The sequence below is a fragment of the Protopterus annectens genome, chromosome 12.part0, assembly GCF_019279795.1.
Source record: "Protopterus annectens isolate FY-2018-M chromosome 12.part0, PAN1.0, whole genome shotgun sequence".
NCBI classification, from domain to species: Eukaryota; Metazoa; Chordata; order Ceratodontiformes; family Protopteridae; genus Protopterus; species Protopterus annectens.
Genome location: NC_056746.1, coordinates 1,020,054,134 through 1,020,126,222, shown reverse-complemented (window position 1 = coordinate 1,020,126,222; position 72,089 = coordinate 1,020,054,134).

Here is a 72,089-nt window from a genome sequence, read left to right as displayed (position 1 = left end):
CCCTGTCTGGTGTACCGTTCCATATGTGCCTGTGCCTGCATTACAGACCAGAACATACCTGAGCTTGTAAGACCTGTGGGGGCACATCTGCCAGGGGCATTACGACGAGCAGTGCTCCCACGAGAACCCCTGGATATCCGCCTATGTGGTACCGTTCCAGGAATCTGGGTATGTCTGCTGTGAGGGGATGCATGTGCCATAGATACCACACTATCCTGGTCAATGCCTAATGTATGCTGTCCCTCAGCTAAGGCCATTGGTGATGAGGGAGTATTGGCAGTATGAATGTGCACATAGATGGTGTGGAAAGCTGTGTACTGTTGACTGGCGGACCAACAACAGACCCCGTCAAACCTGCCTGTGCCACAACACATGTGTCATCATTTCCACTATTTATGGCAGTGTCTTCAGGTTCCCTGCTGCACTCAACCAACACAACCTCAGCACCTGTGAGAGGAAGACAGGAAACACACTTTACAATCGGTACATGATGTTAGCACACATGCGCACATGCACACATGCACACATGAACACATGCACACATGCACACATGCACACATGAACACATGCACACATGAACACATTAATACATGCACACATGAACACATAAACACATGAACACAAATACACTACTCACTAAAGTAGACACACACACACACACGCACACACACACCAACAGCAATCCAGAACATACCCATTAGTGGTTGATGGTGGAGTACAGTATCACAAGCCAAAGAGTCCTATCACACGTGTCAGCATGCAAGATCTGTGTTGCTCAACAGCATGCAGTGCGAGTGTAGAGAGTCTTTGTTAATAACAGTATACATGTTTTTGATGCATGTGTGTTGTTCAATGATTGGCCTCACCCTGGAACACAATGTGTACATGGACACAACATTGCTGTGCAAGTATTAAATGCTTTTCAATGTCCTGTGCACCATCACTCACAGGTATACATACCATGGCTGGATGCACACAACTGTCAGGTGTATAGCAATGAATGCTATGTGTAGTACTGTAGTTTCTGTAACTGAATGTAGTGTAGTACCATGAGCCATCATCAGGCAGCATCATGCGGTCACTCAAGGCCACTAATGTGTGCCACACTGGCAACTATCTTGCTGTACCTGAACTGCAGCACTGTGGCTACATTAACCATTTCACAGGCAGTTGTTACATGGGTATGTAAGGTGTTCAATAGGGAGCATTGCCTAACATGAATGTGTTGCTTGTTGAAGAGTTTTGCACCGCCCCATGATAGGCCTCTACCCCTCAGGTATAGTATGTGTGCTGTGTGGATGACATTTGGGATACTGGAGCCTGACCTTACAGCAGGTGTCGAAATACGCCATGTGTATCATATTAACACGTACTGCATATGACAAGGTGGTGTATGTTGTGTGCATGTGTATTAACTCTGCCTATACAATGTCCACTACAGTGTACCACAATAGTTTGGGATGCTCTGTGTATAGCATGTGTTTGAGGCAGCTACTCATGTTACTGGGATGTGCATAGTCCCACAGAAAACATGCATTATGTGTAGGTGTTTTACATGTATATATGGCCTACAACTCACCTATGACATGCACATGTTATTTGCCATATTAAATGTACACTCACCAGCATGGGTCTGCTGTCTTGCTGTCACACCAGAGGGACCTACAAGGATATGAGACAGTTTGTCAGTGTCAACAACTATGGCATTGCTGCTGTGAGTTTGCAATTCTACAGTAGTACAATGGCTGACAGTCACAGGCATACAGATTATGATCCAAATTATCAGTATTGCACAACACCAGGCTCCACATCTTCCAAATACACAGTACACATCTGACATATGCATGTTCTAACACTCAAGCTAACAGTAGTCTACAGATATGTCATGTTACCTGCACGCTCCGAGTCAACTTGCCGGGTGACTCCGGCCTCCATGATGACACATGTCTGTTGTAGTGGTTGTCCAGGAGCCACCACACTGAGGAGCAGCTCTTCCATGCTGGTGAGGGGCGGATGTAATGCTGCACCACCACCTGTGGCAAGCTGTTGTCTGTGGACATCGGAGGCATGCTGCCAGACATGTCTATTTAAATTACTGCAGTGAAGGCATACCTGCTCATAAGTCCAGTTATGCATGCCTACGTCATTAACCCGACGGACAACATCTTGCCACAGTGCAGTGCGCTCATGCTGGTCCTGACTGGTTCTGGAGAACAGCAGGGTGTGATGTTGTACTAGGGTGGATATAATTATTTCCTCCTCTTCAGTGGAATACGCAGGGTTGCGATGGTGAGACATGTCCCTGGAAGACAATAAAACAATTACTGTGAGCAAGTCATGTGGCACACTTAACATTCTAAAGTACAGATATCAATGAAATGCCATATATAGCAACCTATTGGCTGTCAGTAGATACACACTTTTAATACCACACATCAGTGCTCAGCCTACAACTGCCTGACAGTGCATGGCACGTTCTATATATTAAACCATGTTCTGCACAGCAACAAAGTGAAACCAGTATGTAAGAATATAAAACAGCACATGGCACACTGTATGTGACTCAATGCACCACCTAGCCACAGGAGGTATATATGAAGCTAATGCATACAGAAATATGTCATCCATTAAAATGATAGTAAAGTACAGTTACAGTACTACCATTACACCACACTACTTGTTGATAGCAACCCCTAAGCAACATATGTGCACATTCATCAATATAGGTGGCATACTGCTGTACTACACTATACATGTTGCTAGATATGCACTTATATCCTGTAACACACATACGACCAAGGCCATGTTACAGGCATACCCACACACTCATCAGACATACCTACAAGACACAAAGGTATGGCAACCCAGATGAGCTTTACCTGTGTACCATACAGTACTGTGTGTCAGCACTTACAAAATCTTATGCCTGAGGTATGTAATGTGTGAGGACTACAGGTAACAAACAAAACAGTGTTTGCAAGCAATGTGGATATACACCATACTGTGCTGTGTAGGCCTACAGCTTCAGGTAGTACTACAGTTCATACGGGATTTGTATTCACTAGTGTTAACAATCAATAAGCATACATGTACTGCTTTAGCCTGCAATGGCACACTACAGTCAACACCATGGGACTATGTCACACCGTATGCCATACTGCTTTTCCTGCCTAGCAATAGCATACATATCTTTTGCAGGGATCAGAGCTAGAACACTACATACCATGATATAAACAGTTTCCCACTAGGCTATCACACATATACACAACGTTGACACATTCATCTACACATTCACCATCACACTCAGTCAACCTCACATAGCAATTAATGCAACATGTACATGCGTGTGTGTATCGGGTCCTAGGTAGCTCATAGACGATTAGTCGTAGGGCCTATAGAAGCCTAGCTATAGGGTACCCTGCCCTTCAACAGCCGTGTTATTTAAGTTCATGTGCCCCTGTCATGCAGAGCCACAGAGGTGATTCCCGGGTTGTATTGCCTATCTCACATCCATTCATCATGATTATTCATGACGACTGCTAATGAGGACCTTTCTTTGCTATTGATAGGTAGTTAGTTCCAGAGTATGGTATGTGTCTGAGATGAGAATGTACCACTCCAGCATGTTCTGCTTTTTGACGTTACAAGGTTTAGCTCAATACAGTGTGTAGATTGTAGGGATTTTGATCTGTTTACATGGAGCATGTCCAACACCTGTGTGTTTGGCATAGCTTTGTATGTTAGGCAGAGGTTGTCTCTGGGTAGGTGGTATGCGACACAGTGTAGCTATGGTTTTGTAAGACAGTCTGCATAGGGCATCTGTTTGAGTCTGGTAATACTCTTTGTGAGGTTTGTGTCTGGCATCTACAGTTGCTGCAGATGTCTTCTGAGGTACATACCAAAAGGGCCATTGTACTCTATGTTGGGTTTTATGACTGATGAGTAGAATGGAACACTGACCTATTATTCCATGGATGACACACCTTTTCTGATGACATGTGGACCATACACAGTTTACATGACTAGTGTGGCACTGTGATTATCAAAAGGGACACTACTGTCCACCTGTGTCCCGTGGTCTCTTATCACACTTTTGGTGTTGAGTAGGCTACCACCTATGTGGTAGTTCATGGGTACAGGGTTTTTAACAAAAGGGATGTCAATACATTTTCAACATTGAGCTTGAGCGTACATATAAACATCCATTGGTGTACATATAGATTTACATGTAGGCACATATACAGTCCACCTTTCATGGTGGGAATATCAATTATGCAAAGGTTGAGAGGGATACAGTTATGTAATAATTTTGCACAGTCTTGTGCAGAAAGCATTGAAGGTATTCTCAGCCCATGTATCTTTAGCAGGACTCCCTGTCTGGAAGACTAAAAACTTAACAAATCATACCCACAGTGTTTAAACACCACATGTCAAATACCAGCACTGTATGCTGTCTTGTTTGCCACACAATACAACCTACATGAAAATATGCACATAACAACCTTCACCAACATATATATGTGCACCCTTCACAAACAGTTGCAGTATGTCCCTTGCTCTATGCACATGTTAAGATGCTAAGATATCTGACACATAAATATCTCTCCATATGTGTGTGCCATACATACACAAGGTCCACACTGTTGTAAGTCCGTAGACCTCACGGATGACCTGTTGGGCCTTGCTACAACATGAACAGTTGTCACATGTGTGCATAACAGTAATATTACAGGGAGTATTTATAGCTGCTAATGCTACATTACTATACTAGCATGGTACAGCAGTTGCCAATGCTAAGCTACACATTATATGACTATCATGCATGTGTTACTCTGTCACATCCAGGTTTATAGAGCTGTTTGCACTACTCCCCCAAACAGCCATTATACACAATACTGTACAGAGCATAGATGACATGATCAGATGTTTGACATTTAATGCTGAGCTGCATATGTCACAGTTATGTCCCACTGCACACAGCTACACACTAATTTGTTCATGGCAGTAGTCATGCATGGCATCAGTGCATACATACCTACTGCTGCCACATATGCATGTTTCAAAGTATTTACAGTACTCTTCATAAACATCTACTACTTGCCGGTAACCACATATCTGTTACATACCTGTTTGTCACTTTCAGGTCCGTCTGTGCATGTTTTGACAAATGTTTTTTTTTTTGGTATTACTTAAGTAAAGATTGATTTTACTTAATTTCTTTTGGTTATTAATTATTTTTTTTACTTAATGAATATATTTGGTTAGTAATTCAGTCAACTCTTTTTACTTAATTAAACTTTTGTGTTATTAAGAAATAATTCTTTTTTACTCCTCCCCAGGTTCAGTGATGCTTTAATACATGCAATGTAATGATTTCATGTGGGGATAGCAAGTACAGTCTGCTTTTATAGGTATCTGCACATGTGCATGTGATGCCCACGGCACCAATTGGTGCCCAGCATTTGGTAAATGCATACAGCCTGCTGTGTGGTAATTGCAGTACTCACTGTCATAGCAACCCAATGCTATAAATTGCTACGTTTTATAGGCATAGCCCTTATAGATTTCCAGAGTGGGGCCCATGCTTGTTTGCTGTGGACACTGTTGTTTAAGTCAGAAAGTTGGTTTACTTCTTATATCTGAAGCTAGAGGTGTAGACAGTGATGTACATGTTGTACTCAGACCTGACTGTTGCCACTTCCAGTACAGAGCTATCAGTGTAGAGTTTAACTCACCCCTACAAATGCTTACACAAGATATATGTGAGTATGTAGTTTCTTTTCTACTTATGTAATTAACTGCCATACAAAAGTAGTTATTGAGAAGTATTCTTTTGGCACATGAACTGTTTGTGAACTGTTATACTGTGCATATTGATGTACTCACTTCTGCAGGGTTTGTGTATTTTTATTGTTGACATTAGCACTGGATTATCAGGTAAACTGAACAATTCCAATACTGAGTATGCTATCTACATCCTTGGTAGACCCTAAACACACACGTATATTTAACATTTGGGGGGGGGGTGCAGACATACAGAGAGCATTATGTCTTATTGTGTGAGTGTTATCTTTCTGGACTTAAAGGATTGGTGTGTACCTGTTAGTTTATCAAGGCAGTTGGTCTGTCTGCATAGTTCCCAACTGTGAACCTATCCAGATGGTAGCCAGATGTTAGCCTGTTATTCTTTGTCTCTGCAACCCACAGGTGTTTTCAGCACTGGTACAATTGCATTGTTACAGTCAGTTGCTACCAGTACATGGCTACATCCTTTGGTATTTCTGTGTTGTACTCCTACATAAGGGTATGCTTGTGAAAGTCCTCCCAAAGCTATTTGCAGAGTGTGTAACAGCAGATAAGCTGATATGCCTGTGTGTTTGTGCCTCTGCCAGGCCTATGAAACACTCAGATACATATTTGCTTGGAGTCAGGGATAGGTAGTTAAAAGTGAGGTACACCTTCCAAATAATAGAGACAGTAAATGTAGACTTGAGTGAAGCAGTGCATATGGATTAGTACTCCTTTTATGAAGTACAAGCGGTGTCCACTGTTATTATTGTCATTATTCATTGTGTAATACACCACCTCTCTGACTAACATCAGTACTTTTCAGAGGGATACAGAGGGACACAGCTAAAATATGTTTCACAATCAGTGACATCCCTGAAAAGTAGTCACAGTTAGGAAGTATGGCCTCTGCCCTAATGAGATATGCCAGTGTTTGTCCTGCTATGATACTGTGTGGGGGTTGTAAAGTGCCTCTATATTATTTGCTGCTAGAATGGCTGCTTCTCTTATCACAGTCATGTAATGCAATTCCACAACAATTGCCGGTAAAGATCCACAGAACAAGCTTTGTTTTATGGCCTTCCTATTTTTCCTTTACATTCACTCATTGTATTGCATGATATATTTATTTCAGCATTAAGTTATTGCATATCGGCTGTGGCTTAGTGGTACTTCATGCAGTCAAGTGTGTCCAAGGTCTGGGGTTCAAGACTGACAGAGGTATTTTATTTTGCTGCTGAACAGAACAAGGGCCCTGACATACACAGTGATTAAGGCACTTTTAAGCAGTTGTAAGTGGGTTTGCGCGAGTTTAGCTAAGCGCACACTCGCTCAAACCCACTAACTACTGCTTGAAAGTGCTTACTCCTGCTAACCCCCATGCTAATTTCTTTGAAAGAAAAGAAAATGGGGAGATAGGAAATTGGTGAAAAAGTGGGCACAAAGACGGAAAAACATTGGGGAAACCAGCTCGGGATGTGCAGGACGGGTGTAGGGAAGGTCCATAGCTGCCCATTTCTTTACCAGCAACAGCTGTGCATATGTTACATATTTGGAGTGAAATTTGAAACCTTCCACCCCTGAGAGAGGGGTGAGGACAACAAAGTATGTTGTACTGCCAATTATAATTATCAGTTTGCATGCCCAGCAGACATGTGTGCGAAATGGGTAGCTATGTATGGGGCATAATTTTTTTGTGTGAACAGATTGCCCTTTTTTTTTTTTTTTTTTTTTCAGGTGAGAGTGGAATGTGAGGTAGAGGAAGTAGGTATATTTGGGGAGGTAGGTTGGGGAGGTAAATAGACAAGACAAACAAGACGTATACAGGGGCGGAGTATGACATATGGGGTGGGTGAAAACAATTGATGGGTACGGATGTTTGGAAATCGCAAGCCCATGAGCACACAGATGGTAACAGTGGAACTGAGATCCCCACCCATGGCAGTCACCACTTCACCTTCATAGTCCCAAGGGTGGCTGTGCTGGGGGCTGCGTAAGAGGGGCAGGCTCACCTGTGAGTCGCACCACTCTCGCCTCGAGCTGGTGTAGGGGATCAGCGACTAATCGCTGGATCTCCCTACACACTACAACCCGGACCCTTCGGAGGGTGACAGGTGGCCCTTATCCGCCCATGCTTGCAGAGGGGGGACTAGCCCCATCCCATGCAGTGCTTCCAGCCAAAGGTGGCACAGGTCCAATGGAGGAGGGGAGCCCGGGCTGGGCACCGGACCTGCTGGTGCCAGATGCAATCGCCAGCTGAGGAGGGACAGGTGGGTCCGCTGGGACCGGCCTTCTCTTATGTTCTGTGATTATGTGTGTTTAATTACAACATAGACAACAGCATTCCAAATTAGTTGTAACAGCATACAGTAATATTCCTATTAACCCAACACACCAGGGTTCCAACAGTTGAACAGCAAGCATAACACATGCATATATTGAACAACAGTGGACATTACAACAGCATGCAGGGATGATTGGTGGCAACAGGCCACCAAGATTGTGGTGTTTGAACAGGGCACATGCATCAAAGTAAATGCAGATATTTATAGAACAATAGGACATATGTCCCAACAAATGTTTTGAGATTAGACATACCCATTGAGGTGTGGAATTGCATTGTTTATGCACATACAGTAGGGTGTAAAAAGAAACCTCCATTAACATCTTATAAGTACTTTTAGTCTACACTACATTCCTATTGACTGCAGGTGTATATCCCCTACATGTATTATTACACTAGGCAACATGCATTAGGTTGTGTAATGGGTTTGGCTAGTTCATTATATACCTGACCTATATCTGACATACTAACTGTCCAAGATGCAGATGTTACTGCTACATAGTTATATTTTTTATTTATATTTATGTATCTACATATCTGGATGTGTTCACATGACATTTTCAGTTATATTTCTAAAGAACCCTACATTTCATGTAGCACACTCACATTTCTGGGGAACACATTGACAAGCTACTCGTGCCAGATTTACCTATGCATGCCAGCCATTAACCGACTGTTGAGGACTGTATATATGCTTCACAGCTACTGGCACTTTCTTCATCCACTTTATATGGGACTGCCCAACTGTGGGTTAACAGCACTTAATACAACAGTACTATTTATATAATGCAAGAGTACAACAACATTTCAAAGCAAGTGACACAGACACACTCCAAGTATTATACCTTTATTAATTACATTACACACTTTTCTACAGGCTCTCTCCTTTATTTGATATTACAGTGCATACAGAAGACTTATTCAAGACATATTATACCTTTATTAATAGGTCACAACACTCTTTTTCAGGCTCACTCACTTATTTTATATGATAGTACATGCAGAGATATTATTCCAGACTTATTGTACCTTTATTAATGGGTTACTACACTCTTTTTCTAGCTCTCTGACTTATTTTATATAACAGTACATGCAGAGAAATTATTCAGGGCATTTTATGGCTGTATTATTGGGCTACAACACTTTTTCAGGCTCTATCACCTATTTTATATAACAATACATGCAGAATAATTACTAACCTGTCTGGTGGCGCAGCCTTAGCAGCCTATCTACATAGGCTTGCTGATTCGCAGCACAGACACCTGCAGCTGTGAAGTAAATGAAGGGATATTGAGACATACCAATCCATTATATAGACTATATTAGTATGTCTTACATACTGCATTCCATGGCTACCTTCTCAGTAGTGGGGCATCTTGCATGTGACGGGGCTCCTGTATCCATCGGTTCAGTAGGTCCTGCTTCCATCTCTTCAGGTCTGCATGGTGGTGACGGACCTGCTCACCAGTCTGAGGGACACTTGTGGCACTGGTGATATCATGAGCTAACTGGTTCCAAGCCTCTGCTTTGTACTCCGTCCCTTGGAACTGGCCCTGCAGGAGTCTAGACTCATGATGGTGGACAAGGAGCCAAACCATGTATTTTGACTCGTCGATGCCCCAGTGTTGCGCTTGAAAACGAGTACCCTCTCCAGCACCAGACATTCTAACTGCAGATGGGAGCTACAATCAGTTATGGCGAGTATTTCCGCCTATGGAGCTTAAATATGCCGCATTTTCCGCACTTTTTTGTGATTGGCCATTTTTGAAAATTCTCGGCTGACTGCAGACCTGCTTAGCAATGGTTAATCTACCATTTATAAGTATATGTATGTTAACAGTGGATACTTATCCTAAGTTGTCATGGCTTAGTGGTTCAGTACTTTGATTATGGTGCACAGTGTCCCGGGTTCGAACCTTGTCATTGCTTTTTATTTTACTACTGTCCAGACAGGCTAGGGGGTGTGGCTGTGTTTAGGCAACTTTGCTCTATGTTGCTCCATGTTGCCCTATGGTGCACTGGTTAGCGCGGTGTGCAGTTTCGTGCAAACCTATTGCGCTAGCTAAAACGTTGCTTAGCTATGGGCAACTATATTGCGCTGGGTAAAGCGCTGCTTAACTACGGGCAACTATATTGCAATGGGTAAAGCACTGCTTAACTACGGGCAACTATATTGCACTTGCTAAAGTGCTGCTTAACTATGGGCAACTATATTGCACTGGGTAAAGCGCTGCTTAACTACGGGCAACTATATTGCGCTGGGTAAAACGCTGCTTAGCTACGGGCATTTATATGTCAAGATCCTTCTTACATTTCTATATATACATTTTGTTCACTGATACATAGGCCATTTCAATGCTTTTTAGTAAAATTTTATTCATATATGTTGGGAATTATTTCATATACTAATTTAAAACATAAAATAGAAAAGGGAGTGGTGGGACTCAAACCATGAATGCCTTCTCTTTGTGCAAAGGCTCTACTACTACGCTATTACTATTTGGATTAATTTGCATAAACATTTCTTATAATGCTCTTCAATGTCGAAATTGCTAACTGCAGCTAAGCAATGGGCACACCCGCGCAAACACGCGCACATACAGACAGCTATATCGGGAATTATAAGAAAAAAATTAAAAGTTTTACATTTTATAACTGTACTGGGGGTTTACAATGTGAGGGAGTGTAGTGTTGCGTATGTAGACATTTGAGCGGACTTGCTCATGTGTGTTGACATTTCACAATTCAGACACTTGCAGGGGCGTGGACCTTTGGACTGCTCGGCAGTCAGACATGCCCCCTGCCTTCCTGCATGGTCCATGTTAGACTTGGAGTGGAGTCAGTGTGCCCTCATGAATATGCATGGCATGCTGACGTCATACCGTTCAACTGCAGTTTCCGAGTAAGACTTATTTAGTCTTATACAGAGGATTCGTGAATCCGGGGGTCTGTGTGTCTGTTCCAACCAAAGACATGTACCACTTGTAGATTTGCTTGTGCTCTGTTTAATTGCATAAAGATATTATTGTGTCCACCTGTGGTGAAATTGGCCAAGGATTCCTTTCCAGAACCAGTTTACATTTTTGACATGACTGGTATTTGTAATTACATGGTGCTAAATATGCTTGTGCATATTTAATACCTCATTATGGACTGCAACCACACTTAAATCAAGGGTTTCAGCAAAACAGTCCAAATGATATTGTCTTATCCTTGTGAGGTCAACCTGTAAATGCAACTTATACTGACTTACAGAATTGGTGTCCCTCCCAAGAAAAAAACACAAGTGTACTGGCACACTGAGATAAGAAGCCTACAATAAGTGTACCAATATAAGTATATATTGATTTTACAGCTGTATGCAGCATTCATTTCTGATGCACTCACCAGGGATATCATACCTTATAGTCCGGCAGTGTATCCAACAATGCCATCTGCCAAGAGCCTTATATACCTTATTCTTCTCCTTCTCAGGTCATTTGACCAATGAGACAACAGTAATTTTGACATCACACAACACTAATAATATCTCAGTGGTCATATCCTGAGCTTTGACATTTTAAAGTACAAATAAATGGGTCTGAATTTGGGTGATATACTTCTGTTTACAACCATACTAAGATTAGCTTAGTAAAAATATCATCATGACCACAACAGAGAAAGACATTTTAGAAGTAATAGGAACATACTGCTCATGGAAGCAGGAGTGAGAACACTATCCCATCTTCATTTTGCACATATTTGGGCATTTCTAAGGTAAGTGATAATGTGAAAATTCATTACAACATGTACATATTAACCTTGATTAACAGGTCTTCCACTTGAAGTAACGGATTTGCACATATTGCAGGAAAAGGTAATGATTTGTGAATGTTCATTAGTTTTGTTAATTAATTAATACTCATGGAATGAGACTTGTGGTGACTGAACCTTGATTTTGTCTCAGATTTTTGCCCTATCCCTTGTAAAATATTTGATTTTCTGCTGTATTAGTATATATATATATATAGAGAGAGAGAGAGAGAGAGAGAGAGAGAGAGAAATGGAACAGACAGACAGACATATAAATCCCTTATTATTGTTCTTTGTCCTTCCATCAGTCAGTTTTGGCTTTCCCCCTGATTCTTGAGCAAAGTAGCTGCGAGGTATGCTGGTAATGTTGTTACCATGGCAAACATGCACACAGCCAGATTATGGTCAAATGGGACTCTAAGCAAGGTAATGGATCTGGGTCCCCACAGCAGTCCCCAGCCATTCTAGTGTCCCATTACTTGGTTATTTATCCGCAGTTACCATAAACACTGATCAAACCTGTCAGTGTGTATACTATTTTCTGTTTTATGTCTATAATGATTGCAGATATTTGGATTGAATTTAACATTTTGTATTTCAAATTTTATAGCACAAACACTGATAGATATTTGCTAAAAAATACACTCTCACAATGAAAACAGACATCATTGACAATAAACTTCTCTGCCCTTGAAACTCACTTTCATTGAAATGGCATCAAAAGCCACATACAAAGAAAATGTATCTGGGCAGTGGCAAATTAAGTTTACCTTTGGGCTGTTTTCAAATCATAGGTTGCACACATTCTTAGGACTATGCACACATGCATGTGCTCTTCAACCTACCTTCCTGATTGTATTAAATTATATTCCTTGTATATTACAGCACCACTTGTTAGAGTGTGTTTTAAATTTGTAGTTTTTAATATTTTTCCAGTAAGCAATGAAACAAAAAAAATGAGCCCATAATGGCAAATCTTCCCATTTCAGAACATTTCAATCATAAAATGCCACTCAAAACGTCTGTCATTACAACCCACCAGTATCAGTCAATATGCACAACTTCTGCAGAAGTAAAAGTCATCTGAATACTTCCACATTAAAGAGATCTGTAACTAATGAAGAGACTGCTACTAGCAAACAACTTTATATTTCAGTGGTTCATCTACAAATTAAGTGCCTGCTGCCCTTGAAGAATGTATTTCCTATGTTACATTTAAACCAGTAATATTGCAATAGGGAATAGATGGCAAACTGACAACAGGTTCATAATTACAAGGCACAAAGACAGGAATAATGCACTGGCACAACATGTTTTATTATGTAACAATTTTAAGAAATTTACATTCTTTGTTTTAGACAAAGTAGTTTGTGGTCCTTTGGTGGGTAATTTTAAAGCCTTATTAGAATGTAAAAAAACTAAATGGCAGATAGCTTTAAGAGCAGACTACCCTCCAGGACTAAATGAAACTATTAACATTGTGTTTTTTTCAGTTACAAAGGCTTTGATTCAGTGAGCTAAGCTGTTCACAAAATGGGCTTTATTTGATGAAACACTGTGTAGTAGTTTGTTATTGTTGACTATTATATATATATACATTTTCATGTTTTTATACATATGCAATGTTTAAAAATGTTGTTGTGTATTTTTAAATTTTCATGACATCACAGTGGCTATTTAAATAATTTATTTGAAGCATTTTGTCATTGGATGATTTTTTTGCACATGACAAGTATTTAAAGGGTGGTTTCTAGTTTTTGTATTTATTCTGATGAAGTTCATGGTGTTTTATTAAACGAACAAAAGCTTATAAGTTTTGTGATCTGGTTCCTTCCTGGTCTTTGGTTTGCTGCTTTTTCATTTTTACTTTGTTTTTTGGAGTTGTTTAGCAGTTTTTATTTTTGAAAGATATTACAAGCAAAGGCTTCCCATTTCTCCTTTTCAAACCACCTATTACCCAGAAAGTACATGTACCCTGTTCACTGGCAACGTAGAAGCACTTCTTTAGTTAAGTCAGTTTTCCTGTGCCATACAGTATGCAAGTAGAAACTAGGTGAGTTAAACACAGGAACGTGACATGATGTCCAGAAGTTGGTGATACCCACTGCTATACTGCCTGTACCCAAGGATTAGGAGATTGTACTGCAGACCATCAGTGGCCATTTCTACTTCCTTCTCATTAATCTGACTGGTCTGTACAGACATACTCTGCTAGAACTATGTAAGTAACAGTGGTATTAGCTTTATTCAAGTATTCAAGTTTCTAGTAAACAGAAAATGGCCAATAACTACAGTTGCTAAGTTCAGGAGTGACCCAGGAACAAATGAACAGGCATATAAAAAATATTGTTTGTTCAGAATTCCACAGTATGTATTTGTCAGTCATTTGACTCAGACCTAAATCTGCTACTCATTGGCCATTTGCACATCATCATTCTAGCCTATATTGCTCTACAATAAAATATGATTCATAAGATGTTTTACCACAATGAACTGAGGCAGACACCATATCTAAATACATTTTAACACATAAATAAATCTGCACTAAAATAAATCACATGCATTTGTATGCTAACAAAAAACACATAATTTGGAAGCAGTTAAGGGTAACTCACTCTATAGACTTTGTTTTCCCAGTGACATACTTCGTGTAGACTGTATTTGATTAACTACTCAGCTATCCTCCCCTTTTTTACCATGATTCACTTTTGACTATTCTTACAATGCATTAAAATAATCAAGGTGTGAAAGAATGCATAATCACTGCTGTAAGGCCATTGTAAAAATCAGGACATGGTTCTCTGAGTAATGGTTCTTGACTTCTATTGAATGTATATGTTACCTCATGTATGTTACCTCCCATTTTTTATTGTTTTGCATGCATGTATACATGTATGTATGGAAGGATGAAAAACTCAGTGTATATCTGGACAGATGCCATTTATAGCAGAGGTCCAGGTTAAAAACCCTCTGTATGAAACAGATAACTGACACCATGACATATTGAAGAATAAGATATAAGAAGCAATATGCAGTACAATGCAGCAAACTTCCAAAGTAAAAGAAGAAAACATTCTTACAACCCTGTCAGATAAACATACTAATGCATGATGTAGACGTCAGTATACTGTACCACAACAGGGAACATTTATTGCAAGTCAGCAAAGTAATACCTGTAAAACATACACTGCTTACCTCAAAGAACAAAAATCAGATGCAGTCCTTCATAGTAGGTAGTGTTTAAAATGATATGCAATCAGTTGTCCAGTGCATTTATATAGCAGAAAGCTGCAGTGAGTGGTACAAGAACATAAAATGAGATGTTATTGATAAAATATTTTTCCCTGAAGCACTTAACTGATCTGGGCCTCTTTTATCCCTACATAGCAGGTGATGAATTTTTCATATATTTTGCCCCTCACCTTATACCTACAAAGTGGAATACAATGGACAGCATGTCAGTTCAGGGAATTTCTGTTCTATAAGAAAAGCATATGACTCTTTGTAACTTACCTTTATTAGAAATCAATTTATGAAGGATGCAAGAGTGAGAAACTGTAGTTCAAAGATGTCTGGTAATTAAACTACAATTAAGTGCACTGCTGTGAATTGAAATGGAATAATGCAATTTCCAAAGTTTTCCACAAGGGCATGCGTCATATGTTTCAGTGAAAAAACTGTTTTGGATTGATTTTTGTTTCACTGTGTACACAAATAAATTGAATTGGCCATTTTCAAAAACAAATGTTATAAATAACTTACCTCCACACTGACCTAAATGAAATTTATTACATATATTGCCATTCAAAGTGAGACACTTCCAATCGATCTTTGCCGTTGAACCACAAAGGTCAAAAAAGGCCATTTGAGCGAGCTCTTTTTTCTTTGTCTCATATTTTCCCAACTCACAGGATTTAAACCAGCTGGACAATCCATTCAGCAGTCGAATGTATCATGAAATGTCATCGTATCAGCTCTCATATATCTTTCCTGCCATAAAGTGCCGTGACGGATGGTCATATTTCTGTGGCAGGCGATTCTTAAGGTAACAAATATTATCAAGACTATTACACAGCTTTAGCCCATGAGTGTAATATCGTATCTGCGGGAAGCACATTCCTTCCTTTATTGTGAAATAAATATCTAACACACACACACACACACACACACACACACACACACACACACACACACACACACACACACACACACACTTATTGATAACTGAACCCAACAGTTTCACTAAATTCATTTTAAAGTGAATATAATACAAGATTCTTAACTGATTCACTGAAAATATCTTACCCAAAATGCATTGCTTAACGGATTATAGCATTTTATGATGTTCAATAACTTGGGGTCAGAGGCATGGCATGTAACATAAACAATGCATAGATTTAGAAACAAGGAAACAGAAAGTAAGAATGTTAGTTGATCCATTCGGATCAGCAGCATATGAGGTAAGGGGAGGAAAGAGAAACTGACTACAGTGGAGCAAATATTTATTCTACTCTAGAGCTGAGGCAAAACATAATTTGGTTGAATGTCTTATATCCCTGACAACTGAATTAAAATTCTTTAGTGCTTACCATGGGCTGGAGCACATACAGAGATACAATGCTTGGATAGCTGTCCTCTATAAAATCTCACAATGTTCATACAGTGCTGTTCAGTATGAGCCATTATTAGTCACTCTCAGACAATGGAAGTCTATGTGCACAAAAATAAATAAATTAATAAATACATAATAATATTAATATGTGAACCACAACCTGTATAGGCAATGACATCTGAGCCAGCACCTAGAAAGAGATTTAATACATGGTCAGTAACACAAACAATGAAAGTCCACACATAAGCAAATATTTAATGAAGTCTGACTGTGCACGTATAGAATTTTAAAGCATTTGTTAGCTGCTGACTCAGACATTAAAAGTTCACATTCCTACCAGCATCTAATGTTATTGACAATTACCTACTCACATACAGTGAAGTCTGAGCAGACACATAGATAATTTAAATGTACAATCAGTTGTTTACACAGGCAATTATATATAGTTATACATATACAGACATTTAAAAAATTAACAATGTTGTTGTTTTCTTTCAGCTTTTCCTGGTTAGGGGTCGCCACAGTGGAACTCCGGTCCGCTAATGATTGGCAGTCGATTTTTTTTATGGTGCCGAGGTGCCAGCCCGACGCCCAACCTTCAACGAAGGCACACCCATTCACACATGTCTTTCGAATGCCAATCGACCGTGGGGAAGACATACAGACTCCACACAGGAGGCGCTCCAGCTGAGAATCGAACGGGAGAACCTCTTGCTGTGAGGCGACAACACTACCGCTGCACCAAAATTAACAATATCACTCATAATTTATAGAGAGAATTTTTCTCTGCTGTAATTGACTGAAAATGTTATACGATGATGTATGTGTTACAAAAAAACATTTGCATCTGTGCTATGATGCCTTCCAACCAATTTTGTAAAGTAGGTTATGCAATTAAAGTTGTTAAAGCAGTTAAAGGCGTTAACTTGTGTTTTGTTATGTAACCATGGGGTATTTGTGTGACATCTCTCCATCCCCTGATTGTTGAATAAACCCTGGATTATACCAGTTTACTGATAGGCAGACTAAATGTTCAGAATTAAAGACTTTTGATTTAAAGATCACTTTCTAAATGCTCCCTACCAGGTGACATATAATTATCCAGTTAGCTGAGTGTGGCTAACTATATTATAAGATCTAACTTATAGTTAAAATTATAAACAAACATGGTAAATGGATAACAACAGGGAAATGCAAAATTAAAAATGCTCTATCTTTGCAATGCATAAAACATTACCACATGTTCTGTGTTAGTCTTTTAATCTGTTAACCTTGAAATATCCATATATATGTAGGTGCAAAGACGTGTTCACACATGTGTGCATGCGCGCGCGCGTATGTGTGTGTGTGTGTGTGTGTGTTTGTGTGTGTCTACGGGCGTGTCTCTGTGCATGTATGTGTTTTGTCACATAGCCTGTGCTGTGGGAAAAATGATTTTGTCTTTGATGATTTCAGCTGAATAACTAACATCATAAATATAGAAGTATATTCTATAATCGACTGCAACTAACTGCGGGGGGGGGGGGTGCTGCGGTAGCATTGTTGCCTCACAGTAAGACGTTGTCCTGTTCAGTTCTTAGCTAGAGTGTCCTCTGTGTGGAGACATGCATGAATGGGCATACCTTAGTTGAAGGTTGTGCGTCAGGGCCGGCAACTCGGCACATAAAAATCTACTGCCAATCATTAGCAGACCGCAGTTCCGCTGTGGCGACCCCTAACCAGGAAAAGCCAAAAGACACAACATTCTATAATCGACTGCAATACAATCTTCTCAATGATTTTATGCTGTAACAACCAATGTCACAGACATTTGATCTCAAATACAGCAAGGCTTAACTCATAGATCTTTAATGAAAGTCTCACCACCAATGCCACAGAATACTTCTGTCTAGTATTGTAATGTACTATGAGTGATACAGTGAGATGGTGGTCATGGGCACTTACAGTAGCTTTCAGGATTATCACAATAATAATTATATAAAAAGGGGTCAGTATGTGCAATTCAGTTTACTATCAGAAGGTTGAAGTGGGGTCAGTCGAACCCATTTCAGTCGAAGTCCCCAGGCCGAACGGCGACAATGTCAAACCCAACATTGTCAAAGTTTGAATATCGCCCCCATCTCGACCCATGTTAAAGCCTGTTCCGAGGTCTACGTCGTGTCATATTTTGACAATGTCAAAATTTGACATTGTTACTTTCGTGGTTGTGGGTCAATGATCCCATCATTCGATGGGGTTTGGTTCGACCTTCTGATAGTAAACCATGCACTTCTTGTTTAATATTGATGATAGCTGTTATGGTTTCACTTAGTGTGGTTCTTATTTATTTGTTTATTTATTTATTTATTGCATTTGTTGACCGGGAAGGTCCACTGGGTTAAAGAGTGCCCATTTTCAGTGGAGGCCCGGGGAGAAAAGCTCCACAGAGATAAAACTTAAGAACAATATAATGCTTACAGTGTGATAGAAGTCAAGATGACAGACATATCAGATAAACTGCTAAAGCATGCAAGCAAACAATACATTCAAAGTAATAAAAAACACTTGGATCACATATGACAGATTAAACTGCCTTAGCTTCAGGCCACAGTGCAGTATGCTCAATTTGATAAGAATCCATACAACAGTTGTTCCAGATTAGACTGACAGTCCCATATAGTAATTGCCACTGAGATAGAGTTAGTAGTGGTGTCAAATATTAATGGGCATAGAGAGGGTTTAATTGTTCAGGAGAAGGTAAAGTTGAAGGTACTGGAGGGGGGAAGGAGGGAAAGGTGGGAGAAGAAGAAGGGAAGAGACAGACGTCAGGTTATGGGTTGTGAAGTGTTAGCTCAGGGGCATTGCCAGTGGGAGGAGAGATGATGTTTCAAGGATTTTTTAAAGGTAGCTGTATTGCTAGTAAATCTAAGAGAGGGTGGGAGAGAGTTCTGTAGTTTAGCAGTTGAAAAAGAGTGGAGCCATTGTCCAGCAGAGTGGTTGGGTTTATCGACCTGTAGGAACATTTGGTTTTCTGATCAGAGGGGCCTGTTAGGATGGTATGGTGTAAATAGGTTAGAAAGGGCTGGGCAACTGGAAGGGTTGAGTATTAGTTTATGGGCAGTAGTTAGCTGAATATACGTGAGATGGTGAGGTATTTCAAGCCAGTTCAGAAGTCTAAGAGAGGAACAGTGGTGAGATAAGGGCTTACTATTGGTAACACTTCTTGCTATTTTGTTGTAGCAGGAGTGTAGTTTGGATTTAAGTGTGGCCTGAATATTGGTGAAAAGAGGAGCTCCATAGAGAAGAGATGGGAGCAGAAAAGAGGAGGCAAGGGCTAGTTTGGAAGAATAATTGAGGAATGTTTTGTGTAGATATAGCATGCCCGATTTCTGGTGTGCTTTTTTAATGTTGTGGATATGCATGTCGAAAGTTATGTTTTCATTTATAGTAACACCTAGAAGTTTGGTATGTGTGACAACCTCTATGGAGGTGTTGTCGTGGGAGAGGATAGTGAAAGTGCCGTTGCTTATGTTGCAGGATTTCTTGGGGGTAAATAGCATGAGTTTAGTTTTTTAGGATTTAATGCTAAATGGTTGGTTGTTAGCCATCCATGTTTCAGTGGTGTTGAGGGCTGCTTGAGTGAGTTGTTGGAGTTTGTGTGGGGAATTGGCAGTGCAGATGATAGTAGAGTCACCTGCATATCGGATGACTGTTCCTTAAGTGAGAGTAGAATGGAGGTCATTAATGAAAATGCTGAAAAGTAGTGGGCCTAAGATGGACCCTTGGGGAACACCTAGGTGGTAAGGAAAGGAGAGAAGGAGTTTAGCCATTTTGTAGCTTGTTGCCTGTTGGATAGGTAGTTGCAAAACCAGTGTAAAGTAGAAGGAGAGATACCTGTGTTGGATAGTTTTCTAAGAAGGAGTGGATGAGAGATAGTATCAAAGGCTTTGGACAGGTCAAAAAATAAAGAGGAGGCAAGTTTTCTGGTGTTGTGAGCCCGATTGATAGTGTTGCAGAAGGAGTTAAGAGCTGTAGTGGTACTGTGCCCTTGTTTAAAGCCATGTTGGGTTGGAGATAGCATGTTGTTGTCAAGTAGGTAGCTAAGGAGCTGGTTGTGGATCCATTTCTCAAGGATTTTTGAGATGGGAGAAAGGATGGCAATGGGACAAAAGTTGGCGATATCTATGTTTCCACCTTTATGGAGTTGGAGAATAAATGCTTTTTCCAGATGGAAGGAACATACGACTATTGTATGGATCTGTTAAGAAGTATGCTGATGGGGTATACAATGGAATCTGCAACTTTTTGTAGGAATTCTCAGGGCAGGCTGTCAGGGGCATGTGTGCAAGATTTTAATTTCAGAAACATTTTCTTTGCTATGGCTGTGGGAATAGGGGCTAGAGAGAAGTTGGGAGAATGGTCAGGGGAGCTGTTTGTGGCTGGTGGCTTGGGTTGGTTAGGTGTAGTTGGAGGGAAGGTGGTAGTGAGATTGACTATAACATCAATAAAATATGTGTTGAAAAGTGTGGCAATTTCTACAAGGTTTTTGTCAGGGTCTGGAAAGGGGTTAGTCTCTGACCCTGGGTGTAGAAGTCTGTTGATAGAGCTCAGGAAATATTTAGGGTTAAGCTTATGTTGCTTTTGTAAGGTATGATAGTATTCTTTCTTATCCTTAATAATTTAGCACTTTACTTGGTTGCGGATGTGTCTGTAGGTTATGAGGTCAGAGGGTTTTTTGTGCTTTTTCCAAAGCTTCCAGGCTTTGTCCCTGGTGACCATGTTCACTTTAGTGGCTCTAGTGAGCCATGGGGCATGCAATGACTTTATGCATTTTAACCAGAGGGGTGCTTAGGTATTCAGAATATTAAGGAGTGAAGAATTGAAATGTTGTCCTGCATTGTCTAGAGGGAGTGTTTTAAGGGGTTCCCAATTAATGTTTTGTAGAGTGCCGTTAAATGTTACAGGAGAGAACTGAGATAAGTCTCTAGTATATTTGTATTGATGTTTGTGAATTTCTGTTGTGGTTCTGCATATTACGAATGCTGGCAAGTGGTCACTGATGCTATTTGGGAGGGTTCCTGCAGTGGCTATTTTATTGGGGTCAGAGACCATGATCCAGTCTAAGATTGTACCAAGGCTGCTATTTTTTCTAGGTTTGGTAATGTCATCTATGAGCTGGCTGTATTTATATAAGTTGATGTTGGTGGCGGGAGGTGAGAAATCAAGCCAATTTATGATTACCATCACCCAGGATTATTGTTTCTGTAGTTAAGTTATTGGAAGTCCAGGCTAGGATGTCCTCTAATATGGGGATATTATTACCAGGGGGTATATACAGGGCAATGATGCATAGATTTGTGTTGTCACTGATTTTTAGGAAGGCTATTAAGATTTCAGCTGTAGCAAAGTTGGGTATTTGTGAGCTGTATGTTATCATATTGAAGGTGTTAAGGCAGATTAGAGCTACCCCACCACCTTTTATTTGGGGTCTATCCTTGCGTAGGCAGGCATACCCTGGAGGGAGAAATTCTGTGCTTTTGATATATGGCTTTAGCCATGTTTCTGTAGCGGCAATTATGTTGGGTTTATTGTGAGTTATCCAGGCATGGAAGTCTGGGATTTTATTTCTAATGCTCTGCAGGTTAATAGTAGTTAGGTTTACAGACTTATAGAGGTGGTGTGGGTTGGGAGATGGGGAGGTTGGACCAGGGTTGGGATGGATATCTCCACTTAAGATTAGTTTGGAGTATTTGAGCAGGATGATTGTGGGCTCCTTTTTCTTGTTAGTATTGTGGCTAATAAGGGGGTATAGTTTGTCATAGCTTTATCATTAGTGGGCAGAAGTTTTTGTTTAAAGCAGAGTATGTTGTCTGTAGGATATAGGTGAGGAGAAATGTTTGAGAAGGTTTTGTGTGTTACTATATGTATGGAGGCTGTAGATGAGGGTATGTATTGGATTGCGACATATTGTAAGGAGATAAGATGTAGTAGGAGAGTTAAGGGTAGTAAGCGGAGGAAGGGTGTCAGGTCATATTTAAGTGGCATTCTGGAGAGGTTGGGGGTGGTGAGACTTTAGATAGTAGTAACAGCTAGGAAAGTAGCTACTAGTATTATATGCTAACAGGTGTTACTAGTATGTGGTTTGTTTGATATGGTTTTGATGGTCTTGAAGCTGATGATTACTTCTAAGCTTACATGAGGGCTTTCACAGCAACCTATTGAATCCTTCACAAAGGTGCTGCATTCAAAAAGTATCTCATCAGTCTTTCCTTACTGCCCTCACAGCTTTTATGTAATGGGACAAGAGAACCGATCTAACTGGTCTTTTTCAGTAGCAATATACAGCATGGGAGGAAAATACATGTTTTAACTGAGTTTGACAGAAAAAAGAAGCATTTGCAGTAAGACTTTCTCATAGGAGTAAAATAACAGACCTGGGTAAAACAAAATACAACATAGCAAAATGACATCCATTTCCATAAACTCAAGTGCAAAGCTGAATGAATAGCCTTAGTTGAAATAGCTCCATAGTAGTTTACTTAACAGTCACTTCCCAAATAGCCTGAGGAGGACATTATGTACACTATATATAGATATATATATATATCAGATGGAAATGCATTATATATGCGGAAGAAAAGGATTTGGAGGTAATAAGCTAAAACTGAATCCCATTTTACAATGCAAAAAATAGTTGTGATGGCCAGTCAGATGCTGGGATGTAGGTTGCAAAAGCAGATCCCAGAGATGTTGACATTCTTCTTGCATCATACAGGGATCTGTCAAGGCCACATCTGGAGAACTATACACAGTTCTGGGAGTACATAGGATGAAGAATGGAACTCAGAATTGATGAAATCATCTTTTATTGCACAGTGCTCTGGCAAGGCAACATCTAGAGCTCTGTTTACAATGCTGTGCCAATACAGCGGAAGAGAAATTGGGGCGATGTAAAGTGTGCAACACAGAGTCACTGAATGGTAAAGGGAGATGGAGTATAAACAAACATTCAGAAATGTAGGTATGTGCACATCAGAAGAAAAAAAAAACAGAAAGAATGAATATAATTTGGGCATGCTCCATTGTTTAACATAAGTGAAATGGGAAAAATTGAAGATTACTGGCCTAGAGGTTGAAATGTGGCATGCATACCTGTCAACTGCAGATTTTTATAGAATGTCCAGATTTTTGCCTCATATATTTGGTCTGTTCCTCAAAAAAATAAGTATTTTTTCTTGCCAATCACTGACTATTAAAGTCACAAATAACAAGGTGCATTTCAGTTTCAGACTTCATACCCTCCAGAAAATGCATGCCAACAAAAATCATGTTATTCTAGCAAGTTTGTACATTTATAATAGGAATATTTAAAATATGCCTCTGTTGGTGGGCCTGTGTCCCCCATTTTTTAAGCTTTGTCCAGATTTTTTGCACTAAGAGATTAAGAAGTATGGTGCAAGGTACTAGCTAGGTGGGGGTGAGTTCATATCAGGCATGAGAAAATACTGCTTCATGAAGAAGTGCTAAGGGAGTAGATCATGTTACATGCAAAAGTGAGATACAGCATATGTCTTCTGGGGCAAAGTATGGAAGGTCGGCATAAGAGAAGAGGGGAGAAGCTTTGTGACAGACAGCTGTCACACTCAGTAGGTCCTTGGTCTTCTTCCATTAGTTGTGGTTACTCCAGTGCAGATTAATCCATATTTTGATATACATCTTAGGGAGAGAACAGTCCTGTTCAGGTTTTGTCCTTTCAAAAAACTCTTGCTCCAAAAAAACACTTTGTATTATTATAATTTACATCCCCTGGTAACAACAAGCCCATACTCAAATACTTTCTCTCCTGGGTATCTAGTACTATTACTTACGAAAAAATCAGTCTGGCCAGCCAGTATTGATTGGCAAAATGTAATCTCTGACAGTTCCTCATCCTGTTTAAATCTATTTGGTCCGACTCAACTAATCACAGCACCTATGAGATACAACAAAAATAATAAGGGCACCATTCTTGATTGGATTTTATTTTTAGACCCCGGTAAATATACTATCAGTGGAACCTATCATAATTCCTTAGGTGATCATCTCCCTGTATAGATACACAGACTTACCATTCATCATTCAACACTCACTAACTTAAACCAACCAGGAATCTCTTAAAATTTAACAAAGATTTATTTAACAATATCCTAAGGTCTTTCAGATGGACTATACTAAAAACTCTCCCATTAAATGATACAGTTGCAACTTTTAATACCTTTTTTAAACAGCCTAAATAACCTTTCCCCTCTACATATAAAAAGAGTAAAAGTTAAACACTTCCCTTGGCTCTCCATCCCCATCAAAAACATTATGCGTACCAGAGACAAACCTTGGATGGAGTGGCTAAATAAAATAAAACTTTCAGCATTACAGAGGACGTTGTAATCAAGTTAAAAAACAAATATACAGAAATAAGAAATAATACTATGACCAACTGCAACTTAATCATAAAAATGATACAAAAATTTCTGGTTCTCTGTTCACACACTACTCAATCCTGGCTCAAAAAAAAATCATATCTCTCAAACCTGCTCCCCCCTCAAAATAGTGACTACATTTAATAAATAGAGACTTTGCTGCCCTCACCAACAGAACATCACCCTCCCCTACACAAACCCATGATATATTACCAACTGCCCCCTCCACTACCACATTAACCTCTTAAAAATATGAATCCTAACAATCCTTAGCCACAAATGCTAACAACTGTACCTTACAAACTGTAACAATATCTGCTATAAAAATGCTACTTAAACCTTGCTCCACATCTGCTGACAACCTCTCACCTGAATACCTCAATATGGCAGCAGCAGCCATATCTTCCCCAGTAGTGGTCTTAATCAGCAGGTTCATACATGCGACTTATGTCCCAGCCGTTTGGAAAAGATCATATTTTATTCCACTGCACAAGGGAGGAAAGCACAGAAGTCTCTAACTTTTGTCCCATTGCAATTCTCTCCCCTCTCTCAGAAATCCTAGAAAAATGTATCCACAATAAACTTCTTGCCATCTCCCCTCAGAACAGTGCTTAACCAGTTCTCAATGTGGACTCTGCCTTGGCCAAAGTATAACTACAGCACTATTATTGTTTTTAGATAATATAAACAAGAAAAGGGAGTCTGGCAAACTTATCTTTTCCATATTTCTGGATCTGTCCAAAGCCTTTGATACCACCTCACATAGCAAACTCCTTCAACAGCTGCACCATCTTGGCATAGCTATATACTCCTTCACTTCCATGGCTTGAAAGCTACCTATCTGTCAGACAGTTAGATGGCAACATACTTTCTCTCTTTACCTCCCCCATTACCACTCATTTACCCCAAGGCTCAATTCTTGGTTCACTTCTCTTTATCATTTTCATTAATTACCTCTATACCTCTTCTAGGCAAGAATCACTAACACAGTATGATGATGATTCAACACTATTATGTTTATCTGACTCTCTTGAACATCTTCTTGTAATCATAAAAGAAGCCTTCACCTCTGTTGAAAACTGGCTTCACAATGCCCAATTATTACTCAATCCCAAAGAAACAAAACTACCCATATTCCTATCCAAACCACACTTGAAGGACAAATCCAGCTTTAAAATCTTCTCACTTAACAATATAGAGATAGAAATTGCATCCCATACAAAACTGGTTGGTGTAGCAATTGATGGCAACCTCAGATTTGAACTCCACATTCAGAATAATATAAATAAATCCCCAGAAACTTGCCATGGTTTATAGGAATAAGAACTTGCTTACTAACTCTACTAAAGCCACTCTAGTGACTACTTCCCTCCTTCCTTTACTCTTATATGGTGCCCCTATCCTTATTTATGTGGAGGTATTTGTTAAAACTACACTTGAAATATGATACAACAATGTTTCTAAATTTGCTGCCAATAAATAATACTATAGATATCACTGCAAGGCCCTTAAACGTTTGAACTGGCTTGAACTACTCCATTAGCTGGGCTGCCTACAACATCCTTTATAAACCCCATGCTCATCCTGCACTAAGCTCTAGTCTTCCTTCCTCTCATCCCAACAGACCTCTTTGTCCTAATGATAAACAACATCTCACCATCTATAAACCTCAGAAAGCAATTGAAAATAGCCTTTACTGCTACTATGTTGCCATAATATAGAATTCTATTCCATTGGCTATTCGAACTTTAACCTACGTTCCCGAAAGGCCACCTATTAAACTCATGGCTGTCCTCATGCTATTTCACTGGTTGCACAAAAATAATTTATATTTTCTCCACCCACATCTCTACAGATTCTCTACCCATCACCACTTCCTCATCTTGACTTGGCTATCCTTACCTCTCTACCACTTTACATAACCTTGTCCTACCCCCCCCCCATTTATACTAATCTATCCTAATCTCTCTCCCCCTTCATATTTGCTGAACTAACACACAACATTTACTAATTATTACAGTGAATTGATAAAAGGATGCTGTATATAGAGTTTTACTTGCTTTTTTTTCACTGTTCTCTTTGTAACATATTTTTAGTATATTTCTATGCCTTTCAATATTGTTAATTATTTTTGAAATGTATAAATTCCAACTGTTTCTCATGTAATCTGTTTGAAATATTTGTTGTTTTCTTTGTTAAGTGGAGCTTTTCTCCCCGGGCTTCCACTGAAAATGGGCTCTTGTGACCCAGTCAGAATTTCTGGGTAAACAAATATCAATAAATAAAAAATAAATCAATATAATGTTACTTGAGCAAACTGTTCATGACTTCTAGTTCCATATATTTTTTTTAATGCAGGTCCAGAATAGCCTATGGCACCTTTGCTGCAACTACTTGCTGGTGTGCAGCAAAGACTTCCTCCTGTTGTTCATCCCTATGGTCTCATCAGGGTTAGGCAGTTGTTTTCTCCCACCAGATAGCCTGGGATATGCTAAACAAAAACAAAGAGATGTAAAAGGCTAGCAAATCTTTATTAGAACAAACTAGCACCTCAACTTCAACAACACCTAAAGCTTAAAAGGAAACAAATTTAGTCTTTTATGTATTGGAAAGAGGTTCCTGTGTCTCACCAGCTCCAGCTGCATGCAGTAGTGGAAACTGCAGTTGAGAAGGCCTTGAGAGGCAGTGGCACCCTTCCTACAGCAAATTCATGAGTCACTGAAATGACAAGCTCTAGGCACCAAGCCACCAGACCACCAGAGACGCCCTCCTCAGCAATGGGGACTGCCTGCCCTGATGTCCTAGACAGAGCTCTAAATAGCCTCCAGGCTGGTTTGGTACTGTACCAGTTCTCATGTCCCCCACCTAGCTATCACTATCTGCGCACCCACCTTATTGTGTCATACCCACACCTTGAGTATCACCCACATTCTCTCTCATTATCAGTTGTCCATCCTCTGTCTGTCTGTCTTCCCCTTTCTTTGTGAATGCTGCCTGTTGTGTGATCACCTACTCTTCTCTGTCTTGTCTTGTTTTATGTTGTATCTTAACCCTTAAGTCTTTCCTAATTGATATCTCATTGCTTTCTGCACTATATCCATACCCCTTTTCCCTAATATATTGAGGAAAAGAGGGGTCTATCCCAACCAAAAATATTAATATATTCATCTCAGTCACCTCCTCCTCCTCAACCCTCTTTTTACCATTCTGCTGTTTCCCGTTTCTTCTCATCCCCCTTTTTCCTACTTTACTATCTACCACCTTTCCACCCATATAAATCAAAAAATTGGTGTCCATTTCCATCAATGGACACCATCATATTAAAGTTACTGATACAGCGACTTTATTTGCACACCAACATCACTCTGCTGATGTAAGTACAACATCTCACAGCGAAGTCTTATGATATTAGCTTAAGGCCACACATCTGCTAACTTATAAAACTTGCGAACTTACAGCTGACTGTTACATGTGTGTGCATCTTACATATATGTGCAAGACTACTCCAGTACACTTTTCTCTGATGTGCACAGTTATAGCTTTATATAATTTGTCTGGACTGTTATTTATGAATGCAGGCACTTGAAAACGTGCCACTGAGATCATCATGTGTCTGAATTCCATGTAGCACAGCTGTTCGATGATTTCACTTGCACGTGTATACAGTGCAGGACTATTAATACCACACCATGTCCTTGAACAAACAAGTCAAAAATGCCAGGTTATTTTAAAAAATTGCTGGGTTTAACAAAAAAAATCATGTTGCAAACAAAATCTAATACATACGAAAGAAATGTCAATAACAATAAGTATATACCATGTCCTGAATTTATAAAGTGACCGTAAAGCATTCTGCTACATCTCAGAGAACCATGTCTCACTGAAAGGAAAAAAAATTATTAAGCAATGATGGCAAAAGTAATAGAATCTGAACTTCATAAAACTTAGCAAGCTGTCTGATGCTTTCTGTTACCTAAAGTAAAATGTTCGGCAGCTTAAAAAGCACAACTAATATATGAGCCTCCATGTATATATAGAACAGTACAATTCCAAAGAGACTGCTAATTAGGAATTCTGATTTTTAAAAGGGAAGTAATTTTAAGCAGCAACATGAAGAGATACATAACAAGTCTTATAAAACGTAGGTGTTGAGCAATAGGCATAATAATTGAGGAAATGCTGCTAATGGAAAAATATTACAAAGATATACTAAATACAATGGTGTGTTTGCAATTTATACAGCTGTACTCTACATGAAGTAGTAAATACAAAGGCAATGGAACTATTACTTTTCCAGGATTTAATAGGGGGAAACCCCCAAGCACCCTCAACAACACAGGTTTGCCCCCTACAGTCACTAAAATAAATGTTCTCACTCCAGGACTGCACAACCTCAGAGGAAAGGCAATGTCAGATTGATTGACAATTTTTCTGAGGTCACGTGATCTTGGAGTTAAAAAAAATCATAGATTTTACAATGCTTAAATAAGTGAACATTTTGTCTTTTGTTATTTTTTTTCTGACAGTTTGTGAATATTGAGAATGAGATCTTAAAGTTTGTATATGGTTACATGTCAAGTAGAAGTCATTGCTTTTAGACTAGATTATGATGATAAGTGCTTTCCAGATCTGACCTTATAGGTGTGAGTAAAGTCTTAATATGCTTTTCAGGCAGTCAGATGTCAGTTTGAAGATGAGGAAATACCAGCCTACATCAGTGTTCCAAACCGTTTCTTCCTTCTGCTGTTTGGGTGGGAATCTCCTCATTTCTGTTTCATGAATGTTGACTTTATTTTACATTTCACTACAAACAAATCTCTTAATAAAGGAGAAGGCAGAAAATACTTCCACCACAACCACCTGCAATGGAGTTTGAGACTTGATCTGGTTTTCATCCTGTTACTCACAAGAATGTAAACCCATCCTTCATAATGACCTTCTAATTTTCTTAGGACATGATGGCAGGATGAGAAAAGAGATAAAACAAGCTTACAGCATAATATAAGGCAAATAAATGGCATGTTCTACAAGGGTGTATGAAAAAGTCTGTGTTCTTTACGATTAAACATAAAAAGAGAGCAGTCAAACTGAGCATACTGCCTTCCAGACAGAAGATAAACAGTGGCTAGCAATACAGCTGGGGTTAGGTTGATCAGATAAATGCTTTCACATCTTTGTCAATTTTTTTCAAAATGCTTGAATAAAGAAATAAATATTTTCATGTGACAGAGGTGTCACTACTCCAGCTCCCTTGGGTCACTGTACATCAGGTGTAAAGATAAGTCTTCACTTGCTCTGACTGTCTGAAATCATAGTACATTTGACCAGATGATTGAAAATATAAAAGCAGCCATTATCATCTAGTGGCTACTTTTATCACTTAATCCAACTACCTGAAAAGAAAATGCCCAAGACAAGTGGCCTAAGACCTGAAGTCCCCCACTGATAACAGCAAACAACATAGAGAGTTGACCGCCTACGTTTTTCAACTGGGTATTACCAAAAAAACAAATGGCAATCTAGTTGATTATGTGTGCATTGCCTGCGACCTGAATGAGTTTGTTTATAATTCCTCCCTAAAGGACAGTATCGAAAGGTTTCATGAGCTACAGGGTAGGTGGTGTATATAATTAATCTTTTCATTCAGGGCAACTGTACCCTTCTTAATATAATTAACCACATTATGAAAGCATAGCCTTCCCTTAATAAATCAATACTAGTTACTTTCTAGAAACCGGAGAACACTCGGGACTAAGTCTAATGGTATGATTTTACCGGATGTAAATAGGATTTACTGGAGTATGTTTTCTTATTTGCTTTTTCCTTAAGAAGTTATCTCATTTAGATTCTGCTAGGCTTCTCTATATTTGGTACCTCTACTACATGACTGAATTGTAGATAACATGCGTACGACTAACATACTTTAAAACTATAATTTCCTTCTAGTCTTACATTAAAGAACCCATCTCTACATTTTTGCATATCTATATGCCACCTTCAAAGGCATATACCTTATTTTCTATTCCACCAGTAAAGTGACTACAATGCATTAAAAGGGGTTGGGGCCAGTACTGTGCCTTGTGATACTACAATATAAAAACTTTTTCCCAGATTGAATGCAGTTCTGTATAGCTAAGTGCCCTGTTGTTTTCAATATCTCTCTGTTATAGGTTTTGAAATTATAACATGAACTGGTGGCTGGGGTGAAATTCCTCAGGTGTCAGTTGACTGAAGCACAAGATAGGAAGGACACAATGACGACTGCTACTTTTCATGGGAAATTCCTGCCAGTACAATTTCAGAGTGTAAGCTGGCAATAATGTCCTTATTTTGAGAGATCTCTCCCTTCTTTACGTTGGTGTGACCATACAGTTGGTATATATAAGTTTGGGGAGTGGAGAGCTTGCCCCAACATCAGGAAGTGCAGGGGCATCTTCTCTGCAAAAAACACGTATGCTTTACTTTTTACTGCTTAAATGTTTTGGGCATTAGGTTTTGGTCTTTCTAATGCACTGGGTTTTGCCTTTGAGTATTTTGTAGTAGAATTAAATGAATCATGGTCTACATGAAAGCACTTCTGGTGGTCTGTACTATTTCTTTATGGAACAATGTTATTGCATTTTCTGAACATGGTTGTATGAGGGATACCTGGTATCCATATTGTTTATGGCCTTTCTACAGTACATCCATGCTGATTTGAAACTCATGATCTTCTGATTCAAGGCGATTCCTTAACCTTTCTTATGACAAGGGTTTCTTGATTTTCTTTGTCATGTATGTGACACTGGAAGATATGCTTTGAAACTTTTCTTTTAAACTGTTGCCCAGAACAGATGAATCAGACTAGGAACTAGCTAAATAATATGTATAACAATAAAATATTGCAGTAACACTTAGCGAGATGAAATGCTGTTCCCTATCAACAAAGATAGATAACCACATGACCACATGATTGGCATCAAAAGCCTGCACCCAGTGAGTCCCAGTTAAAAAATAATATAGTACAACAGCAGCAAACACATTAGTAGGGTTATTTTAAATAATGTATAATCTAGTACCAAGTTTATGCTGAAATTTGTGTGACCAACTCACTTTGCTAAATTATTAAGAAAAACACCACAAGTGTATCTTCAGACCTGTGATTCCCAGTATTTTTGACTGCTTATCTTATGGCAGTACAAGCTCTTTATCCTCACCACCCCACCACAGGTTGCCCAGAAAAAAACACAATGGCCAGTCCTTACTGAGTTACCAAATGCTGATGAATGGTTAACATTTCAGAAATGAGTCTTTTGCACTAGTGTGAAACTACAAGTCATGATTTTTATACTCAGCAAGCTGTCCTTTCTATGAGAAAATCTTTAGCTAGCTACTGTTTATAATGGGATATTACTGTTAATAAAAGAAAATATATGGTATGCTGCTGTTGGTATCTCAAGAAAGCACTCTGCATAAGAATTGTCTCTTCTTGTAACGCATTGTTTGTGGAATAAATGTATCCATGTACAAGGCCACGGTTGCCCCTCAGCAGTGCGACATGCATATTAATGATGGTGCACTGCCAAGGGACAGCCAAGGAACACGGATATTGAATCAGTGTAGGGAGAGGTGCAGCAGCTAACCATGGCTGCAGATGAGTCTGAGGCTCCATGCAATGGTCCCCGCCACTGTAGAAATGTTGTGAAGGGGATCAAATGTGTAATATGTCATTTCAATGATGTGCTATTTGTCCTCTGTTTTTTTTTTATTTTTTATTTTGTTTACTGCATATTTGCGCAACGCAGCAATGCCAAGTTGTGCTCAAATATAGACAGCTGACATCAGCCAGACATCTAAAAATAGGAACCAGATGTAATCAATAATCATAATTACATTTATTTGTATTTTTCAAATATATTTTTAATTGCTGTTTGCACAGCGCGGAGCACAGCAAAGCTGAGCAGAGCTCATACATACATAGACGACACCTGCCAGACATCTAAAAATAGAAACTGGATGCAATTATTTAATTGTTTAAAGTTTTGTTTACATGTGTTTGTGTGGTACGGTGCAGTACTGTGCCCAGTAAAGCTTACACGTAGCCCAGTAGTATATGTGAAGGTATACTGGTTTTCATAATATGCAAGTAGCTAAATGGGTAGAGTTACAGCCATATGTGTAGTAGGTCCTGAAGTCAAATCCATAACAGGCAGAACATGTCTGTAATGTACTGAACTATTTTTCTAGAATTTTAATAATAAAATTGTAGAATATGGCACTGCTGTGCTCTGCTGTGCTCTACTCAGCTCTGTTTAATCATGCTAAGTACCACATAAACTTGTCAATGGCTGCAAATGTTTGTGCGGTGCTACAATTCGCTTAAACCATGGTTGTGTGAGTTCTCACGCTTCTCAGCTCTGCTTAGCTGGTTTGTGAACTGCTAAAGGACATGGCACTTTTTTGAATGTTGCTCAATGACATGTAAAGGTGGGAAAGCAGCCTATATTAAGCACAATAGGTGGGAATTCTGCAGAATCCATTGGAGTTCAATCAACTGTTGGTAGGGCTGGTGGTGTTGGGGAAGGTGTGCACTTTTGGGTGCAGTGGTGGGGCATTCAGGAGTCCAGGGTCATGGTTTGGCTCCTTGTAAAAAAAAAAACATGATGATAGGCTGCTGCAGAGCAGTTTCCAGGGCTTGGAGTGTAAGGCAGAGGCTTGGTACTGATTGGCCAGAGAACTCACCAGTGTTGCTGGTATCCCCAGCACAGGTGAGCAGTGTTATAACCATAATTCTTCTTCTTCTTCTTCTTTCGGCTTTTCCCGGTTAGGGGTCACCACAGCGGATCACCTGTCCGCTCATGATTGGCAGTGGAGTTTTTATGGTGTTGAGTTGCCAACCCGGCGCCCAACCTACCACAGAAGGCACAGTGTTATATGATGACCTGAAAAGGTGAAAGAGGGGAACCTTGGACACCTGGGTCCAAGAAGTGAGGGCAGGGAATGCCCCACATGTATGTAAGTATGTTTTCTGCTGTCTTAAAAAATGCAAGCTGAATGTCTGCAAAACTGGTATGCATAATGGTGCTTTTCTCTCCCAATAGCTGCAGCAGAGAGGGCTCGCAATGTTGAGTCCCATGCTGGGTGCTTGGCCAGGTTGCACCTTGAGCGTGGTGAGTATGGATATATTATGCCAACTGTAGTGCAATAAGCAAAAAAGAGTAAAGCATTAACTGCAATAAAGTATATATAATAAAGTCTGTAGGGCAATAAATGTGGAATTAGAGCTATAGTGCAATAAATGTAAATTTAGAGCAGTAGTGCAATAAATGAATAATAACTGTAGTTCAATAAAAACAAGTAACAATACCAATAACAGCAAGGAAAATGGTGTACATCAGAATTGTCTTGTTGTAACCATTGCAGTAGAGCTGTATGCATTGAGTCACTAAGGTAAAGTTGTGCAGTCAAGTAAAGCACTGTAATAGCTGTAGAATGCAACTCTAATGGCTGAAAACTGTAGTGCTTAACTCATAGTACTGTTCAAGGATGTCTCTAGGCCAATACTGGTCACAAAATGCTCGGTCTTCCACAGACATCAGGTAATAAAGGAATATGGGTGAGGTAGCCCATTCCATTGACAGATATTGTATTGGATTTCACAGATATTTCAAACCAATAACAATAATAATGTGTTCACCAGTATTTCTGAAAGTGAAATAAAGCTGTAGTAATATATGCAGTATGGTTGTATACCATGCATGTGTGTTCTATTGTCACTGCAGTCTAGTATAACACTGTTTAGAACACTGTAACAGTACTAGAATGCTAGAGGAAAGTCCTGTAACTTGTATTGCATGATATATAGTATGTTTCCAGGTGATCTCCAGGAAAGTATCAGTCACACGATAGGCAGTAGTGACTTGGCAGCTCAATCTGTTAAATTCCTTGTACACAGTACATTTGCCGCACACAGTCCTGGGTTCGAATCCAGTGCTATGTAGAGCTACATTTTCAGTATCAGTCAGGTAATGTTCGCAGTTTCTCTCTCCCCTAGAACACACAAATGTTATGGATGAGTTAGCCCATATTATGTGCAGATATTGTGTTTAGATCTCACAGAATGTCACGCTCAATAGCAAGACTGTGATCACCAGCATTGTTGATTCAGAAATAAAACTATGTAATCCCAGTATGGCTGTATTTCTTGCATGTGCATACTATGCTGCTATTGTCAATCATTAAATTATTTACAGATGTCCCCTACAGTCAAAGCTAGTGGGTTCTATTCCCATGTCTGCCAACTAAGCCATGACAGCTGTCTAGTTTAATTACTGTATACAAACAAGCCTCTCAAGTGTCATGATTTCTTGTAATGTAATTAAAACTGACTAATCTGTTTGTCACATGTTACCAGATAAATTATTACCTGGAATGCAATGTATTATGAAATCTGATTACAGAACACCCTGGTAGTTATATAAGTCCACATTATGTGAATTCTTTCTAAGTAGTTCTGTACCTGCATTTGTTAGTACTCATATCATTTACTATGCCTTTCTTACAATCAATTGGCATTTCATTTGTAATAATTCACAATCTCTATATTTTCTACCAAACTATATCATACAGCATTTACCATATCAATCTTCTAGATTCTCCAACACTCCCTTTAAATATTCATCATTCCCAAACTTCTGTTAACTTTCACATTTCTCCTCACCTCTATAATACTTCTTTCACAGTATTGTACTCTTTTAAATATATACACATTCACTCTATTAGTTTCTTTCTATTTAATTACTACAGACACATAGCCAAACTTAAATTCATTATGCTACATTCGCTATCCCAAATCAAACTCCTGTCTGATATTCATCCTAACCCTATAAATATCATTAACACTCATACTTCTTCTCTTTCCTCCTCTTCTCTTACTTCATTAACTCATACCCTGTATTACTACCTTCTTATCCCTATATTTTCAAAAAAAAAAGAATAACTCTGACCTACTCATTACCAACTTTAACCTTAGAAGCATTGTCAACAAAGTTACTGAATTCCATGCAATTCTGAATCATTATTCTCCTTACATACCAGTCATTACTGACACCTGGCTAAAATCCCATATAAAAGACAATAAAATCTTAACCAGAGGTTGCAGCATTTTAAGAAATGACAGGTTAAATAAACGGGGTGGAGGGTTAGATATACTGTTTAAGGACTCACTCAAATTGACCCTACGAAATTGCTCCCCTCCAGACCTTCCTAAGTCCGAAATTTTAATCACACGCTTGGAAATTACCTATATAAAGCAATAATAATAATTACCTATCTTCCTCCTGGCCAAAACATATCCATCATAGAAAATCTCCTTTACTAGGGTTCATCTAACTTTAACCAGGAAACAATAATTATAGGTGATTTCAACCTAGACCGGTTTTCATGTTCCTTCTTAAAAATAAAGGTCTACTAGTCTCCTTTATCTTTCTTGATATGTCTAAGGCTTTTGATAATGTTTTTCACCAAATTCTCCTAAACAAACCTTCTGATTATAACCTCAGCCTAACATCCCTTAATTGGTTTCATAGCTACTTTTCCAACTGGCAACAGACTACCAAATGGGAAAATAAATTATCCCCCCTGCTACCAGTCTCTATTGGTATACCCCAAAGATCCATACCTGGACCACTACTATTTATTTTATTCACCAATAACCTCTCCTCCTCCATTAAAACTACCTCAGTCCTTCAATATGCTGATGACACCTCTCTTATTTGCCCTGCCCCTATATTTCAGGAGCTCCAGGATAGTACACAAAAATCTCTTCAAGATATTGAAAGTTATCTCTCTAACCACCAGTTTATACTTAACCTTAACAAGACTAATCTGATGGCCTTTGGTTCCAATAAAACTATAAATATTACACCCTCTATTTCCATCTTCTCTTCTAATGGTACAAAAATTGAACCAGTTAGTCAAACTAAATTACTTGGTGTTACAATTGATGATTGTCTAAAATTTGATAAATACATATCCCTGGCAATCAACAAAGTTCACTGTAAACTTGGCTCTCTGTACAGGGCTAAATCTTTTCTAACCAATGTCAGACTTACTACTGCTAGAACCCACCTATTATCCACTCTCCTGTACTGCTCTCAAATCTTTATTAACTTGCGTAAAACCAACTTAAACATCCTTGAAAGTTGCTATAACAAAATAGCTAAATTTGCTGTTAATTTACTCCATAGGTCTCACCATTGTTATGCCCTTCGTCAACTTAAATGGATTGAACTGCCTAGTCTACTATCTTTCAATCAGCTTACCACTGTTCATAACATAATCAACAAACCCAATAACTGTCCTGCTCTTATTGATTTAGTCCAACAAAACTCTAATAATAGACCCCTTAGATAATCTGATAAATTAATGCTTAAAGTAACCAAATCTAATAACTTCTATGAAGACTCCATCTATTCATTTAAAATAGCTAAAACCTGGAACTCTCTCCCCCAACACATTCTAAAAAACCCAGATATTCATAAGTTTGAACTACCACTAAAAGGACACTTTACTAAACACTAGCTATGTTCTTGTGTTGTCCCAGGTTAATTCTTAATATTTACTGTTACTTACCCTACATTTTGTAAGACAGAGGACTAGATTCACGAAGGCTTGCACAGAGTCTAAGAGTAGAGTAAGACTCCATGCAGCCAACATGTCTGCTGAGCGATCCAGGAACAGCCGGCAGGGGCGTGCAAGAGAGCTCCTAAAATGACTCTTACACAGACAGGGTTAGGTTATGCAAATTACCTCATTTGCTGCTGAAAGCTATGCAAATGAGGCAAATTTGCGATCCAGGAAACCCTAACCTGTCCGAGTAAGAGTAGTGTTATTTGCAGAAATGTACTCCATTGTCAACTGAGTATCGTTCTGCAAATAGCAAAACGGAGCCGTGACAGCTCAAAATAAAGGATGCATCCAGTTGAGGAAGCATGTCAATGGCCTAATATACGGCCATTGGCAATTCTTCCCGTTGCAAAATAAAAAAATAACATTTTTGTTTTACCTTGATCTCCGAAGTTTAAGCATAGCGCAGTGCCGCGCAAAAGTGCTGCACTCTAAAAACCATAAAAAAAATAAATAAAAGCCACAAATAGGGATTTCATTCTAAATATTCAACTGCCATGCAAGTGAATGGCAGGCTGAAGACAACATGGCGACTGAGTAGAGGTTGCTAAGGGGGAAAGCTCAGTCTAAGAGATGTAACCAAGCATTAGTAGGCAATCCTATGCAAATGAGGGTAAGCATAGTGAATCCCAATTTTACATGGCATATGAGCAAAGTCCGTGGAGTGTAAGAGTAGGATAAGGGGAGTATCAGAGTAGAAGATAGGTGACATCATGAGGGGGGTATGTATGAAAGAATGTAAGCTCATTGGAGCAGAGTGGCATGTGTTTGCTGTCAGTTACTCATCACTGGAAGAGGCATGTCAACAGGTATCCTAGCTAAAGTCAAGAAATTGAAGGTGTATGCCGTTGATAACACTAAAGTTTCTTGTAGAAGTGCCTGCAACATGTTTGCGTGCGGGTGCGCACCTGTAAATCCAAGTAAGACTGTGTGCGTGCGTGTGCACCTGTGTGCGCGTGTTTAAGCCGGAGTAAGCATGTGTAAGGTTGTTGAAATATGTGTAAGCATGTTTATGCCTGTGTGCATGCGTTCAAGCAGGAGTCAGCAAGTGTTAGGCCATGTAAGCATGTGTGCGAGCGTGTGGGCTGGTGTGCACATGTTTACCCTTGTTTGCACGGCACTGCCCCCTGTGGAAACAGAAAGGGAAAAGGAAGCACAACAAATAGTAGGAAGTTAACCAAGAAGAACTAGCAGAGCTAGCAGGTGAAAACAATCAGAATCAGCCGATTACACAGGCAGTACGCTATCCCAGCCCAGCCCAGCACTTAAAACTCTGCAAACAACTTTCCACTATGTTTTCCTCAGAGACACTGAAACACTGCAGTAAACTAAGAGAAGTGAAAACTTATAAAGCTTTACTGAGACAAAGAAATGTTAGGGGCTGCCATTGCTGCTATAAGGCGACATATGCAACATGCTGAGGGTGGTGACAATGCGAATGCTGCTGAGCAACCCACAGTGAGGAGATGGAGAAGAGTGTACATGCCCAGGGTAACCTACCAGGGGCTACATGAGCTGGAGATAGTGGTGCGCTATAGAGTGGACAGAGACCTCATGCAGCAAATTGTTGAGCTGTGCAGGCCATGCCTCACACACAGAACCAACAGAGGGGAACCCATCCCAGTGGCAAACAAGGTATGTGTTGGCCTAAGAATACTAGCAACAGGTACTTTCCAGAGACCAACTGGTGATATGATGGGGATTTCACAGGCATCAGCATCCAGGGTACTGCACCAGTTCCTGAATGCCATGTCAGCACATGTCGGTGATCATGTATATTTCCCCAATTCCTGTGAGGTATTGGCCAGCAATATGCATCTTTTCCAGAAAATAGCGGAATACCCTGAGGTAGTGGGTGCAAGAGACTGCACGCACATACGCATCAAAGCACCAGCTGGTGAGTGGGGTAGGGCCTACTTTAACCTAAAAGGCTTCCACTCCATCAACTGCCAGGTCGTGTGTGATGCCCAGGTCATAATAATGAATGTGTGTGCTGGCTGCCCTGGAAGCTACCATGATTCCCATATCTGGCATCTGACATAGCTGTACCAGACATTTGCCAATGGGGACATCCCTCATGGTCACCTAGTGGGGGATGCTGGATATGCACTGGATCCGTGGCTGATGACACCCATCAGAAATGCGCACACACTTGAACAGGAATGCCATAATGAGGCACACGCACAAATACGAAATGTAATTGAGCGTGTGTTTGGGCTGCTCAAGTCACGGTTCCAGTGCCTGGACACATCTGGTGGAGCCTTGCAGTACTCACCAACTACATGTACCCAAATAGTCTTGGTATGTGCTATGCTATATAATATGATCCTGCAAAAACAGCTGCAGCAGGAGCAGCATAGGGCCGGGTCAAACAGCCCCCCCACCTTTGCCAAGGCCATCACAGGCAGTGCCTGAGCCTGCCCCAGTAGGCAGAAGGAGGCGTGCCCAGTATGCTTTGGCCTTGGGAAAGAGGCAATGCATAGCACATACACTGGCTCAGTAGGAACCCTGGAAATTATACCTCTCTCTGACTCGCACATATAGTAAAAGGGATGCCTAACTTGACACTACCTGTTTTCAAACATGTATAAGGAGTGTACTATGTGCATCCAACATAGGCAGCCCTGCAGCACCTCCTGAGGCATGATTGCCATGTTTTAAGCAATAAAAAAGCAGTGCTAAACAGCTTTTACCACTGTTTAGTATATGTAAACAAAATTGCACACACTAAGTAGCACAACTTTGGGCAATGTTGAGCAATATTGGGCAACATTCAGCAATGTTGGTTAATGTTGAGCAATGTTGGGCAGGTTCGGTCAAAGATGGGCATAGTTGAGCAAAAGCAGGTAAACATGCTCATATTTGCTTTACTGGTCCTTAAGCAGGCTGGTCTGCCCAGCATGAAAATATAAAGCAGTGACAGTCCTCGAACACAGGATACTGTGCACTATAGTCACCGTACTGAACCACTAAAGCATGACAGTATTTCACTGGTCAACCTGTATGAAGAAATGTTAATAAGTCTATGCAAAGTGTCTCATGGAAACCCTGCAGGCACAGCATAATCCCTGTAGAGTTATGACACAAAGGTGAGCCCTGCAGTAAAAATACAACTTGATTTTCAACACACATATAGTATAAATGTTAATATTGGGCGTGTTCACACACGTCAACAAATGTAGTGGACTTCAGACAGCAACATACTGAAAGGTCACACTGGGCATGCTCACACACTTGAATAAATGAGGCAAATGTCAGTCAACAACATACTGAAAGGCCAAACTGGGCATGCTCACACACGTAGGCCATGTCTGAGTACAGCAGTGGGCCACACATATCTGGCAGTTGCATGTGTTAACCCAGGACCTCTCATTATTCACCAATCTTGCCTTGTGCACACAGTTATATGACAACAAACACATATATAATATATTGGAACCCTGTCATAATCAAATATGTACTACAGATACTTAGGTTGTTCATAGAAAGTGGAAAAGCAAAGAAGATAAAAAACATGAAATCAGTATCATCAATAAACAATGTGCACTCCAAACACTATCCAATCCAGGTTATGGAAAGATTTTCTGTGAAGGAGTCCATACAGAACCATGGCACTTCCTTCAGCTATGTCATAAATAGCAATGTACACTCGTATATGTCCTGAGTCAGGGCCAACTGTAAATGACTGACAATGCCAACATCCCGTCAGACAGGCCCATACATACATACCCACTTCCCACTGACAAAAGGCCCTATCATCATACCAGGAGATATCACATGTAGAAAGGGTAAACAGCTCCTTCCAAAGCTGAAAACATGGCATCAATTGGATTAAATTGTTTCCCTATATGTGTCATAAGTGAACTGCAGAACAAACAGACCCTGCACCTGAACAGTCTGTTGAGCCTCACCCTCCCTACAGGATATGAAACTGTTGAATGGGTTACAGCAACATATGGCACACTACACAAGTGTTGGTGCACAACAGACCATGGGAATTATAGTCTCTTAAGCCTATGAAGTCTGATCTGCAAGGCCATGGAGTCCATCATGATTGAAGTCATAAACAGAGCTATTGGAAGGCTACAAACACACAACCCTATCAACTTTGGTTTGGTCATGGGCAGATCATGGTTCCCAAACCTGCTAGACTGTTTGCAAGGCAGCCACCCAGGACATACATCAATGAAATGAGCTACACATGTCCCACATAGACTTTGAATAACCCTTTTCCAACATCCCAGACACATGTCGTATCCACAAAATCAACAACCTGTGCATAAATATGTATTGTCATCTGATGGATTGGCAACTGGGTCACAGATAGATCACACAAGGTAAGAATTGTGGAGTCCTGTTCAAGCTGGTAACACCTGCTGTCCCCCATGGCTCAGTCCTGGGATTGCATAAAACAAAGTGCACACACATTACCATGTCTAGTCTGATGATGTCAGCATCCTACAAATATAGCAGGAGAAATGAAACCACCCAGTTAAGCATATAGCGTGTCATGTTAATGTGTATTTCTCTAGTATCATAACATGGTTAGACAGGGGTTTGAATCCTGCATTTGCTGAGTGTGTGTGGGGGGAGGGGGTATGTTTCTGTGTGATTTCCTTTGAGAGGAGTGCCCTTTTTGGAGACTAGGAAAACACCTTAAAAGTGTTATATTCCTCTTTGGCAAGTCTGATGATGTCAGCATCCTACAAATATAGCAGTGGAAATAAAAACTCCCAATAAAGCATATAGCACATCGTTTTAATGCTTATCTTTCTAGTATCATAACATAGTTAGATAGGGGTTTGAATCCTGCAATTGCTAAGTGTGTGTGTGTGTGCGTGACACTATTGGTCAATGTGTTGTGGGTTCTGCTTTTACTACTGTATAACAACAGTATGTGCATTGCACACTTCAGGTATCTGTGTGGCAAATACATATATGTACATGTGACCTCAATTAGTTCATAAGTTTGAAGCCTGCTTTCTACATGAATACATCTGTTACCTTTGACAGATTGTGCTGCTGCTTCTCAGACCTTAGGTTACATATGTATGTCTGTGATAAGGCCAGCCACTGTAGTGTTCTGTGGCCTATGTCATCTGTGTCACACACACTCATGACAGTTTCTATAGAATAGTGTGAGTGAGGGTTCATGCCTGGGGTATATGTCAGACATGTTCAAACACAACAAAGTCTGTCAATAATGGACATTCATTATAGGTGTACAACAACTTTGTGGATATGCATACAGACCCCTTATTGCTTATGTGATACACCGAGGGACTTCAGAATACCTTTGGAAATGTGAATACCAAAGGACAGATGACATAACACTTGGCTGTATGTACACATTGGTACCTGTTCTACATGTTGGGAGCTACTACCTATGTGGTACTGTCGGGATACTATGTTTAGTAAATGTGGCTGACTATGCTATAGTTGGCTTATAGCTTTACAGCATGGGTTGGACAACAGGTATCTGTCTGTATGATACCCTTGTGGAGGATAACTTTCTCATCCAGAGAATGCATTGTAGTCCACTGTATGCATTTCCAGATGTGGACGGACATATCTCTAGTGTGTTTGCTTGTACCTAAGAGGGCTATATGCCAAGCAGGAATGGTCCCAGGAATGGCTGGCGGTCAATACCATTGGTTACTGGTATAGTATAGTACCGGAAGGATCCAAACGCTACTGAGTTTCCTACATCTGTGTGTCAGTTGTCAAGACATCATCTAACGATTGGTTATAGTCAGGCTGTTGAGGTTGTGTATACTACCAGAATGCAAACCAATGACAGATAGTAAAAGTATCACCCACAGCATAGTGTCAAACCATGTCATACACACATGTGTACCCAAGTTAAAACATATGTGTAGTAAAATGGATACTGGCCACCAATAGAAACTATGAAGTGTTAACACTGTGTAATACAGGGCATGTCACCCTTCCCATGTGTTCACTATGCACGTACATGCAGACAGTGCACCTCCACCATGTTCACAAATGTACACCTGCAAATCTGTACTGCACACATCACACACGTACTGTCCACTCACCAACACATGCTGCCAAAACTACACACATCAGCCAAGTGGCACATGGGCGGACAATACATTTTTGGAATTAGCACTGGTGCAAACAATACTACATTGATAATCATAGCTTTAATGCATCATGCCTGCTCAGATATACCTACAAGGATATCATTACACTTTGCTGTTGACAACATGCTAACATTGCTACACTGCTATAAAGTCACCCTGTGCATCAGCACCATGTTAGCCTGTTCCTGCATCAATGTTACAGATGACAGGAGGTGGCACAGTTTCATCATATGCACAGGGTGTGTTGTTGGTTTGCCAGAGCCCGACATTGACCCATCCAATTGACATGTATGTGTGTGTGTGTGTGTGTGTGTGTGTGTGTGTGTGTGTGTGTGTGTGTGTGTGTGTGTGTGTGTGGGACAACAGTACAGCATGGGTCAATGTTGATGTAATGTGTGTGCATATGTGTTGGCCCTAGGTGTTTGGTTTATGTGTGAGTGTCTGCATGCACACAGTTCCACCATGTGGCTGCCATATATGGGAGGTTGTGGGACAGCCACAGACTGTACCTGCCAGGCTGTACAGATCACCGTCTCTGGCCACGAACACAGTACCTGTGCCTGGCAGGGGTGCCACGGACAGTATCGGGTACTAAGCCAGACTGGGTACTATCATCAGAGGCAGAGGGATGGCGACTGGACCCATGTCCCTGCTGGGATTGGCCAGAGCCATGTGCACGTGGTCTTCTATGACGGTCTATTGACAGCCCAGCCCCAACATTGCTGGGGCTGGTACTGCCACTATAGGAGCGGCTGTGACTTGTATGTCGTCCGCGACGACTGCCAGCTGATGATGTTGCTGGCATACATCCACGTCAACATTTCAGCCATCCTGCACTGTCCTGGCACATGGACATGACATTGCGGAGGACATCTAATGTCTCACCCCAGCGTCTATCAATGACCTCGGTGTAATTATGGACGGCACCGGCAAGGTCACGGATACTGTCATTGATAGCGGTGTTATGGGCCCTCTGAGCCCTTAGTCCCTGTCTGGTGTACTGTTCCGTACGTGCCTGTGCCTGCATTACAGCCCGGAACATACCTGAGGTTGTAAGACCTGTGGGGGCACATCTGCCAGGGGCATTACGACCAGCAGTGCTCCCATAAAAACCCCTGGACTTCTGCCTATGTGGTACCATTCCAGAAATCTGGGTATGGCTGCTGTGAGGGGATGCATGTGCCATAGATACCACACTATCCTGGTCAATGCCTACGGTATGCTGTCCCTCAGCTAAGGCCATTGGTGATGAGGGATGTATTGGCAGTATGAATGTGCACATAGATGGGGTGGAAAGCTGTGTACTGTTGATTGGCGGCCCAATGACAGACCCTGTCAAACCTGCCTGTGCCACAACACATGTATCATCATTACCACTATTTGTGGCAGTGTTTTCAGGTTCCCTGCTGCACTCAACCAACACAACCTCAGCACCTGTGAGAGGAAGACAGGAAACACACTTTACAATCTGTACATGATGCTAGCATACATGCACACATGCACACATGAACACATGCACACATGCACACATGAACACATAAACACATGCACACATGCACACATGCACACATGAACACATGCACACATGCACACATGCACACATGAACACATGCACACATGCACACATGGACACATGTACACATGCCCACATGCACACATGCACACATGAACACATGCACACATGCATACATGCACACATGAACACATGCACACATGCACACATGCACACATGCACACATGAACACATGCACACATTTACACATGCACTCATGCACTGATGAACACATGAACACATGTACACATGAACACATGAACACAAATACACTACTCACTAAAGTACACACACACACACACACACACCAACATCAATCCAGAACATACTCATTAGTGGTTGATGGTGGAGTACAGTATCACAAGCCAAAGAGTCCTATCATACGTGTCAGCATGCAGGATGTGTGTTGCTCAACAGCATGCAGTGTGAGTCTAGAGAGTCCTTGTTAATAACAATATATATGTCTTTGATGCATGTGTGTTGTTCAGTGATTGGCCTCACCCTGGAACACAATTTGTAGATAGACACAACATTGCTGTGCAAGTATTAAATGCTTTTCAATGTCCTGTGCACCATCACTCACAGGTATACATACCATGGCTGGATGCACACAACTGTCAGGTGTATAGCAATGAATGCTATGTGTAGTACTGTAGTTACTGTAACTGGATGTAGTGTAGTACCATGAGCCATCATCAGGTAGCATCATGTGGTCACTCAAGGCCACTAATGTGTGCCACACTGGCAACTATCTTGCTGTACCTGAACTGCAGCTCTGTGGCTAAATTAACCATTTCACAGGCAGTTGTTACACGAGTATGTAAGATGTTCAATAGAGAGCATTGCCTAACATGAATGTGTTGTGTGTTGAAGAGTGTCGCACCACCCCATGATAGGCCTCTACCCCTCAGGTATAATATGTGTGCTGTGTGGATGACACTTGGGATACTGGAGTCTGACCTTACAGCAGGTGTCTAAATACACCATGTGTATCTTATTAACACGTACTGCGTATGACAAAGTGGTGTATGTTGTGTGCATGTGTATTGACTCTGCCTATACAATGTCCACTGCAGTGTACCACAATTGTTTGGGATGCTCTGTGTATTGAGTGTGTTTGAGGCAGCTACTCATGTTACTGGGATGTGCGTAGTCCCACAAAAAACATGCAGAGCATGTATTATGTGTAGGTGTTTTACATGTGTATATGGCCTACAACTCACCTATGGCATGCACATGTTATTTGCCATATTAAATGTAGAACACTCACCAGCATGGGTCTGCTGTCTTGCTGTCACACCAGAGGGACCTACAAGGATATGAGACAGTTTGTCAGTGTCAACAACTATGGCATTACTGCTTTGAGTTTGCAATTTTACAGTAGTACAACAATTGACAGTCACAGGCATACAGATTATGTTCCAAATTATCAGTATTGCACAACACCAGGCTCCACATCTTCTAAATACACAGTGCACATCTGACATATGCATGTTCTAACAATCGAACTAATAGTAGTCCACAGATATGCCATGTTACCTGCATGCTCCGAGTCAACTTGCTGGGTGACTCCGGCCTCCATGATGACACATGTCTGTTGTAGTGGTTGGCCAGGAGCCACCACTCTGAGGAGCAGCTCTTCCACTCTGTTGAGGGGCGGAAGTAATGCTGCACCACCACCTGTGGCAAGCTGTTGTCTGTGGACATCGGAGGCATGCTGCCGGACATGTTTAATTAAATCACTGCAGTGATGGCGTACCTGCTTATAAGTCCGATTATGCATGCCTACATCATTAACCCGACGGACAGCATCTTGCCACAGTGCAGTGCACTCATGCTGGTCCTGGCTGGTTCTGGAGAACAGCAGGGTGTGATGTCGTACTAGGGTGGATATTATGATTTCCTCCTCTTCAGGGGAATACACAGGGTTGCGATGGTGAGACATGTCCCTGGTAGACAATAAAACAATAATTGTGAGCAAGTCACGTGGCACACTTAACATTCTAAAGTACAGATATCAATGAAATGCCATACATAACAACTTATTGGCTATCAGTAGATACACACTTTTAATACCACATATCAGTGCTCAGCCCACAACTGCCTGACAGTGCCTGGCACGTTCTATATATTACACCATGTTCTGCACAGCAACAAAGTGAAACCAGTATGTAAGATTATACAACAGTACACGGCACACTGTATGTGACACAATGCACCACCTAGCCACCGAAGGTATATATGAAGCAAATGCATACAGAAATATGTCATCCATTGAAATGATTGTGAAGTACAGTTACAGTACTACCAGTACACCACACTACTTGTTGATAGCATACCCCCTAAGTAAAATATGTGCACATTCATCAATATAGGTGGCATACTGCTGTACTAAACTATACATGTTGCTAGGTATGCACTTATATCCTGTAACACACATACGACCAAGGCCATGTTACAGGCATACCACACACACATCAGACATACCTACAAGACACAAATGTATGGCAACCCAGATGAGCTTTACCTGTGTACCATACAGTACTTTGTGTCAGCACTTACAAAACCTTATGCCTGAGGTATGTAATGTGTGAGGACTACAGGTAACAAACAAAACAGTGTTTCCAAGCAATGTGGATATACACCATACTGTGCTGTTTAGGCCTACAGCTTCAGGTAGTACTACAGTTCATATGGGATTTGTATTCACTAATGTTAACAATCAATAAGCATCCATGTACTGCTTTAGCCTACAATGGCACACTCCAATCAACACCATGGGACTACGTCACACTGTATGCCATACTGCTTTTCCTGCCTAGCAATAGCATGCATGTATTTTGTGGGGATCAGAGCTAGAACACTACATACCATGATATAAACAGTTTCCCACTAGATTATCACACATATACACAGCGTTGACACATTCACCTACACATTCACCATCACACTCAGTCAACCTCACATAGCAATTAATGCAACATGTACATGCGTGTGTGTATCGGGTCCTAGGTAGCTAATATGCTATTAGCCATAGGGCCTATAGAAGCCTAGCCATACGGTACCCTGCCCTTCAACACCCATGTAATTTAAGTTCATGTGCCCCTGTCATGCAGAGCTACAGAGGTGATTCCCGGGTTGTATTTCCTATCTCACATCCATTCATCATGATTATTCATGACGATTGCTAATGAGGACCTTTCTTTGCTATTGATAGGTAGTTAGTTCCATAGTATGGTATGTGTCTGAGATGAGAATGTACCACTCCAGCATGTTCTGCTTTTTGACGTTACAAGGTTTAGATCAGTACAGTGTGTAGCTTGTAGGGATTTTGATCTGTTTACATGGAGCATGTCCAACACCTGTGGGTTTGGCATAGCTTTGTATGTTAGGCAGAGGTTGCCGCTGGGTAGGCGGTATGCAACACAGTGTAGCTGTAGTTTGCTAAGACAGTCTGCATAGGGCATCTGTTTGAGTCTAATACTCTTTGTGAGGTATGTGCCTGGCGTCTACAGTTGCTGTAGATGTCGTCTGAGGTACATACCAAAAGGGCCATTGTAATCTATGATGGGTTTTATGACTGATGAGTAGAGTGGAACACTAACCTCTTTTTCCATGGATGACACACCTTTTCTGATGACATGTGGACCGTACACAGTTTACATGACTAGTGTGGCACTGTGATTATCAAAAGGGACACTACTGTCCACCTGTGTCCCATGGTCTCTTATCACACTTTCGGTGTTGAGTAGACTACCACCTATGTGGTAGTTCATGGGTACAGGGTTTTTAACAAAAGGGATGGCAATACATTTACAACATTGAGCTTGAGCGTACATATAAACATCCCTTGGTGCACATATAGATTTGCATATAGACACATATACAGTCCACCTTTCATGGTGGGAATATCAATTATGCAGAGGTTGAGAGGGATACAGTTATGTAATAATATTGCACAGTCTTGTGCAGAATGCATTGAAGGTATTCTCAGCCCATGTATCTTTAGCAGGACTCCCTGTCTGGAAGACCAAAAACTTAACAAATCATACCTACAGTGTTTAAACACCACATGTCATATACCAGCACTGTATGCTGTCTTGTTTGCCACACACTACAACCTACAAAAAATATGCACATAACAACCTTCACCAACATATATATGTCGACCCTTCACAAACAGTTGCAGTATGTCCATTGCTCTATGCACATGTTAAGATGCTAATATATCTAACATATAAATATCTCCCCATATGTGTGTGCCATACACACACAAGGTTCACACTGTTGTAAGTCCGTAGACCTCACGGATGACCTGTTGGGCCTTGCTACAACATGAACAGTTGTCACATGTGTGCATAACAGTAATATTACAGGGAGTATTTATAGCTGCTAATGCTACATTACTATACTAGCCTGGTACAGCAGTTGCCAATGCTAAGCTACACATTATATGACTATCATGCATGTGTTACTCTGTCACATCTAGGTTTATATAGCTGTTTGCACTACTCCCCCAAACAGCCATTATACACAGTACTGTACAGAACATAGATGACATGATCAGATGTTTGACATTTAATGTTGAGCTACATATGTCACAGTAATGTCCCACTGCACACAGCTACATACTAATTTGTCCATGGCAGTAGTCATGCATGGCATCAGTGCATACATACCTACTGCTGCCACATATGCATGTTTCAAAGTATTTACAGTACTCTTCATAAACATCTACTACTTGCCGGAACCACATATCTGTTACATACCTGTTTGTCACTTTCAGGTCCGTCTGTGTATGTTTTGACAAGTTTTTTTTTTTTTTGGTATTAATTAAGTAAAGTTTGCTTTTACTTAATTTTCTTTGGTTATTAATTATTTTTTTTTACTTAATTAATATTTTGGGTTAGTAATTCAGTAAATTTGTTTTACTTAATTAAATTTTTGTATTATTAAGTAATAATTTTTTTTTACTCCTCTCCAGGTTTACAGATGCTATAACATGTGCAATGTATTGATTGCATGTGGGGATAGCAAGTACAGTCTGCTTTTATAGGTATCTGCACATGTGCATGTGATGCCCTCTGCACCAATTGGTGCCCAGCATTTGGTAAAGGCATACAGCTTGCTGTGTGGTAATTGCAGTACTCACTGTCATAGCAACCCAGTGCTATAAATTGCTAAGTTATGTAGGCGTAGTCAATTCAGATTTCCAGAGTGGGGCCCATGCTTGTTTGCTGTGGACACTGATGTTTAAGTCAGAAGGTTAGCATACTTCTTATATCTGAAGGTAGAGATGTAGACAGTGATGCACATGTTGTACTCAGACCTGACTGTCACCACTTCCAGTACAGAGCTATCAGTGTAGAGTTTAACTCACCCCTACAAATGCTTACACAAGATATATGTGAGTATGTAGTTTCTTTTCTACTTTTATAATTAACTGCCATACAAAAGTAGTTATTGAGAAGTATTCTTTTGGCACATGAACTGTTTGTGAACTGTTATACTGTGCATATTGATGTACTCACTTCTGCAGAGTTTGTGTTTTTTATTGTTGACATTAGCACAGGATTCTCAGGAAAACTGGACAATTCCAGTACTGAGTATGCTTACCTACATCCTTGGTAGACCATAAACACACACGTATATTTAAAATTTGGGGGGGGGGTGCAGACATACAGGGAGCATTATGTATTATTGTGTGAGTGTTATCTTACTAGACTTAAAGGATTGATGTGTACCTGTTAGTTTATCAAGGCAGGTTGTCTGTCTGCATAGTTCCCAACTGTGAACCTATCCAGATGGTAGCCAGATGTTAGCCTGTTATTCTTTGTCTGTGCAACCCACAGGTGTTTTCAGCACTGGTACAATGGCATTGTTACAGTCAGTTGCTATAAAGTACAGGGCTACATCCTTTGGTATTTCTGTGTTGTACTCCTTCATCAGGGTATGCTTGTGGAAGTCCTCCCAAAGCTATTTGCGGAGTGTGTAACAGCAGGAAAACTGATATGCCTTTGTGTTTGTGCCTCTGCCAGGCCTATGAAACACTCAGATACATATTTACATGGAGTCAGGGATAGGTAGTTAAAAGTGAGGTACACCTTCCAAATAATAGAGACAGTAAGTGTAGACTTGAGTGAAGCATTGCATATAGATTAGTACATCTTTTATGAAGTACAAGTGGTGTCTACTGTTATTATTGTCATTATTCATTGTGTAATACCCCATCTTTCTGACTAACGTCAGTACTTTTCAGAGGGATTTAGAGGGACACAGCTAAAATATGTTTCACAATCAGGGACATCCCTGAAACGTAGTCATAGTTAGGAAGTATGGCCTTTGCCCTAATCAGATATGCCAGTGTTTGTCCTGCTATGATACAGTGTGGGGGTTGTAAAGTGCCTCTATAACATTATTTGCTGCTAGAATGGCTGCTTCTCTTATCATAGTCATGTAATGCAATTCCACAGCAATTGCCGGTAAAGATCCACAGAACAAGCTTTGTGTTATGGCCTTCCTATTTTTCCTTTACATTCACTCATTGTATTGCATGATATATTTATTTCAGCACCAAGTTATTGTATATATGCTGTGGCTTAGCAGTACTTCATGCAGTCTAGTGTGTCCAATGTCTGGGGTTCGACTGACAGAGGTGTTTTATTTTGATGCTGAGCAGAACAAGGGCCCTGACATACAGAGTGACTAAGGCACGTTTAAGCAGTTGTAAGCGGGTTTGCATGAGTTTGCGTGATGCTTAGCTAAGCGCACACATGCGCACACTCGCTCAAACCCGCTAACTACTGCTTAAAAGTGCTTACTCCCACTAACCCCCGCGCTAATTTCTTTGAAAGAAAAGAAAATGGGGAGATAGGAAAGTGGTGAAAAAGGGGGCACAAAGAGGGAAAGACAGTAGGGAAACCAGCTCGGGATGTGCAGGATGGGTGTAGGGAAGGTCCATAGCTGCCCATTTCTTTACCAGCTACAGCTGTGCATATGTGAGATATTTGGATGAAATTTGAAACCTTCCACCCCTAAGAGAGGGGTGAGGACACCAAAGTATGTTGTACTGCCAATTATAATTATCAGTTTACATGTCCAGCGGACATGTGTGCAAAATGGCCAGCTATGTATGGGGCGTAATTTTTTTGTGGAAACAGATTGCCCTTTTTTTCTTTTTTTTTCAGGTGAGAGTGGAATGTGAGGTAGAGGAAGTAGGTATATGTGGGGAGGTAGGTTGGGGAGGTAAACAGACAAGACAAACAAGATGCATACAGGGGCGGAGTATGACACATGGGGTGGGTGAACACAATTGATGGGGACGGATGTTTGGAAATCGCAAGCCCATGAGCACACAGATGGTAACAGTGGAACTGAGATCCCCACCCATGGGCAGTCACCACTGCACCTTCACAGCCCTGAGGGTGGCTGTGCTGGGGGCTGTGTAGGAAGGGCAGGCTCAACCGTGAGTCGTGCCACTCTTGCCTCGACCTGGCATAGGGGATCAGCGACTAAACGCTGGATCTCCCTACGCACCACAACCCGGACTCTTTGGAGGGTGACAGGTGGCCCTTCTCCTCCCACGCTTGCATGGGGGGGCAAGCCCCATCCCCTGCAGCGCTTCCACCCAAAGGTGGCACAGGACCAACTGAGGAGGGTAGCCCAGCCTGGGCACCGGACCTGCTGGTGCCAGGTGCAATCGCCAGCTGAGGAGGGACAGGTGGGTCCGCTGGGACCGGCCTTCCCATACGTTCTGTGATTAGGTGTGTTTAATTACAACATAGACAACAGCATTCCAAATTAGTTGTAACAGCATGCAGTAATATTCCCATTAACCCAACACACCAGGGTTCCAACAGTTGAACAGCAAGCATAACACATGCATATATTGAACAACAGTCGACATTACAACAGCATGCATGGATGATTGGTGGCAACAGGCCACCAAGATTGTGGTGTTTGAACAGGGCACATGCATCAAAGTAAATGCAGATATTTATAGAAGAATAGGACATATGTCCCAACAAATGTTTTGAGATTAGACATACCCATTGAGGTGTGGAATTGCATTGTTTATGCACATACAGTAGGGTGTAAAAAGAAACCTCCAGTAACATCTTATAATTACTTTTAGTCTACACTACATTCTTATTGACAGTAGGTGTATATCCCCTACATGTATTATTACACTAGGCAACATGCATTAGGTTGCGTAATGGGTTTGGCAAGTTCATTATATACCTGACATATATCTGACATACCAACTGTCCAAGATGCAGATGTTACTGCTACATATTTATATATTTTATTTATATTTATATATCTACATATCTGGATGTGTTCACGTGACATTTTCAGTTAGATTTCTACAGAACCATACATTTCATGTAGCACACTTACATTTCTGGGGAACACATTAACAAGCTACTCATGTGCCAGATTTACCTATGCATGCCAGCCATTAACTGACTGTTGAGGACTGTATATATGCTTCACAGCTACTGGCCCTTCCTTCATCCATTTTATATGGGACTGCCCAACTGTGGATTGACAGCACTTAATACAACAGTACTATTTATATAATGCAAGGGTACAACAACATTTCAAAGTAAGTGACACAGACACACTCCAAGTATTATACCTTTATTAATTACATTACACACTTTTCTACAGGCTCTCTCCTTTATTTGATATTACAGTGCATACGGAAGACTTATTCAAGACATATTATACCTTTACTAATAGGTTACAACACTCTTTTTCAGGCTCGCTCACATATTTTATATGACAGTACATGCAGAGATATTATTCCGGACTTATTTTACCTTTATTAATGGGTTACTACACTCTTTTTCTGGCTCTCTGACTTATTTTATGTAACAGTACATGCAGAGGAATTATTCAGGGCATTTTATGGCTGTATTATTGGGCTACAACACTTTTTTTCAGGCTCTCTCACCTATTTTATATAACAATACATGCAGAATAATTACTAACCTGCCTGGTGGCATAGCCTTAGCAGCCTATCTGCATAAGCTTGCTGATTCGCAGCACGGACACCTGCAGCTGTGAAGTAAATGAAGGGATATTGAGACATACCTATCCATTATATAGACTAAATTAGCATGTCTTACATACTGCATTCCATGGCTACCTACTCAGTAGTGGGGCATCTTGCATGTCACGGGCCTCCTGTATCCATTTGTTCAGTAGGTCCTGCTTCCATCTCTTCAGGTCTGCATGGTGGTGACAGACCTGCTCACCAGTCCGAGGGACGCCTGTGGCACTGATGAGATCATGAGCTAACCGGTTCCAAGCCTCTGCTTTGTACTCCGTCCCTTGGAACTGACCCTGCAGGAGTCTTGACTCATGACGGTGGACAAGGAACCAAACCATGTATTTTGACTCCTCGATGCCCAAGCGTTGCGCTCGAAAGCGAGTACCCACTCCAGCACCAGACTTTCTAACTGCAGATGGGAGGTACAATCAGTTATGGTGAGTATTCCCGCCTATGGAGCATAAATATGCCGCATTTGGCCATTTTTGAAAATTCTCGGCTGACTGCAGACCTGCTTAGCAATGGTTACTCTACCATTTATAAGTATATGTATGTTAACAGTGGATGTTTACCCTAAGCTGTCATGGCTTAGTGGTTCAGTACTTTGATTATGGTGCACAGTTTCCCGGGTTCGAACCTTGTCATTGCTTTTTATTTTACTACTGCTCAGACAGGCTAGGGGGTGTGGCTGTGTTTAGGCAACTTTGCTCTACGTTGCTCCACATTGCCCTACGCTGGTTAGCGCGGTGTGCAGCTCCACACAAACCTATTGCGCTGGGTAAAGCACTGCTTAGCTATGGGCAACTATATTGCACTGGGTAAAGTGCTGCTTAACTACGGGCAACTATATTGCGCTGGGTAAAGTGCTGCTTAACTACGGGAAACTATATTGCACTGGGTAAAGCGCTGCTTAACTAAGGTCAACTATATTGCACTGGGTAAAGCGCTGCTTAGCTACGGGCATTTATATGTCAAGATCCTTCTTACATTTATATATATATACATTTTGTTCACTGATACACAAGCCATTTCAATGCTTTTTAGTAAAATTTTATTCATATATGTCAGGAATTATTTCATATACTAATTTAAAACATAAAATAGAAAGGAGAGTGGTGGGACTCGAATTGTGAATGCCTCCTCTTTGTGCGAAGGCTCTACCACTATGCTTTTGCTATTTGGATTAATTAGCATAAACATTTCTCATTATGCTCTTCAGTGTCGAAATTGCTAACTGCAGCTAAGCAATGGGCACACCCGCGCAAACACGTGCAAACACGGGCAGCTATATTGGGAATTATAAGACAAAAATTAAAAGTTTTACATTTTATAACTGTACTGGGGGTTTACAATGTTAGGGAGTGTAGTGTTGGGTATGTAGACATTTGAGCGGACTCACTTATGTGTGTTGACATTTCACAATCCAGACACTTGCAGGGGCGTGGACCTTTGGACTGCTCGGCAGTCAGACACCCCCCCCTGCCTTCCTGCACGGCCCGTGTTAGACTTGGAGTGGAGTCAGTGTGCCCTCATGAATATGCATGGCATGCTGACGTCATACCATTCAACTGCAGTTTCTGAGTAAGACTTATTTAGTCTTATACGGAGGATACGTGAATCCGAGGGATATTCTTTCACCTTATATCTCCTGTTCTCAGTAATTACTCTTCTTTGTACTTTTGTTGTACAGTACACTTACTTTTATTGTCATTTGATGTAATTATTATATTCTGTTTCTTATTTCAAAATATATAAATATATATGTATGTATATATATATATATATATATATTATATATATATATATATATATATATATATATATATATATATATGCTAGTTTATGTATTATTTGAATCTCTTTTGCATTTAGTCTATCTAATAATTATTGTATTTTGCTCTGTTGCAATTATTTCCTAATGTTTTCTACATATGCATTTTTTTGTTTGGAGATTTTTTTCTCCCCGGGTGTCTGCTAAAAATGGGCTTTTTTTGGCCCAGTCGGACATTTACCCAGTTAACAAAATAAAATAAAATAAATAAATAAATAAATAAATAATACTTGGCCCTTATTGTCCCATGTTATCAGCTTGAGAGATATATGCATGCTACAACAGCTAGAGGAGAATTGTAGCCACTGTAATCACAACTGTTAGTACACACTTGTAGAAGTATACGTGACCAGTGTTGTCGGGGATATCATCTGCAATGTCACTAATGGAATGTTTTTCTCTCTCTGTCTCCCCACCCTTTATCTTAATTTATTCATTATTGCAACGCATTATTATTATTTAATATTAACATAATTTGTTTAACTATATTTTGGAAAATGTAGCGGATTATTGTTATATTTTATTATGATTCAATATTAACATATTTTGTTAAACTAATTGTTTTGTTGGCCTTATGGTTTACTTCACACTGGCATGCTGTTACCATACTGACTGTTATGTTATATTATGTTGTGTTGCACATAATATACATTAATATGTATTTGGATTAATAAATATGATGTTCCATTCTGTTAATACTAACAATTGTTTGGTTGTTACTAACCATAACTTATTGCTTTACCTCGTTTACCATTGCATGTTAAGGTAGGCTGGTTTTGGCTGATCCTCCTACCTTGCCTCAACTGGCCATGGCACCGGGTCTCAACACATCTGGGACTAAGACTGGTAGTGCTCCCTCTGCTGCCCCTGCACTACCTCCTGTGTCGGGTAGTACCACTCAAAGGGACAAGGCCCAGTACTCCTCTGGGAGTGGTGGCAGAGGGAAAGTAGTTACCCCGGATGAGCTACCAGTCCTGGTGCGTAGGATAGTCCACTGTGGCTATGACCATCATCTGCACCAGATTGAGGGCATGCTGGCCGACCTGGTGGGGCAGCCTCACACTGGTGCATAGCCTCCAGCACAACCACCCTCAGGGTAGTGAAGGAGCTGTGCCAACAGTCCCATGGGTGGGAACGTGAGTCACGCTGCTGCTGTCTGGAGGCACATGAGACACGGATTCCACAACGCTCTCCCTATACAAAATGTTCACCTGCCTCATGTGTCACACACTGCCCTGTCTGCTGTTATGTCTGTCTTGTCTGTATGAAAATGCATCCTCACCTACCCAAGTTACCTCCCCCACATGTACCTATATCCCTTCTGCAACATTCCACTCAACTTAAAAAAAAAAAAAAAATGGGCACCTGTCCCAAAAAAAAAAAAAGAAAGAAATTTCGTCCCATACATAGCAGTGAAGGAGCAGTGCCAACAGTCCCATGGGTGGAAACGTGAGTCACACTACTGCTGTCTGGAGGCACATGAGACTCGGATTCCACAACGCTCTCCCTATACAAAATGTTCACCTCCCTCATGTGTCACACACTGCCCTGTCTGCTGTTATGTCTGTCTTGTCTGTATGCAAATGCATCCTCACCTACCCAAGTTACCTCCCCCACATGTACCTATATCCCTTCTGCAACATTCCACTCAACTTAAAAAAAAAAAATGGGCACCTGTCCCAAAAAAAAAAGAAAGAAATTTTGTCTCATACATAGCGCTCCATTTCACACACGTGTCCACTGGACATATATAATTTGGTCCAATTGGGGTGACAACGCAGTTATGTTGTCCTCACCCCTTTCTCTGGGGTTTGAGAGTCCAAATTCATCTACAACATCTGTCAAAGTGCAGAGTTGTTGCTGCACAAGAAATGGATAGCTATAGTTCTTTCCTACACCCCTCCTGCACATTCCTCCCTGCCTTTCACTATGTTTTTCCCCCTGCTTGCCCCCATTTCACCACTTTCCTATCTCCTCTTTTTTAATTTCTTTATATATTTTAGCTCGGCGCTGCACGACATGCCGTGTTTTGCAGCTTCACTTAGCTCAGCTAAATATAGCTATAATGACTGTATGTGTTATCACATAGTACGACACTATTACAAAATAAACATCTCTACCATGTTTTGAACCCATCACACCTAGAACACACTGCATTAACCTGCCACACCATGCAGCTCTCTATTAATACATCTGGTTTAAGCAAAGCTTGAATTATTGCAAGTTACAGTCATAAGGCATGTTTCAGTGGAGCTGCTTGCCACACCGCACAAACTGGAATTGAAAGCAATGGAATAAATGGGAGTGTACTTTGGACTCTGGTGCAGTACTGCACTACTAGATAGCCAAGGACATGCTTATGGATGTAAGTGAGGCCTGTAATAGCAGGTAAATATGCCCTTTTATTAGCAACATGTAGAAAGATACCTGTCAAGGCATCAATGGCAAAGCACACATACAACTGGGACACTGGTGCAGAAATACAGCCATATAATGTCATGCACATATTGATGGATGTGGAAAATGTTTGTCACTGCATGTATGTGTGCATGTATATCTTGCAAAAACACCTGCTCTAGCAGTGACTCTGTAGCTCAGTCTGTTAATTGCCTTGCATACTGTATATTTTGCCACACACAGTCCTGGGTTCAAAGCCAGTGTTGTGTTGCATTTCAAGTACATTATTGTGAAGATAGCAATTAATGAATTACTCGTGCACTCTTTATCCACACAAAGCATTGCAAGTGCAGTAACTGTTTTTCAGTGTTGGAAGGCACAGACCTGCAGGTAAGGACACACTTCACATATCCATATAGCATAAGTATATGTTACCTAGTACTCTGTTACTGACACAGTTGCCTAACATACGTTCCATAATCACATTCAATACATGGAGTATAAAGGGTACTCCTATAATGGTTCTATCTCTACAATAAGGCTGATACAGCTGATACAGGTACACCTAAGCTTGTCATCCTCCAAAGTGTTCACACCCTCTGCCTATGTCTATTACCAGCAGCTGCAGCCTGGGGTACATACAGCTCTATGTAAAGTTTCTGCTACCGACAGACCTAACCTTTGTGATGATGTAGTCTTCACCCCAGGACTGTCCATCTCAACAGCTAAGAAAAGGGTCCTGGGCTACATGAAGCCCTTATATATTGCACAGTGGTTGCATGTTATTGGTTAATGATAGTGCAATTCAGCTTAGGCTGCAATTAGCATATTAGAGCCAAAGATTGGTTTATAGGCAATTACTTGCTAATGAGTGAAACTTTACCAGACACACAGCTCAACAGAAGAGTACTGCACACTAGCAGGTTTGTAACTGTTTTTTTATATATAACAGGATTCAGATGAGAGGAACGAGTTATGGGGAATAGGGATTACAACAGTAAGCCAGTCTTAGACCTGTGGTAATGACATGTCAGTGATACCCTGATGACTACAGGGGCTATACAATATAGCAGGGTGGCATTGTCTTTTGTCAGTGTGGTACACTGGTGTTGTCAGACTGTCCCTATATAATGGTTGCTATAGCACACTGCTATTTGGCACTGTTTCTATGACATATTATTGCGTGGCTGGCCTTAGGGGACACACCACAATGGACTGGAGTGTTGGGTGTATCATCATACAGAAAAAGCTGTCATGGCACACAGGGAAATACCTCAGTAATGCTACTGTCTTGGTTTTATCCACACATGTAGTATGTTGTCACACTGTGGGTTATGATATGTGTGAGCAAGCAGTGGTTAGTGCCAGCCATTTTGTACTTGCTGCATTTGTACATTGTGGACATCCATGTATATGATCCTGTAATGTTATATTTCAGGACTAATGTATCATAGAAGACATGACCCTTCTTAGATGCTGAGAATAAACTGATACTTGAAGGACTAAGGTGGCATCACTGCATACTCCTATCTAGGGGAAGGCATAACAGAGAACAGTGGACTGCATTGTGGGCAGACCTTGTCTGGGAGGTGAATGCCCATGGCCATTAGGACAGGACATATGAGCAGGTTTGACACAGCACTACTGACATGGTGAATGCTGCACAATGAAGGGCAGCTGATGTAGCCAGGGATTGTGCTATCACCAGTGAAGGGCCTGCAGTGGAACAGCCACTCACAGCCACTGAGGAATTCCTGGTGAACCTAAGGACACGCGACAGCTCTCAGACATCCATCACACCATACATCATGGAGGTGGGTGCCACAGTGTTCACAGCAAAGGAACCTGCAGGTAGGCGGGATTTTTCAGGGCCTCTCTGCTGACAAAGACAATTTGGATGTTTTTGGCTTACAGCCACCCAATTCTAGTGGTTTTACTATTGACATGGTGGATGCCAAACAGCTTTGTGGTGTGTTATTTCAAAAACTAACTAAGAATATGAGAACACTAAGGGCCAACATTTGGCACCTTAAATTGTTTACAGCATATAAACTTAAAAACACAACACCACGAGGTTTAAGAATTAGAATTCAACCATTGGTGGGTTTAATTGATGACCAGCTGTCAACAGATTGGGCCCAAACACAACACCAAGCACCTATGCTGTTTGTAGATACACTAATTGCGTATTATGAAAGGATGATTGAAACACAGACAATAGAAATTAATGTCAATTGTCAAGAAGCAAAGACTTATGAGTCTGAAAACTTTTTCAGTAGCCATTTGACCAATTTGGCTAAGGACTTAGCCACATTAGAAGAACAACTCATTAAAAAGAAAACTCAGAAATTCCAAAGAGACATTGCGGACTATGAAAAAGGGAAACCTTTTGTCATCCAAAAAAGTGTCCGGTTTTCTGATCCCGGTTACAAACCTACCAGCAGAAGGAAGAGACCAAGATCTATCCTTAGAAAAACAGCGCAATCACCAAGTGGTACTTCAGAGGATAAATCCTCCTCTGCCACTGATTTTGATTGCCCTCCTAACCAAGATTCTCCAGCTGCCAAACGCAAACAACCTTTAGACCCTTTAGGCACAAAAAACGTAGAGGGGGCAGAAAGTATAGAAAGAAACACACAGAACATACAACAATTGCTACAGAAAATTGCAACTCAATAGATAATGTACACAATATCTCCTCATACGAATTGTCAGATATATATAATAAAGTACTGAATAAGGGTCTCAGTTTTGTACCTACTTCTGTTGTACCTGAGCATGTTTCAGTCAATGAATTGAATAGTTTTTGTAGATTACTTAATCTCAAAATATTTTTTTCAGATACTGAAAACACTCAAAGATCTACTGGGTTTCAGTTTGGAAGATCCGAATTCCAATCCCCCCATGGATAAACATGTGGCTATATTTAAAGAATGTGTTTTAAAGGATTTGCACTTCTCTCAAGGGTATCAACTAATCAGACATAACCTGACAAAGCAAGAACACCAAACATTAAATGAACTCAGTTCTAATAATAATATAGTCATTTTACCAGCTGACAAGGGAGGTGGCATTGCAGTTATGGACTGGGAGATTTATCAGGCTGAGGCAGATAAACAACTATCCGATGCCCGGTTCTATATACACATGATTGTTGATCCTACACCAAATTTTAAAAAACATATTGATTCCTTCTTAGATTTAGCCATGGAGGAAGGCATCATCAATCAACAAACATGTAAACAATTTAAGGTTTCAGATCCGATCCCTCAGTACCTATATTTACTCCCAAAGATACATAAAAATCCTACATGTCCACCAGGCAGACCAATTGTATCTGGCAAGGGTTCTTTAACCGAACCTTTGTCTGCCTTCCTGACTCAATACTTACAACCGTTACTGTCCATGGTTAGGTCCAGACTAAAAGATACCACCAAATTTCTGAATATTATTCAGGACACACAACTGGAATCTAACTGGTACCTTTGCGCACTGGATGTCACCTCCCTCAACAGTAGTATACCACATGGGGCTGGTCTACAGGCCATTCAGTACTGGCTAGAGAAATCTAAATTATACACTCCTGGTTTCAACAATTTTTTACTTACCGTAACAGAACATGTCTTAGCTAAAAATATTTTCTGTTTTTATGGTAAGTCTTATTGGCAGGTCAGAGGTACAGCTATGGGAGCTTCCTTTGCTCCCATTTATGCTGACCTATTTATGGGGTTTTTTGAAGAGCAGCTAATTTATAACACCAACAACAATTCCTTTTTAGATGAGTTAGAAATCTGGAGACGTTATTTGGATGATTGTTGGATGGTGTGGCGGGGTGATGTAATATATGTACATGAATTTGTTAGACATCTCAATGATAACAGATGGGATATTAAATTTACATTCAACATTGAATATCAACAAATCATTTTTTTGGATGTAGTTGTTACTAGACAAGAAGATCATACGTTGAAAACTCAGGTACATAGAAAATTTCTTAAATACAATACTTTACTTCATGCTTCCAGTTAGCCGTGGTAGTGGTGCTGTGGTAGCGTTGTCGCCTCACAGCAAGATGTTGTCTCATTCGATTCTCAGCTAGAGCGTCTTCTGTGTGGAGGCATGTGTGAATGGGCATGCCTTCGTTGAAGGCTGTGCGTCAGGGCTGGTAACTCGGCACGTAAAAATCCACTACCAAACATTAGCTGTCCGGAGTTCCGCTGTGGTGACCCCTAACCGGGATAAGCCGAAAGACACAACAGCAACAACTTCATGCTTCCAGTTACCACCCCTGCCACATTATCAAGAACATCCCTAAGTCCCAATATTTATGTATAAAATGTATATGCTCTTCCGAACCAATTCACCATGAGTGTCAACAGGATTTAACAAATAGGCTGGTAACTAGAGTCTACAGCAAAAATGACATTTCCCAAGCTGTAACCCAGGTAAACCAAACTGAGAGATCCCAACTTTTGGAATACCAAAACAGAACTAGTCAACACAACACACAAGATTCACAACCAGTTAGACTAGTGACATTTGGTAGTAACGCTTCAAGATTCAGAGATATTATTAACAATCATTGGGATATTCTACTTGCACATGAACACCTAAAAGGGGTACTTCAAGACAGATGTTTATTCTCTTACCATAGAGGCAGAACCATTAACTCATATTTCACTCACTACAAATGTCACAATCCACCTGTACCTATGCAAAAAAACATTATTTGGTGATACACTAACTGGTTGTGTCCCTTGTGGTCACTGTAGCGCATGTACACACATTTTCAAAACCAAAGAATTTACCAGCTGTAATACTTCTAAAGTGTATCAGATTAGAGTTTTTGGTAATTGCAGTAGTGACTGGATCATTTATCTAGCTACCTGCACTTGTTCATCCTTTTATGTTGGACAGACATCAAGACCATTCAGACATCGCATAAGTGAACATTTAAGTGAGATAAGAAATAAAAGAATTTCCAATGCCCTTTTTAAGCATACCACCACACACACAACTGCTAAATTTAATTTCATCATAATAGATAAAATTCAAATGCACAGAACGTCCAAAGCAGGTTGGCATGACATATTAAATAATAAGGAATCCTCTTGGATTATTAGGCTAGGGGCTTTATTTAGACCTGGCCTTAATTAATTAATTTAGATCTTGACTTGGTTGTTCTGTCTAACAATAATCTATTCCGGTGTATCTCTTTAAATATAATGATATAAAAGCAGACACTAGGATGTGCTCTAATGGAATATTTTGTTGCACTGAGGAAGGCTTGAATCTTCAGCCGAAACCAGTTTGCTTATTATTCTACATGGAGTTGCCATAATAAAGCCTTTATTTATTTTTACCTTCTCTTTGTGCTGGATTACTTGTTCATAGTACGGAAGCTTACTGTGATTACCATTGTAATACTGTAGCAGTCATTCTGTCAGACTGTACATACCTTTATGTTGGTGTCAGGTCTAAGTGTTTTTGTGGGGTGGGGTTTAAGCTCCATTGTACACTCATATTCAGAATGTCACCAATACATTAAGTAACACAGTAGCTACTGTAAATGTGAGATATATTCAGGTATTACTTTGTTGTCCTGCAATATTGCTCCATAAAGTGGGAGCAACTACAGACCCTGGGAACTATTGCCCCATTAGCCTGACAAGCCTGGTATGCAAAGCTATGGAGTGCATCATCATGGACCTGCTTAACATAGATATAGGCAATTTCCAAACTCTTGACCCCACACAGTTTGGCTTTGTCAAGGGGAGATCTTGCCCGGTGAACCTGGTTGACTTCTTCAAGGCAGTCACCAAGGCTGTGGATGAGGGTAAGGCAGTGCATACAGCCTACTTCGACCTGGCCAAAGCCTTTGATACCATTCCCCACTCAGGTATCATTGATAAACTCACCAAATTAGGCATCAATCCTTACATCACTAGGTGGGTTGCAAATTGGCTCACAGACAGGACTCACAGAGTGAAAGTTGCAGATTCCAAGTCAGACTGTCGATCAGTCACAAGTGGAGTCCCACAGGGCTTGGTACTGGGCACTCTCCTGTTTGGCATCTATTTCAGGTCCAGGCCAACACAGAAGAACTCTGGCTGACCAAGGTCACTGATGACTGCAAGCCAGGAGTCATTATCAACTCCCCAAGTGATGCAGACATCCTACAAAAGGGCCTCTCTGAGACCAATGACTGATGTCGGAATCATGGCCTGAAGCTTAACGCCAAAAAATGCATTATCATCCTTTTTGGAAAAAACTCAGTTCCCATGAATTACCACATTGATGAGAGCCCACTGAACACTGAAGGGGCCATAAGAGATCTGGGCGCTCAGGTCGACAGCCACCTCACCTTTGACCACCACATTGCCACTGTGGTCAGAAAGTCCTTCTACGTGGCACATCATATAACCAAAGGTTTCGCATCCAGGAAGAAAGAGGTCGTCATCCCTCTCTACTTATCCTTCATTAGACAAGTCATCGAACGTAACGCCCCATTTGGCATGTATCTGACCAGACACCTACAACAGCTGGAGAGGCCACAAAAGTACTTCACAAAAAGAATCCTAGGTTTTAAACACATATCCTACATGGACAGACTCAAGAAACTTCGGCTGCTCTCAGTCTCTTATCGTCTACTTAGAGGTGATCTCTGCTTGACATACAAAGCCATGTCCAACCTAACCCTCCTTGAAATACTGAAATTGAAATTTCCATAATCCAATTTTCTGGTACTCTCTCCATGCAAAATGGCCCACCTAACCTGCAAAGGGCTAGTAGCTACTTGTTTAATGTTTACTTACAAAGAGCTTATTTGACAAAAATGTCCTTTTCTGTAAATGTTCAGTTTACCCAACCTGCAAAAGGGCTAGTAACCTTCTGTTTAAATGTTAACTCACTAAAAGCTTATTACATAATGTATTATATTTCTGTAACTGTTTTAATTGTTCTGTACAAATCTTTGTTATTCTTTTCTAACATGTAATATGTATCATGCAATATTTGGAGCTTTTCTCCCCAGGCCTCCACTGAAAACAGGCTCTTTATGGCTCAGTGGACTTCCGTGGTCATCAAACTTAAATAAATAAATAAATGCTGGACTTCAAGAAATCCCAATCCCCCTGTGCCACACACTCCAGAGATCTCAACCTCATTACCACAATTAACAGAACATGCTGGAGGAACAGGTTCATCTCCCAAAGTCTGCCCATCCTCTGGAATAAGATTTCCATTCATGTCAAGCAGAGCACCTCACTGGCCCTCTTCAAGAGAAATCTTGATGAGTGGATGGGTAACAGAATGTTCACTCCAGGGATCCTTCCAGTTGCACTACTGTATATGGGCACTGTGAACTATCATTGGATGGCACGGTGCCTGGGCAATTCTTTTGGGGCTAGGCTTGTAAAGGCTCCAGGCCCATTAGCCTAGTACACGCCTTTGATCCTATATGTGGTGGTACTGAGATCACCACACCCTCACCTTTCTACAGGTCTATCAGGTGTTGTCCCAGGTCATGGTCCTGCTCCTGGTAAGCTTGATATTATATTGTTATGGAATATATCTGTGCTATTAAAGTTAAGGGCCAAAATAATGGCCTATGTACAATTAATGCTTTTTGTAACCAGAGTAGAATGTTGGTGTGTTCCAGTCAGGAACATGTACCTAAGGTTCCTAGAGTTGTTAATCACAACACTGTAGCTGAATGAACAGAAACACATGTGCAGTTATAGTTAAGAGCAAATATGCCTCCTGGGTTACATGAGCCAATTAATCCAACATGCCTTCAAAAAACAGAAAGGTTGATGGTACATACCTTAGGCATTGAAATGTTTATGTCTATATATTTGTTAAAATAGGTGAACTGGGTGTTAAGTGTTGTTTTATCATGTATAGTGACATATTGCATAACTAAAAGGTAAATTATACTGGTCAAGTTTCACGTGATTTACTTAGTATGCTTATTATAATGGGCTTGAGTGGAATGTATAGTTTCTTGTGAGGAAGTCTGTTGTGCATGACAGTGGAGATGAGAAGATGGGAGACTGGTAATGCAGTTGTGTATCCCCATTATTATGAGTATTTGTGGAGTTTCCATACATAATAGTGCTGGTAGTAATGCACTGCTTTTGTCTTGGTTCCCACAGGTGACCGAGGGGCTTGGGAACTCTCCCACACACAACCTGATGTCAGTGTCTCTTCGGACTCTGATGATGATAGTGGCCACAGTAAGGCACAGGTGGGATTGTTGGGGGCTGAATCTGTCCCAGAGGTTGACATCTCTCTTCTGCCCCCATTGTCACTGTACACAGTCAGTATGCCCACATATACCCAGTCCCCAGAGGCCACAGATATTGGACAGTCAGAGGGTGGTGACATTGAACAGGGCAGTGTGGCAACTATGGCTTCAGTGAGTGTAGACACTGGCCATAGCCAGAGAGCTGGCAACATCCCACACAGGCAGCTTGACATGAGTACTCACAGAAAGACTGCTGTCTATCCACCACCCGTTGCAGGTGTCACATCACGGGTCACTTGGCACATGTTTCAGGCCTTCATGGGTCTATCCACCACCTGTTGCAGGTGTCACACCATGGGTCACTTGGCACATGTTTCAGACCTTCATGGAGGCACAGGCATGTTCTGAATGGAACACTAGATGTATGCTTAGGGTTATGGATGCAGCACAGTCTAACATCCATGTCTGCCTCCACTGAATTGAGGATACCTTGCATCAGTTCACTGATGCAGTGGCAGACGGTGGTCTGAGACAGTGTCTGTCTTGGACCTTACATTGTGCTGGAACTTGTTGTTGGAGTAGGGCATTAGACCTGTGGACATAAGTCAGCATCACCATCTGCTGAGTGTCCACATGGCCATGCACAGTTATGCTCCCAGAGTGGCAGTACATCCAGTGCTACAGAAGGGAATGTGCTGTCCACACTATGACATGGCAGGCCATGGGCTCATGGTACTGGGTGGACCCATGAGATACATGGTCCCAGCAGACAACAGTCACCATCAGGTACAAGCACCTTGTCTGACCTTGGGCAAGGAGGTGCCAGTGCAACTCCTGGCAGAGCCAGTTACCATGTTTGGGGCCAGAGATGGTGAACTGTCAACTCTACCATGTATGGTCCAAAGCTGTCCAACATACACATGTATAGGGCTAGCAGTGAGCTTGACTGTGTACATGCACACACTCACACACCACTGTCATATGCAGGTCACCTACAGGCACACACATGACACCTCTCCACGGTCCATCTAACCTACTTCCCTTTCTGACTCACACACATGCTGTCAACCATTTGGGCCAGCCTAGGACTCCTACAACCCCACACCACACCCTGTGATTGTGATGATACCTGTGCCACATCCCTGTCATCCTTCCCATCAATACAGGGACATGAAGCTATGTGTCTGATGCACAGGGTGACTATATTACTTGACATGTACTTTTGCATGGCAGACTTGTGTTGCCATGCCTCTTGTAGTAGTCAACAACATATACTGTATGCTGGGATGTGTCATGAGTATGCAACATACTTTTGTGTACCTTGTGTTGTATGATGTACAGGCAGTATTGTTACACAATGACAGGTATGTCATGGGCCTGCAGATGTTTCTGTTCCAGGAATCTGACAGGATAACCTATGGACACAAGGTGGCAGTAAGGGAGCACAAGATGGCATTGCAGCACAGTGGAAATATGACATCAGCAAGGTACAGCAGTATACATGCATGTTTCCATAGATTCATATGTGTATGACAGTCTAACAAGGGCATTGGCAGGAGTCAGTGTACCCCTGCATTCATAATTTGTGATAAAGTCTGCTACCCTTGAAACGTGTCACCTGTGTTTTTGGAACTTACACATCTACAAGCCTTGGTGATGGAGTGTACCCATCCACAAATATCTTGAGTCCAGTTCAGACAGTTGGCCAACATCAGTTATGATTGTCATGTTGTTGTGATGTTGTATAGACACAGTAAGTGACACCTGTCACCCACCACACAAATTAGAACAGGTACACACAGTGTAGTGGCATGTGTAAACCCAAAGGACAGACTCAGATAGTCGCTGACCGCAGATGTCATGATGCAACATATGATGGGTCTGTACCCATAGCTAACCTATACTCTCACACTGTCTGCATTGTGTACACTCCCTAGTCCCCACCACATGTGACACATGACAGTCCTACAACCTGTCCCATACCCGCCATATTAATGGAGCAGTTCATAATAGGCCTCACAATGGAAGGCACACAGCATCTATTGCACATGCTAACATTCCAGGCTGACACCCACCTATGATCTGACATGGGTTAGTAACACCATTGAAAAGCCCTTGCACTCATACAGACACCACTATCTGCACACCTGTTGATTGGACTACGGCACCTGTTCTACCCTTGCACAGAGGTGGTGCATCCATTGACCAACATAACTATACAACTCTTTGTGTAACTATCCATAACTGTATGCCTGTAGGGGAGATCATCATGGAGCTGCTCAGTACACACTTTGGATGTGTGACAGGGAGTGCATGACTGTAACACGTGGTGGAGATTTCTGAGGCAGTCGGCAGGGACATGGGTGAAGGCACACCAGGCCATACAACCTCCAGAGTGAGCCAAGCCTTCTGACTATACCACCCATTCAGGCAACATGTACAAAGCACCCACATAGCTATCCATGATACTGTCATTGTAGGGCTCACTACGTGACCCATTGATGGCAGACATGTGCAACATGGGGACATCTGACCCCAAAAGCTGATATGTAAGCAGCAGTGCTCAACAGGGTGCAATCCTGGGTCCACTACTGCTTGGACTGCATGTCACCATAGTACACACGAGTACTGAGTGACTGTGGTTAACACTGTTGACTGCTGCCTGCCAATTGTGAACATTCATAGAGTATCCATGTTATGTCAGTATCCTGCAAAAGGGTATTGCAAATACATGCCTGGTGAGATACTAATGGCCATAATCACCTAACGACTATATATGTAGTATCCTTACCATCAGGTAGATCTATGTCCCCTGTTAATAGCACATCAGTGCAAACATGTGATGTACATACTCAAGGTTGAAAAGTGGGCACACAGACCTGGCCACACAGGTGTACACCTAATGTGCCTCAGATCACCATGTCTTTACAGTGGTATGGCAGGAGTCATATGGCATAGCTGAAGCCACAGTCACCAGTAGGTGACATACTCATAGCCTCCACATACTCTTCTCTCAGCATGCCAATATCTGACCCTAAGAGCCATTTGTTGACGTACCTTACCAAGCTGTACTGGCACTTGCACACAACAGCATGGCACTCAGAAGGCCACTGCACATCTTCAGTAAGTGCTCACTGCTTTTCATCTGCAATGGGTGTAATTACCACCTGTGGCATATAGTCTACTCAGAGATGATCTGTGCCTTGCATACAGAGCAAGGTGTGACCCTGCTGGAGTGCATATGCTGCCTATCTGTAGGGAGCATAGTAGATAGATAACTCACTCTATGGACATTAACCTACTATGTGACTTTAGTACTTCATGCTTGTGGGAGACATTTGCCTAGAAGACATTAACACACTCTTGAAGCAGACCCTGCCTAATGGTACACAGAGCACTTTAGTGCACATCAGCACATGCCATCAGTTAGACTGGCTGTGCGACTATCATCTCAACACACAGCGTCTGCCTGAGTCCCTCTTGGACTGGGGCGATATGTGCTAATCCTGTACCGAGGGGTATACAGATGTCTCCGATTGTGAGGACTGAATGGCCATTATGCTAGTTATGTTCACATGTCCTATGGCTCCATAACATGATGTATAATGTTGTAACAGCCTCACACACAAACACGGCCACATTCTGACTAGCACCTTTATGACTCACTGCATACATTACATGCCAAGGCACACACATAGTGCCAGTTGGCTGTACATACATTAGAACATTTACCTATGTAGTGGTACACACTACAGATCACAGTACCCAGTGCATGCAGAACACCTCATGTCTTCTGGTACAATCCATTTAGAACATATAACCTCACCTCAGGTTTCGTGCCCACTGAGTGGCGCAGAGCTACAGTTATCCCAATCCACAAGGGGGGATCCACCTTGGATCCCGGAAACTACCGTCCCATCAGTCTGACAAGCCTTATCTGCAAGGCCACGAAGCGTATTATCATGGAACTTATAAACAAAGACATTGGCAACCTTCAAACACTGGACCACACCCAGTTTGGGTTTGTGAAGGGCCGATCTTGTCTCCTGAACCTGATTGACTTCTTTGAATCAGTCTCAAGAGCCATGGGCAAGGGTAAGGTGGTCCACACAGCCTATCTAGACCTTGCCAAGGCCTTTGACACCATTCCCCACTCTGGAATCATAGATAAACTTACTAAGTTGGGCATTAATCCCTATGTCACCCAATGGGTTGCTAAATGGCTTACTGATAGAACCCACACTGTAAAAGTAGCTGACTCCAAATCCAGCTCCAGACAAGTGACAAGTGGAGTACCTCAGGGTTCAGTCCTGGGGCCGCTCTTGTTTGGCATCTATTTCTCTGAAGTACAGGTCAACACTAAGGGACTCTGGCTAACAAAGTTTGCAGATGACTGCAAACTGGGAGCCATTATTGAATCCCCAAATGATGTGGATACTCTACAAAAGGGCCTTACAGAAACTGATGCTTGGTGCCAGAGCCATGGGCTCAAGCTCAATGCCAAGAAATGTATTGTTATCCCCTTTGGGAAAAAACATGTATCCATGAATTACCATATAGGTGGCAGTACACTAAACACAGAAAGTATGATAAGAGACTTAGGGACACAGGTGGACAGTGGCCTCACCTTCGATAACCACATCGCCACAACAGTCAGGAAATCCTTCTATGTGGCACACCTCATCACGAAGGGCTTTTCATCCAGAAAAAAGGAGGTCATTGTCCCACTGTACTCATCCCTCATTAGACCCATTATAGAATACAATGCCCCATTTGGTATGTACCTCTCAAGACATCTGCAACAACTGGAAAGGCCTCAGAAATACCTCACTAAAAGAATCACAGGCCTAAAGCAGATGCCCTCGCTGACCGCCTTAAAAACTCCAGCTATACTCTGTCGCATATCGTCTACTCAGAGGCGATCTCTGCTTAACATACAAGGCCATGTCAAACCCAGAGCTGTTGGACATGCTACACTTAAAGAAATGCCAATCCCTCAGAGCTACACGCCCAGGGATCTAAACCTTGTCATCACAATAAACAAAACATGCTGGAGGGATAGGTTCCTGACCCAGAGACTCCCCAGACTCTGGAATAGATTGCCCATACATGTCAAGCAGAGTGCCTCTTTGGACCTCTTCAAGAGGAACCTTGACGATTGGATGGGAGAAAGGAAATTCACCCCAGGGATCACGTTAGTCGCCCTGCTAGACAGGGGTCCAGGAAAGTAAATAATGTGGGAAGAAATAGCCAGGGAATT